General features: G+C 41.7%; 1 protein-coding gene across 1 annotated transcript; it reads right to left on the reverse strand.

Moving 5' to 3' along the window:
- Positions 1 to 37532: 37532 nt before the first annotated feature.
- On the reverse strand, positions 37533 to 59431 carry mdfic (MyoD family inhibitor domain containing). The gene is made up of 5 exons (XM_041030445.1): positions 59156 to 59431; positions 58694 to 58855; positions 56699 to 56809; positions 44373 to 44759; positions 37533 to 39769 (listed from the first exon to the last, which is right to left on the reverse strand). Exons 2-5 carry the CDS (start codon positions 58785 to 58787, stop codon positions 39519 to 39521), a joined length of 843 nt encoding a protein of 280 aa, XP_040886379.1. The 5' UTR covers positions 58788 to 58855; positions 59156 to 59431; the 3' UTR covers positions 37533 to 39518.
- Positions 59432 to 72089: the final 12658 nt, after the last annotated feature.

The following is a 72089-nucleotide window of genomic DNA, read 5'->3' on the forward strand; positions in this document are numbered from 1 at the left end:
AGGACTGGATGAGGAGAGCGTTGCTTGGCCCTGACACAGACACACAGAGATGCACCCACACAGCTGCAGAGCTGACGTATACACACACACACACACACACTGCTACAGCGCTGACAAGGAACAGGTCAACATGATGACACTGGTGAATAATTCAAGAGAAAACTGAGAGTGAAAGAGAGAGCGTAGTGAACAGAAAGAATTGAGAGAGATGGTTGATATATACAGTAAATAAAAAAAGAGTGGAGGGAAGGCATCACTCTGAATGCATACTGTACATACTGTATTCCTTTATAAATCATACACCTTGTCACAGACCTGTATACCATCATGAGAATGTTTTATTCAGAGGTTGCTACAGAAGGTAAAGACCCATTAATCCATGACTGCAGTTATTTTTTTTCCCCTGTATTAGAACATCCTTTGTATTACAAATGTGCTTTCTCCGAAAAAGAATGGAGAAATCCACCAGAGGCAGGCTGTATTTTCTTCCCCTGCAACAAACTAACAGGCAGCTGATGTATTTGTTTTTAACGGCACCTCTTCTCATGACTCTGAAAGTCACCAGAGGTCTGTCTCAGCCTGTGTGACAGGTTATAGACAGCTTAGAGGAACGTTAAGCAAACAGTGTCTTTTTTTTTTTTTTTTTTTTCCAAAGAAACAAAAAAATGTGCAGCCCTTGACGAGTCAACGTTGGAATTGGTTTCACGCATGAATGCAGCCTTTAAGACAAAAGCACCTCAGGAGATAATTACAGTGTCAAGCATACCCTGCCAAGTGCCTGACGATTGCCCAATATTTAGCTTTAATTAAATCAAAGCAGAAATGTAATTTCTCCTGAGTGAACTCTACACAGAGTGGATTCCCAGAAACACACAACATGGCTGACTAATGCATTTCCTTTGTCCCTGTCACATTGCCTATTGCTTGTTATGGCCCCAAACCCTCCGTGTCCTGGAGGTAAACTAACTCACTGCTTCTTCTCAAGAAGAAGAAGAAGAAGGAGAAAAAAAAAAACAAGGCGTCTTGCCATGACATACCGCCGCTTTCTCAGCTGGTGTGTTTACATGTGTGGAAAACAGCTGCAAATTAGCCGTAAACAATTGGAAATTGTGTCCGGGAGCATTTCAGCGTGATTCTGAGGGGAATAGTGTCGAGAGGCCACGCACTGGGATGTGTCTGCTGCTGTGTCTGCTGGAAGTGTGCTTTAACATATCTGACTAATTTTCTTTTAACTTTCTTAACAGTAGCTGCTTTGTCATTTATGAAGCCTACATGCTGAGGCAGGAGCAATTACGGCTTAATAGCTGCATCACTTTATACAAAGTATAATATAGCTTTTTGTTCCATCAACATTTGAATATGAATACAAACATAGAGGTATATGCACTAATATCACATGCTGAGATGAAGTGAGAACAAGCCAGGGATAAATACAGCAGTAAGAGCTCATGTCTGTCTTAAGGATCAATGATTGTGATAAAGCTAAGCTGAGACTATACCGAGTACACCTCTGATGTGTGTTTTCATAATTATTTTGCAAGCAGGCAGCTTAAAGCTTGAGATTTTTTCATTAACGCGTGCCTGTGTGCGCATGCAAGTGTATGCGTTTCTCTGCCCTAGAACAGGGAATTAAAAACAGCCTCTTTCTGTTTGGACTGCTGTACGGAACCCATGGATGGCAAAAGGTCAACACAAAATTAATATGGGCATTAATATTCCTAATGCAAACTCAAGCTCTGTGTGTCAAAGTTTTGACTCAGGTCTGCAGAAAGTTTAATAAGACCTCTGTGTGTGTGTGTGTGATCTGTGCCCAGCACCTGGCAAAGTTCAATGCACAAGCATGAGTGAGTGTGCACACACAGGTATAAGCATGCACATATAGAGACATGTGTGCACACACATATCTGCACATTGTGAAACTGAAGTGTGCTGTATACCTGAATATTATGAATGTCTTTGAAGCTACCGATCAGCACAGAGTGCTGCGGTGCAGAGGGGGCTGGAGGGGGGGTGGGGGGTGGGGGGTCTAATTGATTGTAAAACAGTTTAAAAAGTGCCTGAAGTGCAAAAAGACTGAAAGGTTGTGTCGTGTGCTAAGGGATGTAATTACTGTTATGATGTGAGGAGGGATTTGACTCTACAAATTCCTTTAAACTGTCGAACACTGTATGTAAACACCGCGGCACTGCTGCTGAAAATACCAAAAGATGAGTCAAACAGAGTAAAAGTTCTCCTGCATAAGACACTAATTTCCGTGGTTTCATGTACTGCGTATCAGATGTTATACTAAAGGAGGGTTATACTAAAGTCAACTTTACTGTCAAGTCTGCCAAATGTACAGAACAAATAGAGAGCTGAAAGGACCTTTCTCCCAGATCCTGATGCAGGCATATGCAAGCACAGAACAAAACAAAACAACGAAGGGTTTAAAAAAATCTAGGATAGAAAATACTAAAAAAAAATCATAGAATTATAATATTCATAACTTAAGGGAGGTTGGGGGAGGGGGGCAATAACCAAGCACAGATCAAAAACAAAACTGTAATGGTAATAAATATCATGCAAAATGTGGTGAAAAGATGTGCGAGTAATACGTCATCAGGATCCGTAATAAGCAGCAGTTTTGTGTTTGTATAAAAAGTTCTTGGCTGGTGCTGTTGGATGTGTATGGGTTAGAACGGGTGAGTTACAGTCCAGACTTTTTGGAGGCAGAGGGGAAAGGGTTCAGCATCCTGACAGCCTGTTGGATAAAGCTGTTTCCCCGTCTGGTTGGAGCAGGCTCTGAGGCTCCAGTATCTTCTCCCAAATGGCAGGAGACTGAAGAGGCTGTGTGAGTGATGGGTGGGGTCACTCACAATGCTGGTTTCTTTGTGGGCTAGGAGGGTGCCTTAAATGCCCGGGAGGGAGGGGAGCAAGGCACCAGTGATCTTCCCGACTGCATTCACTATGCCCTGCTGGGCCTTGCGGTTGGAAGCAGTGCAGTTCCCAAACCACAAAGTGATGCAGCTGTTCAGGATGCTCTCCATGGTGCCTCAGTAGAAGGAGCACATGATGGGTAGCGGGGCTCTTGCTCTCTTTAGTTACCAGAGAAAGGAGAGATGGTTCTGGGCTTCCTTGGTCAGTGATTTCTTCATACTGGCTGAGGAAAGGCACAGAACCTGGTCATTCAGAGGTGTCTTCTGTGCAGGCGCGCTGCTTAAGCTCCTTGTGTCTCTGTTGTCTTTGAAGTGGCGTGTTATCCCTGCTATCTTTTTGGTGTACAGACGCTTGCTGATGCTACGGGACAAGGTGGCTCTGGCTGTTCTCGGTTCAGCTGCGCCACCAGCTCTGGGAGCAGAGTTCTGGCTCTCCAACAGTCTGTGAACCTCCTCTGTTGTGCCTCATGTGTGTCGTTGTTGTTGGAAAAAAACTCTGCAGACTCAAATTTGCTTTTTGAGAAAAACAGAATTGTTCTGTGGTTGAAAAGGAAGCCATTTCAGTTTATGTTTGTGCTAATTTGTGCTGAACTCACTCAGGAAGCTTGAGTATTCCCATCTGTTGGGCTCTACTTGGTGTTATTTATGTGGGTCCTTGTTTAGGAATGCACAACTGCACATGTGCCTAATTAATCTAGCCGACAATTAGATATTGTTTCAGTTTCGCAGCTGAGTGCAATTAGCACGTGGCGGTCTGCATATGCCAGCGACAGTGCAGATTAGGCAGAGATGCAGGCGCTCTCTTTTACCTAAGGCCACTTGTGCAGAACTCCTCCTAATGATCCTCTAAATGTTGTTGATGGAGAAATAATCCATTTTCCTTTTGTTAAGCAGTGCCTTTGGAGTTTGGTTAACTCAATAATAAACCATTTCATTAGCATTCCCTGATTACCTGATGCACTTGTTTGTGGTATAAAAAACACAGGCCAGAATTAACCTTTTCTTGGCGACGACCCCCCCGCCAATCCTGCAAGACGACTTCAAACAAAGTGCGTGAAGCAGACTCATTCTATATGACTCTCACTGACTCATGGTATTCACTGGGTAAAAAAAGAAAAGAAAAACCAACATCCCATTATTTTCTCCTCACCAAGAGGTTTCTACTATCATCCTGTGACATATGTTGGAGAAGAGAGAGATAAAAAGTAAAGCCAAAGAGAAAAGTAACAGAAAGAGCTAAGTAGCGAAGCCTCACACCCTGATCAGGCTTGGCTGGACTGTTTTTTTTTTTTTTGCCACAGCAGTTGCCCGGGTGACGCTTCACAGACCGCGCTGACCTTCCACAATTTCCAACCGTCAATCTAAATGGGAGCCCCTTATCTCATCTTCTCTCCCACTCACACCCCCTTCTTTGTAGATGTGCACATCTTTTTATTCTAAATCCAGTCATTATTGTTCCTCTCCACTGGCCAGCAGGAAAAGCCCCGCTGAAGTTGGAGAGTTAATTGAGCATGTCTCTCTCACTGCTGGCTCTGAGGGCTGCAGCTACTGGCTCCACTGTCTGGCTGCTTGGCTTGCTGGCTAGCCTCTTTCTGCTCGATGTATTTGCCTAGATTGCCAATGCAGGACCTGGCTGAGGATGTCTTGTCTACCGGACTTCACTTGAGCATTCATGTCTCGGCTGCGGCAGCATCCGCTCATTACGGAGAGAGAAGTGTCAGAACCGGAGAAACCAGACAACTAAGACTCCTCTAATGTAATCTGGACATAGAACTTTTTCCTCCTTAATGATATGATAGCCTGACTTTATTTTAACTGGTGCCCTGTCAGGCCTAACAGCTTGAGGTTAGAGGACCACGGAGCTCCCTGCATTGCAGGATGGAAGACGGAACTGCTTTGCCATGCAAGTCTTTTGTGCTTTCATGATGTAAAATTCACATAACCTAAGAACAGGCTATCTTAGAACTGGTACAATGTTACCTAGGCAACAATTAAACACACACTGAACAGACTGATATATCTCAGAAAGATTTAAAGCCTAATCTGAAATGTTTCTCACTCCTTGGGGGAACTAAAGGTGAAGTCAGTTATCTGCCATTATTTGGTTTAAAACATTCCCAGCAGTATCCAACATCTCTGCCTATTTGATTCACTTTGAGCATGTCTCTCTCCTGGATGCATTCATCCTCCCTAAACTCCTGAGTTGGAGTGGTTCGCCTCAGGCAGAGGAAGCAATAATGTGAACCCTGGAGAGCTATTCAGAGTGAAGAGGAGAGTGGAGAGGAGCCTCCTCCACGGTTCTCCTCCAGCGGGCCGTTTGGGAGGCTAAACGGCGCCGATATCCCTTATTAAACCATCTGGCTGATGCTAATTAGATTATCAGAGATAAAGAGAAGGAGTTTTCTTTGTACATTTTAATGAGATAATGTGTCAGGCAATTGCGAGGAGAAGCGTTATTTTCCGAGTGCAAAGACTTTTCAGGTGAAAGTGTACGAGAATGAACAGATGCAGGGGAATGATTAATAGTGCTTATCTGGAAACATCTTGCCTACATAAGGGAAAAAAAAGATTAGGAGAATAAAAGTCTTGGTCTTTTAGTGGCTTCCTCACTACATGAACATTAAGAAAGTGTCTCCCTGGGCTTCTAAGCCAAATTGGACAATTAGAAAACATGTCCTCAAATATCCTCCTCATAGTTGTTCCGTGACATTTGACCAAAAACAATCTGACCAAAGATCAAATATCAATGATCAAATATTTTTGTTAAATCTTCAACTGCAGTGCATTGTTGAATTAGATCACCAAGTGCTCCTCTGGCCATCCAGGCACATAGGCAGATAGATTTCCAGGCTAAAGATAGTCTTGGAAGCTCTTGCCCCTAATGAGAGTGAGGAGGGGGACTATTGATTAGGCTTGTCACCAGAGAAGAACATAAAAGTACACATTCAATAAGAGACTTCATATCCCGTTCAGCTAGTGTAAAGGTTAAGTGCTGGAGAATATCGCCAGGATCAATAATTGTCTGCAACTTCACATATGGTCCACCATCACTGCCTACCCCTGCTGCTGCTTAGCCTCCACAACACTAACTGAAGTCACATATGAAATGCCACAGGAGGCTTATGGGACTCTGTAGCTTCTGTTTGACAGACCTATTTAAAACAAACACAGATTTTGCATTCTGCAGTGCCCTTACTGTACATGACTAACACTCAGAGGAACTGGAATGAAGATAACACGTTGCAAGCCATCAACACAATTTAACAGTAGATACTGGAGGTTATTAAGATTTAATAGCCTGTGTACACAACTGCTCCGTATTCTCCTCTTACAATAAATAAACTCAATTTCCCTATGGTAATGGAAAGAGAGAGGCTCCTTAAGCAAGACAAATGAAGGGTTTGCAGCACCAAGTAACAACATTAGCTGGCTAATTAAACAACAATGGAGGATGCCGCTGACTCTCGCCATAATTATGCAATACGGTTTAATGAAAAAGGTTAACTGCACAGAGGAAACAGAACCTTGGAGTCTCCCTGTGCCGAGACGAGGATGGCTCCCAACAAACGCAGTTCTTCCCATTTGTCTCCCTCCTTATTAAGGCAAAAGTGATATGTATTTCTGCAACTGCATTCTCTCTTCCCAATGGCAACTCCATCCACTTCACAGATGAATGCACGGTGAAATGGAGAGAGCAGCAGTATTATGTGGCCCACAGTATTGCTGGGACGACTGCAGTGTTCAGGGAGGCACAGCTTACTGTCAGACTGAGAGAGGAATCAAATTCACATGTAGAAGTTATTTAAAGTATTGTGTTCAATGAGTATGTGATTGACTTATGTGCTTTGCAGTAGATTCTGTGTGTATAATGGCTTTTTGGGGGGGAAAAAAACACCAGCTGAGACAGTGGAAGAGAAGCTATCCATAACTACAGTCTGCTAGTAACCCTACCGCACATGAGCAGATGAACCACATTATTCAATATGATGTCAAATGTCATATCAAGCAGATTTGATTTGACTTTGTAGTAAGAGGATGTGAAGAAGGGCAGAGTTTGTTCTCAGCTTCTGCTTCCTCTCAAAATGCAATTAAGTGTGGCTTCCCGCTGTGAGGTGTTCATGGCTATTCCACGTGGACCCATTTTCCTACAGACACTTAAATATGCTATTAATTGATAATGTAAATACCCTTTGGGTTTGGAGGATCTCTGTAGCACAGAGATTCTGGTGGTAGATTCCTGCATGTGGTGGTTTATAAGCACAGCAGAAAAAAAAAAAAAAAAAAACAGTTAGCCCCCCTAAAACAACACCTGTTTTGCTCCTCTCTCCTGAACCTCATGACCTCCAGAAACGTGGGTGTGAACTTATTTTGGATCACATCATGACTGTTTTCTACATTGCCGGCCATGTGCCCATTAGACATGCTTGTGAACGTGTTTTTATTGGGATAGAGGTTGCAATTCCAACCGTTGGGTTATGTGCTGACCCTGAACCCTTCTCCCAGTAAAAACCAGGGGAATGCTGGGAATGAGACACAGGTGGGTGCAGCCAAAGACAGAAAAAGAGAGAGAGGGGGGTAATGAGGTCAAGTAAGAGAAGTGATGTAAGGAGGTCAGTTTCAGTCAGGGTGGCTGACAATATGCCAAAACCAAAGCTATCTGCTAGCTTATCTCACGTTTGTCCTCTGTTATACTGGCATTCTTTTCTTTCTTTCTGTGTCACTGCATAACTTGTTGATTTTATTTCACAGCAGTCAAACGAGTGAGAATCAATTCAAACAGTGCATAAAAACATTTGACAACATTTATAAAAAGAAGAAAAGAAAACCCAGTAAGATACTCTATTAAGACCTCACAAGCATCTCCAAGGCCAGGGCCATGTTTTTATATATGTATATATATAATAAAACACTACTTAGTGAATAACACAGCAGGTATTTTGCTTCTTGTTGAATCAGATGCTGAAAAGTCGAATTAAAAGCAAATATTCAATTCATGTCTCACATGAAGTAAGGTAGTACAGTGAGCTGTATCTTGGCGCCAGCTCTAAGAGCGTTCACTAAACACAGCCAGTGTGCTGCATGCAATCACTTACTGAGGCCGCCTGTTACTTATTCACAACAAACTGCTGCTGCGGAATATTTGAAAAACAACTGTAATGATCAATTATACAATTCTTTGATTGTACAGACTGTATAAGTGTTAATTATTCACTAAACAAAGTGACATAAAAGTCCATTAGTGTTGCTCTTCCACAAAACAAGAAATTACTCCCAGCGCAACTCCCGTCTTTGGAATTATGTTTTATTGGTGTAGTGTTTAAAAAATGCATGATACAAAATATTTATCTTTATTTTTCAAAGGCTTGGGATGCAAATCTCTGATGATGAGCTCTAAATGGATGGTGTCTTTTCAAAAATGTATGCACTGCACAAAGCCTTCTCCCAGCATGCAGTTTGAGAGGCTTTTTTCATGAATTTGTTATGAAATGTTGGTTGACAAATACGAAAACATGAATATTGAAAGCATTTACAGCATTTTACTTTATGAGTTGACACATTTAATATGCTGACTAAAAGCCTACAGTTCTAAATTACTGTGCGTGACTGTGTGTGTGTGCCTGCGTTAGTGTACATTAGTGTTTGTGTGTATGTATTGTATGTCTTAGCCACTTAAAATGCATTCTGCACAGTGAGGCTCACTTAGAAAACATTCTTGTACCTCAAGGCTTCATAAACACTCTTGCATTACATAGATAAGATGCTGCTGTGCATATTGTACAACTTCAAAACATGCACTCATTGCATTCATCAAAACCCTCATGCCTTATTTGAATGGAAGTGCATTAAGCTTTAATACAGACGCCTGAGAAGCCTAAACACAACTGAGCAGCTGAGTCTACCGCGCAAGCACGCACACAGCAGCAACGCGGACACAAAAGGCAGTCGAAGATTACCATTTAAATACTTTAATATAACCACACACATTTGATTCTTGAAAATTATAACAAAGCAGCGAGACAGATGTTGAAAGAACACATTGATAAGCAAATTTGCAATGATGTTCTTTTGTATTTGTGGTAGAATGAACCACAGTGCAAGCTGCAGTTTGACTATTTGACAGAAAAATCCAGAACAAAAGATGCTAACAGATATAGTGAGCTGCAGATGACATTTCAGGGAAAAAAATATAACAGAATTACTTCCTGATAGAGCACATCTACAGTAATTTAGAATTCTCACTCCCCCTCATTCTTTTGTGGGTAACACACCTCACTACAGGGAATACCACTTCTAACTTTTGACTCTTTTAATATTCAGTGACAAAAAAAAAAAAAAAAAAAAGCCAGCCGCTTTGCTCAGAAAGGAAACTGGTAGATTGTCAGAGAAGAAAACGATAAATAGCACTACAACTAGTGTGACTGAACCTTGTTGTGTGAAGATCAGAGTCCCAAAATCGCACCTGACAATTCAAACACCAAAAGTTATACATACACACACATACACACACTCACACTCACACACTTCATGTCTCCCCTGTCTCGTTCTCCGGGGTGCTGCTTTATTAATGAGTTCGACACATAAAAAGCATCCGGAGGACGGGAAGTGTCACTCATCAAAAAAGGTTGTTTTTGAACAGTCTTGGCGCATGTTAAAGAATTATTCTCTTTCATAAGGACAAGAGACAATCAGTGATTGCCAGGGTTTTTTCAGATGACCAGACCGTGAATCCTTATTCTCAGACATGGCATGAATATTGTATGTAAAGTGTGCAAAGTTGGGCTGCCTAGTGGGAGAGAGGGAGGACTGAAGGCTGTAGACATTTGGTGCTGTTCATTATGACTGTTTGCAATGGGAAAGTGTGTGGTTTGTCAGTGTGTGTTTGTCTATGCGGTTGTGTGAGGAAGAGACAACATGAGAGTGTGATTAATTTCATTGATTAAATGCAATGTTTTGGGTAAATACAGATATGTGTAAACCACAAATGAATTGTGCAGATCAATGAAATTGATTTTTTGTGAATAAACTTTCAGTCTAGCTCAATAAAAGCCGCTTTCTCAAGACTAACCTGCCAAGGCCAGTAATAACAAACCACAAAGTCCACCATAAAGTCAACGTGCAATCACCCTTCACTTAACTAAAAACACACACAAACACAGCTACAGCAGTATAACTAAATTCCAGCAATGTGCTACGTCATGCAAAGTGGACACACAGATACAACAGATCTAAAGAACCCCCATTCCTCCAGTTTTTATTGAAATTTAAACAGTTCAAGTCCAGTGAACCTTAAATGGAAGAAAAGTAAGAGGTAAACTGCCCAAGGTACAAAAAAAAGTTTGTGGGAACCTCTGCTTAAGATTCCATGTTTCCTTGGTTTCTCCAATTCTTGTTTTTTTTTTCCTTTTTTTCTATTTAATTTCAGAAACACTGAGACACTGAATTATGTAAATTTAAATAACAATTGGAAAAACTCAGGTGTTCTAAAACTTTTGACCTGTAGAGTACACATATGTTCAACTCACACGCACCACAGTGCGAATGTCAAGCAATGACACACACTCAAGTGTGCACTCACGCACACACACACAGAGCTCTACTCCTGTGTGATCTTGCCTGTGCCTTCCTGGACTAGAACAAATAATGGGGGGGGGGGGGGGGGGGGGGGTCGACAGTGGGATTTTGAAGCGCTCCCTGTCAGTGACAGTGTCAGCCCTGCATCTCTCTCTACCAAACACACACCTTTGCTCCCCCGTTACTAAAACAGCATAGGGAACAAGGCCTTTGAATAATAAATACTCCAAAGTTTCCGGCCAGAGATGCCCATCCAGCAAACAATGTTGATGTGTAGAGGAGGACAGCCATGGAGGGAGCCTGGATGAATACAAGATACATGTTCAGACACAACACAGGACTGAACAGGGGCTTCTAGGAAGAGAGTTGGGCTTGCAGAGCAAGAGAGCCAGTGGCCGGAAACTTCAAACTCTCTGTGTGTGTACACACAGACAACTGACATTCCTGCAGGAGATGGTACAACTGCAACATAAGCAAAAAAAAAGTTGAGAGTATTTTTCTTGTGAAATTTGAAGAGATTGTGAGAAGGAAATATTCCTAATGAGAGAAACAACGCAGAGAGTGACCAAATCCCCCGAATTTTGAGGGTGGTATGTGGAGTGAGTAGAGAGCAGAACTTATAATTTAGCCACCTGATGCATATGTTTCCCAAACTTTTCTCTCCAAACCGAGAGAAGTCTTTAGAAAAAGAATCTTGGCATTCTCCCAGTCGATATTAAGATTATTGAGAACTTGGTAAAATGTCCTAAAGGCCGTGGAGCGTACAGTATGAACAGCTTACTTACAGACAGATGGATGATAACGAAGTGGCCCTCCATGAGCAGCACAAGGTGGCCCCATACTTCACTCTCCTTCAGAGGTGTAACAGGGGGAGAATGAGGGTTGGCTGATGAACAGGGGCCATTGTAGTAGTTGATGTGTCCATCGTCAGCCGATATTTAATCCTCCGGTTCCGCAGCGTGGCCTGAACATGACAGAAAATCATTAGCCACCGTGGGCCGTTAACTGTCACATGAGTGATTGAATAGGCAGTGAGCCATAGAGTTTTGTATGGCAGTTAAACGTCTGTCCTGAAGACTTGTGGTGGCGGTCCATTGAGGTCAATGATGAGGCAGAATTGGCGGACAGCCACTCCCACTCTCTGAGGAATGAGGTTCATTGATGTCTCACAACTGAGGGGGGTGGGGGATCAAGTAGGGGTCAAGCCGACGTAGTTTACAACAGTGTTGGAGTAACTGAGTACATTCACCCAGGCATGGTTTTTACTTTACTGAAGTATTTCCATTTTGTGCTACTTTATACTTCTTATCCACTACAGTTCAGAGCCAAATGTTGTTCTTTTTGCTGCACTACATTTGGAATGGAATGAAAACCAGTGCATGCACTGGCCCTGTATGGTAAGGCTCTGCATAAGCTGGCACAACATTTTTGACATAAAACATGTCCAAGTGGGCAACAGTATTGTCTCAATGGACAGTCTAAAAATACCATTCCTTGAAACATTTTTCATCTAACATCCACCCTCTCACCACACACATCCTCTACACCTCCCTTCCTCTGAGCCTTGACATCCAGACCTTGCTTAGCTGGTCTATGTAACCTATACATAAGCTTGCTTGTGTTATCCTCCAGGGCCGAATCTCCATACCATTCCCCCGTGGCCTCTGTCTGTGTCTTGGAGAAAGTAGGAGGCCCAGCTTCACACACCACCTCCCCGACTTGTGGGGCAGGTGGGGGGTGGGTCTCTCTAGGGTAACACAGTCCAGTTTAAGAGAACGGACCACAGATGCCATTAATGTAAGATAATTCTGCCTCTCCTTTTCACCATGCTACATGTTCATTAAAGTCACTGCGGTTACACGTTTCTCTCCATTTCCTCCTCTTTTTTTTTTTATTAAAGGAATACATGAAAGAGGGAGAAAAAAGAGGCAGGAAATTGTCAAATTATAAATTAAGCTGCTGCTTCAATTATTTGCTTGGTTTGATAATAACATGTGGTTAATTTTTGAACGAGGTTAATTACAAGAGGGTTAATGATATTCTAATAAAAACCAAGAACTCATCACATTTTCCTGCCTAAATTACACTGACGTATATGAACCAAATATTTTCCTCAATTAATTCATAATTGTTAATAAATATCTTACAATTCAGGGGGCACGCAGGCTGACGCCATGTTTTCCAATGACATATTTGAACAGATTCTCGACACATTCTGTAACAGTAATTGCGATAACTGACTTCTCACCGGAGGTAATCTGACTCTTGCTGTCTTTGGTAGGTGGCCAATTTATTTCATGAAGTGGGGCAGATATTGCACTTGCTGCACACGGTGTTATTGAGTGTGTGTGTGAGGGAGAGAGACAGAAAGAGAAAGAGAGAGCGAGAGAGGGACAAACAGGGGGCAGGTAGGTGTGATCGCTCATTCACACCAGAGCCGCTTGACGCTGAGCCCTACGGGGCATGAGTACCGGGCCCTGGGTGATCCTTCAGCTCTCTGCCTGACACTTGCTGCCTGTTCCCTTCCCTCACTCTTCATGCATCCAAACCCGCTTCACTCCTCTCTCTCCTCATCCATCTCACTCTATCTTCTTTCTCTATTTCCTTCTCGCAAAGTTTTTTTTTTATATTGCAAGAGTGTTTTATTTACTTCCCATAGACTTGCACGTGCCGCGATAATGTGTTTCTGCCAGTCTGATAAACAACGCTGTTTGTCTTTTTACAGTACCCAGGACACTTACAGTTGATGTCTCTTCATCTGCCTCTGCTATTTATCAGACTTCAGACATGCATTTACTGTGTATGCGAGTCCCCTGCGGCACATTTCAACAAGGCTATTAGATTTCATGTGCTGACGTATAAGTGGCATCTCACTATAGGCGTCAGGGGTAAACGTCCTATTTTTAATAATAAAATAAGGATTTTTACATTCATATTTTAAGTTCTCACTACAGTGTCATAGTCAAATGACATGGCTATTCATGTTCCTATTGTTTCCAAATGTGTCCTCAATGCATCTTGGGTGCAAGAACAGAGCCACAGAGGCCATAAGGACTGATCAGCTGGCAACAAACTGGTAAAGTTAACAGCAGCAGGCCTGATCCATCAGCGATATCCATTACCGCACCACAGATCGGTACAATATTGCAAGCATTGCCACATCACAGTTTTGTACCACCACTGAATTACAAGGTCCATGGGCAAGATGCCAACCACTTTCAAACCTCACAAGAACCGACTTTTGGACGCTGCCATCAAACAAACAACCATCATTTAAATTAAAGTCCTACAGAGTAGCTTACTACTGAACAAGGGCTTTCCTCACTTATGAATGTGTTTACATATGAATGCAATGTAAGGCATTCACTTGATGTTTAAGTTAAAAGGATGACAGTAGCCATCAAAACACAGGCGGTACATTTTTTTCAGTGGAAAGATGTACTTGAACCAAAGAGTAAATTCAGTTTCACCTCAAATAAAAATGTACATACATAAAAATGAATTTTGATATTCTGATTGAATTTACTATTTTTTTAAGTATGGACTTGGAATTAAAATGTATTAGTTACACAAATGTCCTGCAGACAAAGAAAAGAAAATACAAAATAAAAAGCTTTTTTTAGGTTTTGTGACAAGAGAAAATTTTGTATATTAAAAAGGGAAGAAACTACAAATAAAGGTGAAATAAATTTCAATCTGGATACTTGCAATAGCACTTCAGTCAATAAGATCAGATAGCAACTGCTGGAGCCTTGGTGACAAAAAGTTAGATGGAGAGTGAGCTGATAAAATTGCTTGAATTTGAGCTTAAAGTAGAAGGATTTAATGTCGTCTTGTTTGACAGACACAAGGGACTTGTGGTGACTTTTTAGGGGCTAAAATATTACCATGATGGGCTAGCAGCGTCCTTTCATGCTCTATCCAACAGAGTTCATATAGACATGCTTGACTTAAAACCACCTTGTTAGCAAAAAAGAGAGTGAACAAAAAAAATTGCACTCTGTAAAAATCCTGACACTTCTGCAGTGCGCGTACTTGGATTTTTCAAACACTTGTCTTTTCTTTACCATAATAGATGTCAGTTTTCTCTGATGTAGCTCAAGTAGGGGGAGCAGCACGTAGGGTCTCACTCTTTCTGCATTTGAAGCTATCACTCAATAGCGGATCTGTGTTGTTCGACATCAAACGAAAGAGACATTCGCGGCATCACCTGCAGAGCGCTCCAAAGGGATGAAGCAAAATATCTTCAAATCACTTGTCCAAGACATTTCCCCCTATTAAGGGTGCCTCCACACAGGCTTTAAGGCGGAGACAGGCCCTTTAGATAAGCTAACCAAACCCGAGTGTTACAGCTAGGAGATCAGACACCCAGTCTGTGTTCTATTACAGAACTCTCTCACAATGGCATGCCATTAAAAAACCAAAAAAAGGGCTCAGTGTTTAACAGCATTAAATGCATAGAATTATCTATTTATCTGTAAAAGCAAACAGCAAATAAGAAATGGTTTTCTTTAGAATAATAAGCTGATTGACAGCTGACAATATCTGGTTACAGTAAATAGAGAAGTGTGAACAGAAAGGTGAGCCAGTCGCTTTCTTTTTGTTTCCTATTAAATTTTGAATGATCTGAATGATGAGGTTTCTCGTCACCAAGACTTGATTTTTATTTTTGGTCAAACATCTACTGCCAATTTGAGTCAGACGCAAAAATGTTTCAACTCTTCATTGCATGTGTGTATGTGTGTGCCTACTGTATTTGTATGAATGTGTATGACTCCCAACAGTGAATATGTGGTACCAGCACTACAGTGCTAGATGCGTTTTGGTGTGTGTGTCTGTGTGTGTGTGTGTTGTAATCTCAGCAGCAGATCATGTTTTCTAGGCCTCAGATGAGGCAAAGCAGCTTTGGCAGCGGGCCGTTTCATCTCAGGCACTGGGGCCCAAAACAAAGAGAAAATGATTGATTGGATGATGAATTATTTAGAGGTGGAGGGCTGAGGAATGAACCAGCCATGCTGGAGAGAGAGAGGGAGACAGGGATAGAGAGAGTAAGGAAACAAGAGAGAGAGAGGGAGAGAGAGAGAGAGAGAGAGAGAGAGAGAGAGAGAGAGAGAGAGAGTTCAGCTTCCCTTCATCACTCTCTCTCCTTGTAGAAGATGGGAATCCGAGTAAAAACTTTCCCCTAATTGTACTAATGCATGTCACGGCAAATTTGCTAAAATAAAATATTGATGTGGACGCAATGACAGGGCTGCACTGTGCCGAGCGCTGATTGGAGAGGAGAGGTGTTTGCTCAGGGATCTATAGGACGTTTGAACCTACATGTAACACTACACTGAAGACAGAGGGGGGAACAACCCTCCCTCAGCTCCAGACACCCATCCTTTCACCACACTCTGTCTGTATCTCACCATTTTTAAAGAGAAAACCACTGTAACTGAATATTTACCAGCAAGCTTACCTGTAGATAAGCCAATATTATTTGAATGGCAGCATGAAAACCACACACTTTCTAAAATGTCAGCGACAGAGCTGTGTGAGTGAACACAGCCACAGACCTTTGTGTGATGCCCAGTTGGACCACAGGGGGCACTGATGTGATATGTGAGAAAGAAACTGTCAAGAGGAGCGAGAGAGAGAGAGAGAGAGAGCAAGAGACAGAGGAAAAGAGAGTGGGGAAGAAAGAGAAAGGGAGAGAGGGGAAGAGAAATGCAATGAGGCAAGGCTACAGGGATGAACGCAAAGCGTCTCTCTCCCTCCATTTTTTCAATATCCCCTCCTCATGAAATTTCATTTGGATTGTAAATGTTCAGTAATTTACCATCATAAATGTGTAATGGGCCCCTGAATCCAATGACATTGTGCTGGCTAATCAACTCATTTGAAAATGAATATAGATCTATTAAAGGGAACTCAGCATTTCCCCTTTGTTAAGACTGGCATGCTGTCAAACATGGGAACACTTCCTAAAAGGGGGGTTTTGGAAAAAGGGATCCTCTTTGGGGAAAAGAAAAATTAATCTACTCATCAGCTGTTTTGATCTTAAATAGAGATGATGAAAGAGATTAAGTGCTTGTGCCCAATTCTGATTTGTTTTGTCATTAGAAATCTGACATGGAATCGACTTAAGAGAAAAGGGGCTCATTTAAAACCTCATTCAAAAAATAAAAGCGGTGACAGGAAGTTAATGACACTTCATTTACAGCTGGGAAAATTTAGCAAAATTAAATTCTTGAATTTTAAAGTGTTTCCCGGTCCCACGGCAGACAGCCGCAAAATCCTCCACAAAACACACAATAACACACACACCAGGATTACTGCTTCTTATCTATGAGAGACGGGGCCCGAGGCACTACCTACAAACACTTAATCAAAAACCAAGTTGAACTCATGGCAGCCAGTGACTCTTAGAAATAGAGAGTGATGGAGAGTGTGTGGAATGCAAATTGCGAATGTTGCGACTCTGTCAACGCGCGTGTGTGTATGTGTGTGTACGGTACACTTGACTCTCAAAGCGAGTAAATCAGCCCCTGGTAGAAACCAAATAAGTTACAGTGGATGTGAATGAAATTCCCAGAGTTTTGAGCGGTGAGTTTGAATAAGTATAAACTTATCAGGAGGAGATACATACAGCCATGTGTGTAGTTTGACCATCATGCATTTATCAGGCTATAGGGATGTTTTCAAAAATGCATGTATCACTGACCTGCACACATCCATGTTGTCATTGCCTGAAAAATTCTGTCAGGCTTTCATGGTCAAACTCATCCATGTCTACGTCTGACTGACTGGAAACAGGAGGCAAGAGCAAGCCCAGCTTACCCCAAAGGTAACAAATACACCTATAGTCCTTGCAGCTAAAGCTCACCAATTAATATGTTTCACCTCATTATATCTCAAAAGGGTAAAATGAAAATTTGCTGGAAGTTACTGGTCCCACTAAAGAAACAGTGCAGCATAAGACTTGCCGTAAAACGCCAAATTTTCATTTTGACGCTTCATTTCCCCCTCAGTTCCAGTCTTTGTGCTCAGTTAAGTTAACCTGCTGCTGGCTGTAGCCTTATATTTAACAGACAGACATCAGAATAGTAGCTGTCTTCTCATCTATCTCAAGTGTATATCCCAAAATGTCAAACTATTCCTTTAAACCCCCAGACTTGGACAACTAAGTTCCTACTGGGCTCACAGACATCTTTAGAAAAGCATACAGAAATATAAAAAGAGCCATAAGTTTGTTTCACATGAATATGTCGGATATGTTTCTCCCAGTTGTTGTTTATTCTGTAACTTATATATTAACAAACAAAATAGACACACAGAAGAAAGACAGAAAATGTTGAATCATGAAAAGACAAACAGGCCTCAGAGATATACTTACAATCAGGGCTATAGCCCCTGAAGCTACTGTACCGACCACTATGACCCCTACAGTTTCAGACTGACACTGTTCTGCATTCCTTGTTCACTTTCTCCTCAGTTACCCTTCCTTCACAGTCTTACTCCCTTCCCTTTTCTTTCACTCTTTCATAGCCTCCCTCCCTCCACTTTTTTTTTTTTTTTCCCCTACCCATTTCCCGCTCTCGGCCCTGATGCAGCAATCAAGGAAAAGAACTCATTTATCAGGTCTGATGGCAGCAGGGGGTGTATTGTGCACTGGCGGGGGTGCTTGGTTAGCCTGAATGCGTGGCTTTAGGCTAGTGCCCTGTTGTAAGGTCATTGTAATTAAGTCTTGGCTCACAGTGGTGGACTCTGCCTTTGAGGTTCAAATGTCTTTCCCCTACATCCTCAAAAAGTCCTTTCCGGCACCATTTGCTTGTGAGATCATACAAAAAAGTCTTATCCCACACCAAATATTAGGTTCTGTCTGTGAATATTGATTTATCTGTGGACTCAGATGGGCTGGAATGAGTTAGATTCCCCTAACTTCCTCAGTGATTACTTTGTGGAAATAGAATATTAGAGTTTCAGTGATTGCTGCCGATGGAAAACTGAGAGCTCGACCGAACATTTAAGATTGCTAATCTAGGATCCTAAATTTGCTCCAACTTCAATTACAAGAATCTAGAGTGAGAAAGAAAAGAATGGAGATGACCTATTGATAAATTTACAGTATATCTATGTCATCTCTCCCGTGTTCTACTTTTCTTTCTTTCCCACCTCTCGTATCCTTGTTTTTAAACTTGTACTCTGAAAAGATGTACACTCTAAACACGCCTTGCCCACTCTAGATCCAGCTCGTCTCCCTGTCCAAAAGTCTTGCGCCACATCAAGCCAAGTCCAATCCAGTTAGAGCAGTCAGCTCAGTCAAGCCCCTCCCTGATGGGAGACTGGTCCAGATGTGGCTGCTGCTTGCCAGTCCCCACAGCCAGCGTTCTTTTGTGTGCGTCACTGCGCTGAGTGGCCCCAGGTGTTATGGACAATTTTACATCTAGACATGCTCCCTTTTGCACTCTCTCTGCTCCTTCCCTCCTCTCTCTTTTCTCTTCTTGTTGCTCAGATGAGTAAACACTTTCTCTTTCTCAGCCGGGAAAAACCTCGTCAACCATCAATCTCAAGTGGGAACCCCAAAAATTCCTCCTGAAGCTCCAAGTTCTGACTCAACTGAGTGAACTGCTGACTTATACTGTATGTCAATATAACTGTGGAGTGGCTGTGCACTTTATCACCGAGCGCTTGTTGTGCTCCTGAAAATGCTCATTATGAGAGCTCAAATTCAGCATTTCTGGAAACATGATGCATGGAGCTGGCTGTTCTTGCTGATGCAGTTCTCACACAATCATGACTAAATTCTGCCAAATGATGAGAGAACATTAGTGACCTGCAATCGGCAGAAGTCACTGCCCCGATGATGCAGTACATTTATACATCTTCTCAGAACAGAAATCCTATTTCAGAGACTAGATTTCCTTGGGAAAAAAATTCTAGATGCACTAAATGAGACATCAATAACAAGTCATCAATAACTGCCCTGTGGATGATAACCTGTGGGAAACACTGCTTTTGTATCCAATGAAACAGTATGGCAAAAATCATAGAACCACACACAAGACCTACAGAAGGAACTACAGAACAAATTAAATACCACAGTAGTGAATTCATATAGTTTTTCCAGGGAAGATCACGTGTTTGGAAAAACCCACATTGTTACATAATACCAGAGGCCAAGTGTAAGGGCCATTGGCTGGTGAGGCTTTACTATAAGCTATATAGTTTTTTTTTCTAGTTTCCAAGACACATGGACAGATGCCTGCAGACACACATATTCATGGATGGGAATGCTGTTCATTCTTAGTGCATTCTTCCGTGACCACAGCGATCACAGTGACTGGGAAGTTATTGTTCCCACCGGGAGGACAAAGACCGCCGGATGATGCCAAGGCCCAGCTGGAAAAGGATAAAGGATCCAAAGGATCTTTCTCTAATGAACTCTGAAGACCCTTCGGGGTATTGAACCCTGGCCTCTGTATCATCTTGACTATCCTCTATAGCACTGATATACAATTTCAGTTTCATCCAGTATGAACATCAGTAAAACCAACAAACTGAATTTAAATTGCAGAGACCAGTCAAAGAGAGGGTGTATCTGGAAACTTCACTTTTTTTTAAAATGTTTCCACATATCAAAGAGAAACTTTACAATCGTTTGTGCAACGTTTGATCTTTGTGACATGATGAACACAAGCACCCGACAATATACAAGGCTCTTATTCCACTTACATAACATAGTGGGATTATAACTTTTTTTTTTTTCCATGCCTCAAAATGCTCCTCACACGTCTGACAGTGGGCTGAGCTGCATTTCAACTAGCGGTGTACTGTGGCGTATCTTTGAACAACCAAACAACTCAAGTGAAGTGCCTGCAGTCCTTTAAGCACTTTATCCTCAGAGCTTCATTGGGCAACAGACAGGCAAAAGAAAAAAAACAAGACAAAAAATGCAAATGAACTCTTGAACACTTCTACATGCCATTCAAAACCACCACAAAAAAAGGCAGAGTACATTTAAAATGTTTTAGAATGCCAGACTCATAACTGCACTTTACAACAATGTGGAGGGAAAAAAAAAAGATGGGGGAAGAGATAGAAGGGAGAGAAAGAGAGAGTTAGAGAGATATGTTCTTTTCTGAGGCTTCTTTGCATCGCGTTGGGGATTCCATGTGTCTCATCGTCTTGTTTAGAGTGCATTAGCAGCCAATGACACAGCCTCCCTCCCTCCTCATCGCTCTAGTTTTCTTGTTGTCGGGGAAAGTGTCCTGAGGCAATAACAGCAACCATCAGCACTCCTCCTCCTCCTCCTCCTCCTACACCTCCTCTTCATGCAGAGATACGCCAGGGCCTAATTTTCCATCAGCAAAGCATGAAATCAAGAGAGAATGCCACACAACAAGCACTCTTATGAGGGGACACTTTGCCAATTCGCCCACCCATACAAGCATGCGCACGCACACACACACACACACACACACACACACACACACACACACGCACACACATACACCCACAAACTTACACACAAACACCGACACACATACAGAGACACGTCCTAACTTCTGAATAAATTATGAAATCAAGTGGATGCTAAGCTTTAGTGACAATCAGAGGCTTGTTGATGAGAGCACAAATGTGACTTTGGGAGATGGTTTTACAAATTTCATGAAATTAGTTGCCCGTTATTATTTTTAGACTTTGTTTTTCCTTTGACACAAAGATGATGCAGAGTGTTTTGATCGTTTTAACTGGTTACTGTATCCAAACACTTGCTATAAAAAAATAAATTAAAAAAAAGTGTGGCAGACTGAGGCCAAAGTTACACTTAAAAAACCGGAAAGAGTAAAAAGTGACCACACAGGTCGTCTGTGCGAGCAGCTTATTACAACCTATGATTAAATTTTATTGTTCAATAACCTCTATACAGTATATAGAGCAACGAAATGTGTGTTAGGAGGAGGTTGAGTGGACTTTCACACTGCGGACTGCTGTTAGCTACACGACAGCGTTGTTTCCTTTGTCCATGACAGTTCGACAACCAAGTCACTTTTGTGCCTAAACCAAACCGTTCCACGACCTTAACCGCATGTTTATAAGTGTTACCATGACGACAAAGGTTCGATAGGCCTGCCGCTGGAAAGCTCCTGTGGGATATATTATTGTTACCGTGACAACAAAGGTCTGGCATGCCTGTCGCTGGTTCCCTTCTATGGGATGTATTCAGTCATAGGGACAGGAAACCTATATGGTCATTTAGGCTGGAAGACTTATTGAATCTGATACAGTAAGACACAACCTGACAGAACTGATACGTCCACACTTTACACCTTCATGTGAGTTCTGTGTCCAGATCAATTCTTTTTTTTTTTTTTTTTTTTTTGAGAGTGAAGCCGTGGTAGGAGCTTTGTGTTTTGATTCCTGTGGCAAGATGATATCTACCTGAGGACATTTGAGATTTCCTTAAGTTTATCTCAACTGGCCAATAGACCATGAGTTAAAAACCATGGTGGCTGGTGCTGTAGTTTCTATATCATGCACCATACTTTCTTCCACAAATCTCATTACTGCTCACTATAGAGTGCTGTACTATATAGAATGTTTATCGTGGAGAGAATAATGAATGAGTGAGTGCAGAAGTGATTTCAGACACAGCTTGAGTCTCGAAGACTGATGTTTTCCTTCCTTTTTTTGTGTGCAATTTGCACATATGTCAACAACGGAAGTGTTATAAATGGATGATGTTGCTTGCAATATTCATACAGGCCAGATTCATGTCCTCATAGAACTGAGACGTGATCAGGAATACCAACTAAACCACATCAGTGTATGGAGATTGAGATCAGGTCCTGATATTCTGGCCTGACCGCGTTACCAAATGGCAGTTAATACAAGCCTTTATGACTGGATGCTTTGGGTCACAGTTGTAACCAAGGCCACGGACTAATTACCTGTCTGGACTGGACAAGAAACTAAGACAATGGCAGAAAAATAAGCTCCTTTGAGGAGGTTGTTGTGACTCAAGAGGGCCAACATCACGTCTTTGGAGATCGTGCAGGCGAGCAGAGACACTGAGCAGATGTTATCAGAGAGCGACTGTTAGGCTGAACCGAACAGTACTGTATCTCAGCTTTCTATCAACTGAAAAATAAGGCAGTTAGTTATTAGGACAGTAACACTGACAAACACTACAGAGAGTGGAAAACTCTTTCTCTGCTAGGCACACAAACACAGAGAGAAGAAAAAGATCTCACAGTGCTGACTGACAAAGATGCCCTGCAATATAGATGACGAGAACAAAGCTCCCCATAACAAACTCCACTCATATTGAGACGATTTCCTTTTCAATAATGAATCGCCATCAGCATCAGGCGTCAATACTACGGCTCTGTGTTGTGTATGCCAGCGTGGGTGTGTGTGTGTGTGGAGTGGAGAGGAAAAAAAAAAAAAACATCTATCCTCAACAAGAACAAAACTTCTATATTTAATCTGTGCTGAGAACAAGCAGGCATGCAAAGTCAAAAACAAAACGGGGATGCAAGCAGAGGCTTTCTGTGGCATGCAAATCACATCTGGACCAACCAGCTGCTGTGAGCTTATCCCCCACATCTTTGTGATTGACAGGATTTTTAAAATGTGTAGATTATAAATATTTATAATTGACTTAATATTGACTGTATTCTCTCTGTTTGGTTGAACTTGTATGGGGAAAAGAAAAAAATAAAGGGGGGGGGGAGCTTTAATTTCGCAAAAAGCACAATACCACAATCCAGTTCATCCGCGGCTCCGTCTTCACATAAATATCCCTCCCTGTGCAACCCATAGTGTATGTGTGTGTGACTGTTCAGAAGCCTGTTTTCCTCACTGAGGATAATGAGCATGAATCTTCTGTAGTTGTCAGGTCTCCTTGAGAGTTTTAACTGCTCTCGGAGAGGTTAGCACGGTCACTGTAAAGTCATGATGGCTTTAAAAAGAGGTGACAGTTGGAAACATGGGCCGGATCTCCAAAAATTACAGCAATAGAAGTGAGCCATGAGCGAGCCTAATCATGGTTGGGACAGGATCCCAGTCTGGAGAAAGGGCAAATATCTAGAGTGGTATAGCAGGGGCAGAGCTTCACTGTTGGCATACCCCCATTTATCAGGTTACATAAGAGACACACAAGAATGCTTATACAGTATACAAACACAAGCAGCCACACACACTGACCTTAAGCTACTCTCCAGTGCATCAGTGTGTAGTTGACTTCCTGTTCTCTGTGTCACCCTATGAGTCTGTTGATTCCCCCCTAAAAAGCACTATATTGCAATCTAAAGCAGATCTGATAGAGTCTTTATTTGATTTTGGTTCTGAGGTGAAGAGAGGAGAGAGGGACATTTTCAGACTTTCTACTTTGCTTTTGAAGACTTCACCTGCCACTGTACTTAATTCATAAATCAAAGGTCATGTTCCATTGAAGATGACAAAGAAACAACTGCAAATCAAGAGTGCCAAGGTGTCATCACACAGTCCAGGCCCAGAAGAAAATCCATGGTTGGGTGGAGGACAAGTGGAGGAAACACTGTGCCAATGTTGAACCGGGATGGGCCCAACCTCTAAGAAATTGAAATAGCTTTTGGCCTTTGATTGAATTGCACTATGTGATCTCACCATACTGTATAAGCCCTCTCTGTGTCTCTGTCTGTCTAACTCTCTTTCAGCTCCACATCAAAAAGGCCATCTGCAGTAAAAAGGGCCAGCCAACACACCATGCGCTCCCATCTCATCCACAAGTTTCCTCTGCCCAGCATCCACACACAGCACTGCCCACCGTCTCATCAATTTTCCTCTTTGATTTCATCACCGAGTGAAACTAAAGTGGCATTACAAAGTTTTATTTTGCAACAGATAAAGTTTCACAGCTGAAACTATCTGGAATTCAGAAACTCCCAAAGTTCTGATCACATATAACAAAACCCTTATTTAAAAAGAATGTGATGGCAAACAAATACACAAGGATTTATTTTACTGTCTCAATAATGGCAACTGCTTTCAGTCCCACAGAGCATTAGGATTTAAAGTGAGCATGAAACACAAACCCTTCAAGCAGATTAAATTTCAAATCAAGCAGGCCATGTAAATGATGTGGTGACAGGGGGCCCAGTGCAATTAGCATGCCAGGCTAGTGTTAAAGCAATTAGGCAAAACAGACGGCTAGAGCACCAGGGCTAAGCATTGGAAGGGAGGAAGGACGAATATTTCCATATTGCTCTTCAGGACATAAGTGCATGTGAGTCTGTATGTGTGTGCGTGTGTGCGTGTGTTCATGGTGTGCACGTACAGTTTGTTTGAGGTCGTCCGACACTCGACTTGTTTGTGAAATTCTCGGAGGGAATCAGAGGTTAATGGGAACTAGACTTTGTTTACTGACAGCGTATCCAGCCATTTTGGAGAGCAAGGAGGGGGCGACTAAATAACAAATGCTGCGTTCCTTGTAACAATAAGAAAAAAAATTAAAAAAAAGGAACAGAAAACACTGGCTCTTGTGTTGCTTAGAGGGATCTCAAAAACATTTACTGGTAAACAAGCCCAGAGCGGAAAATCTGGGAACCACTTTGGGGAAAAAGCAGACACATTTGGGCAAATCTCTCAGGTGGAGCCATCAAAAGCAGCGTCAGGCTCGTACACAGAGACGTGGCAGAAAGGACCACCTGGAGACAAGGAATGACATTCGTTTGAGCGTAAATTACTCAAACAAGCATGCCGGGGAATGGCATTTAATACTTGATGTTTCCCAGTGGGAACAGTGGTGAATGCCTCTAATTTCAAACAAGGAGTTATGATATACAAACACTTCTAAAAACAAACAAGCAGTATGTTGCATGGCAAGTTGTGTATGATGAGACACGGGTCTTTTGGGATGCAAAGTAGGATAATGATTCATCTCTGTCTCAGTCTCCGTCAGAAGCATGGGAAGAAAACCAGCAATAATGAGGAGGGTATAAAACGTGGTTACAGTACTACCCTAAATTAAATGTTTTGCTGCAGTGCACAGTATCATTTTCTACTGTGTTAAGTGCACAGAGCAAGAGATACAGGTATCTCTACATTTCCTGCACAAGCAAGCTCATACCTGGCAGGTATCTCAACAGGAAACTCACAGGGTTTTACACTACACTTGTGACTTTATTAGATACAACTTTTCAATTTAATGCAATCTAATACAACAGCCCTGTAAAAAAATCCTGTATTCGTAAAGCTAAGCTACAAGTGTTTCAGAGGTATTGATTCAATACTATGGTCAATTCTGAGACTAAAGTTACAGGTGGTGTGCGGTTGTATTTAACTGCATGATATTGAGAGATGTTTCTAAAAAAAAACAATAAAAAAAACCCCAAAAAGCCAGTTTACACTAATCTGAATCTTTTTCCACAATCATCAGTTTTCTGTAAACATGATGAAAGAGAGGAAGGGCAAATGACAAGGTTAAAAAGGAAGTGACACATGCTGACGTTCTAATTTTTGCTGACTCCCTGAGTTTTGCTCTGTGTGTTGCCGCAGTCGCAATGTTTTGGAAGAAGTTCAGACAAAATGCTAGAGTGTGTATGTGTGTGTCTTCCCGGCACATTTTCCTGCCATTAAAGCATGAGACCTGAGAGACCAGCCAAACGGGAACATAAGCCCGGACATGTATGTATGTATGTCTGTTTTTATGCCAGGGGTTGCTTAGATACTGCTTCCCTACAGTGTGTTGAGGTGAAACCTAATTAAAGAACTAAATGTGTATTAAGGTGAGGTAAATAATACACTTCAACTCAGGAGGACTCAACAACCACAGTGGCAGTTTGCATCAAAGCACACAGTCTGCATAAAAATGACAAAAAGACAAAATATAGAGTCCTCATCAATTGGACTGCCTCAGTTTTCTTTTTTACTCAAACAACATTTTAATTCCTTGCTGGATTAAAAAACAAAACAAAACAAAAAAAAAAAACACCATGTATCCATAAAATTACTGTAATCACAGCAGGAGGATCATACAAAACTGCAATATCCTGCTTTTGCTATCACATATTTTCACACTGCTACTAATGATTAATGTGCTCCAAAGAAAGCCAGCTCATGATATAACCCTAACAGACACACTTCCTCGAAAACAGTCCTAATGTACACAACTCAATTAACTGAAATTTAGATTAAATGGAAATTCCAGAGACTGTACTAATTAGTTCCTGTTCGAGTCACCGTCATTAATGTATGCTTTGTAGTACAACCTATCAGACTATGTAGTGCCATATGGTCGACATGGCCTATGGGCTTTGTGAGAATTACTTCATGGAGAGAGGCCAAGCCAAGCAGGTGAGGCAGTGTTTTGTTTGCAGTGTAGCAGCAGGCTTTATAGACAGAGGGAGACAGAAAGAGAAAAAAAGTCTTTCATGAAGAGACAGCAGAGAGAGTGATCAAAAAATAGGGTCAAACCCAAATGGATAGAGAGGGGAAAACAGAACCCAAAACTAAGCAACACACAATGAAGTTTGGATTGTAGCCAAGTGAAACAAGTGACATGATGTAGCTGACTGCTGTATCCTAGTAACACAAAGCCCAAAGAAAAAAAAAATTAAAAAAAACAATGGACACATGGATACTACTTCAAATCATTCCCAGAACGGGTAAGATTTTCCTCCACAACAGGAAAGATGACAGCAATGAAGGATATTTCCCACAAAGCTTGCTAACCAGTTTCATGCTAATTTGTTAGATATCCAATTAACTTCCAACCAGCATCACCAACATCAACCACAACTTTTAGGAGCCCTCAAATTCAACCAAGTGAAACTTTAGAAGAAGAACAAAGGACCCCTCAGGGAGCACTGGTTACCTCACACACTGTAACTGTACAGAATAACAGCAACAACACGTAAAGTAAATCTTTCTATAAAGACCTGAACAACAACATTTAACTTCACTGACAGCTGCACATTGATTCTGTTACTTATGTTGCAGTAAGTGTGAAAGAGAAAGCAGAAGTGGCTTACTTACTGGAAGAGTGTTCACTTGTTCAGTCAGTGTGTGTCAGCACAGGGCCTTCGTCAGGGCTTCTGTGGCATACATCCATGGGTTTTTACAGAGTGAGTAAAAGCAAAGTCCACGTGTATCACAAAATGACTGACTCTTCATCATTTTTTTTAAATCTTCCTCTTCTTCTTTAAGGCCTTAATTTATAACAAATATTTGACTTTTCCTAGCAGCAAAAGCACAGATGGAACTGGACATCAAACCAGACTAGTGAGTCAGTAAGGAACTGGGAACACCTACAGGAGATGCAGCCTTCGTTAATGTAATCAGCTGCACCTGTGTTTTCCCTGCTGCTTTGACATGTCAAAATGTCTGCTGTTAACCAATGAAAAGAAATTTCAAAATAAAAGTTCAATGCAGAATGTTGAACAAAATACAAAGTACAGTAACAAAAAGTGAGGACAATATTTTAAAAAGTACATTTGACATACAGGCTGTGCTTTTATTCCTACTGATGTTGAAGGTCTTGTACCACAATATGTTGGTACATAGTGCACAGTCTTCCAGTAAGTAAGTTAGAGTTGCTTAGATGTGTTTCCCATTTGTTGTTCTTGTCACTTGAGTGTGGAGTTCACTGGGGGAGTGGTGACACTTTTTCTGCGCTCTAATGTGAAAAGCTCCAGCAGAGTTGTTTATGAAGCGTGGAAAAAAAGCATATTTAAATCCTGCTCAGCCCTCTGTCAGTAACTGCAAAATTGTAGGGTAATGTACACACAAATGTTCTAGGGTCTAACAGCTCACTGTGATTACACATCTTAAAATTTATGTCTATTTACACATGTAACCCTCCCACAATGTCCAAAACCATCAAGTCATTACTGTGGGTAACACTGTGCAATTTGTCAGCCCGACTGGGTATAAGTTCAAAACTCTACTTGTGGGCAACAATATTGTGTTGGTATGTACAATTAATGCCTCAACTGAGACATTCATCTGGACTTTGAGACTGAGAGTCGCATATGGGTACATAAGCATTATACCTTGAGGATGGAAAAGTACATAGTTGAGTGTAAACCAGTGATCAACTAAAAGCTTGGCGGGATTACGCTGTGGCTTCCATGACTGTTTTATGACATGAACTCCCCATTTTAAAGAGGAGTTTCTGTACTTCATGGCACGGTATGGTCCCACAGTGGAAGAGGAGCATTGGACTTTGCTTGATGTCGTTTAAAATCTTCAAAGCACGCTTTGATCATACAGTTTTAACAGGAAAAGTTTAATGTTGCACACTAAAAACAAGCAAAAATAGAGGGGTATATATACACACTCTAAAGGGGAGACTGGCAGGATTTCTGGAACAAAGTTTGGTGAAATTTATACAAGAATCAATCTTGTCTCAGGTACAGTCAGAGAGGGAAAGAGAGTGGATGTTTGCTTTCACCTGTCACATCCAGCCATTTCCTAATTTCCAGACTATCATGAACAAGGCTTGGGCTTAGAAACAAAGGGCCCGCTAACAAAGCTTCCCATGGAGAATTGACTGCAGCCTTGGTTGCTATTTACATACAGATGCACTGGCAGGAATTTGCATAATGTTTTTTGTAGCTGGGTGCTCAGGGGAGCAGCATTGTAACATATTGGTGCCTAATGAACTCTGAAAAAAATTGATTTTCCACAGAGTAAATTAAGAAATGCATTATAGCTGTTAAAGCAATCTTGGGGGAAATCGGAGCCTTCCTCTGCTAAACTACGCTTGATAAGTAATAAATTACATGTTACACTTATTTGCTTTAATTCATGCTAATTTTGCCCAATTAATGTATCACTGTAGTTCTGAGGGCAGCCACTGGAGATTTAATTATTTATTGGTGTGTGTATGTGTATGTGCTTGTGTTGTATTGTTGGCATATGATGTGTGTGTGACTATAGTGAAGGATTGTTTGTAGATATTACTGTGCTACATGCAATTGTATTTGCATCTGCAGGCTTCTGCTATAATTGTAACTGTTTGTATGTGTGCGCAAGTGTGTGTGAATGTCTATCAGCAAGAAAGTTAAATCCCCAGTCTGCCGGGACTTCCTGACAGAGGCCTGATTGTCTGTGGCAGCAGACTCTCAAGGCTCTCTCTCTTTCTGCCACTCACACACACAAATGTACACACACTGGGACTCGTTTTGGCCGCCTTCCTCCCCTTTCCTTCCTTCCCCTCCCCTCCCTTTCTAGCTAGCAGGGTGACTCATTGTTTACAGGCCTTTCACTCTGCTGTCCTATCACCCTGCTCTGACGCTACTTTTCCATTTAATCACTGCCCCTGCATGTGGTGACATGACACCAGGCCTGGCCTCCTCCTGGTTTCCTCCGTGAGCAGTCTCCTGGGCTCAGGGTTTTTGTCCAGATGATAATCTGACTTCAGCTGGCTGCAGCTTTTCACTGCTTATCTCTACAGTTTATGTTTTATCCAGGTGCTGTTTGTATGAGTGGCTTCTAATACACATGCATGGGAGCAGGTAGGGGATTCGGGGTGTTGTTCAGAAGCATTTTGACATTTCCTTTGCCATGGATTACACCTGTGACCATCCAGTAAAGGGACTTACTTGCACGATGGAGCATAACTGATAAGCACAATAAAAATCTGAATTGCAGGTATGGAAAAACAGCAGAAAAATGTATGACAATGACACTTTGCCCTTACTTTAATATCAACTGCCAAATGATTTCAGTACAAACACATATGTATATGCACACACCTTATTGGAAGAGTGAATGGAATCTCAAGCTGCTGCTCACTGTTCCTTTGCGAGCATTTGGCGAAGCTGTAGGAAAAATTTACTGTTGAATTAGCCTTTTGTTTCAGCATAGCAGAGAATAGGCCTCTGCTTCCCTCCTCATAATCTGCCACTGAAGACTTTTCTCCCACAGCAGTTTTGCATGGAAGTGCTAACATAAAGCAAGTTCAAACAGAGAACTTAATACAACTATGTGCAATCACATACTATATGCAAATTTCGAGTTGTGCTAAGAAGATCTGCAAGCATACCTGTAAAAAAAAACAAGATGCTTCAACAAGAATGACATGATGGCCTAGTTAGCTATCAGCCTGCTGTCAAACCTAATAGGAATTAGAAGGAGTTAACGCTACTTTGTTTCTCTCCCCTTCAAGTGCTCCCTCTACCCCTGCACTCACTTCTGAGGCATCCACTAAGTATCCAGCCTCATCACGCCAATATTAAAAAGCTTAGCTGGCGATGGTTTTTCAAGTAAATTAGAGAAAACAAAATCTCTCAGATTAGTCAATTAAGTGGCACATTAGCCCGAGACTTAATTAAAAGATAGCGGGGCATACAGTCTTTAAGGATATAGAGAGGCGACGGGAGTGTTTAAACAGCAGATTGAACAAATGGCACTTATTAAAAACTTGACTGTGAGTCACTTGACACCTCACATATCCCCTGCACCTTGAGCTACATAAACAGAATGTCAGCTCCCTGGGTTCCTGCTATGCAAATCTCAGGGATGAGGCAAAGAGAGGAAGTGCACTCGTCATACAACATCCCTGCCTGGAACGTCAAGATGCCCTCCTACAATCAGCAGCTTAGCAACCAAAGCAACCAGAGCGGAAACATAACGTTTACTATCTGACACTTTTCTCCAACTGCACCACTCACTTCTCAATAGTGATTATCAATGTTTCTGAAAGGCGGAAGGGGAATCAAACTTGCTGAAAAATAAATTTAAGTCAAGGTTTAGATGCAACTTCTACTTTAACATACGAAGTGTGTCAGTAGGTTTAGCTCCGAAGAAAATTTGGTCTCACAAACACAGACCCCTTCTGAGATAATATGTGTGTTAGTGTGCATGCTACGTGTCAACCTCTCTTTGAAAGGCATCCTTAATTAAACCTTTTGTTCTTCCAAAATGGCAAAAAAGCAGAGCCAGGCGAGCAAAAGGCAGTTATTGTGTCAGAGTGCTGAGACTGAAGAGCAAGGTACACTAAAACATCACAGTTCACTGCTCGTGTTGCCATCTCAGCGTCACTTTCTATCCAGAACAATGCGACAGCTGACAGCTCGCACCCAAGAATTATCACGCTAAACTGAATTATTCCTGCCACGTGTTAATTTATTAACAACCTGTGCATGCTCTAATGTAGCCTGCATTTGCATATACATTTTTAACCTGCGAGCTCAATCGTCTTGAATATTCTTTTGGGGGCTGAGAATATTTCACACTGCCTTTTGTTGCGCCACGTTTGAATTTTGAAGAATGGGGTGGGGAAAAAAAAAAGGAAGAAAGACACATAAATCTCACACATGTCCGCAGGGCACATATTCTTTAAGGGCAGATATCTGCACTTCATCACCTTGCAACATATGAGATGTGGCATCTCCGATCTGAAGCCTCCTCCTCCTCACTTGTTCTGTGCCTTGCTCGCTCTCTCACTCTCTCTCCATCTCAAAGAGGCACCTATGACTGCTTTCAGATGGCTTCAAATGCTAGAAGCTGCCTTGTTTAGATGGCTCCCAAGGACTTTTTCTGTTTAAGAAGAGCAAACATACAGTATTAATAAGGGCCAATGAACTATTCATATTTGACTTCAATACAATAGATGGAATATGTAACTGTGAATACTCCCAGATACTGTATGTCTTATGAACACTCTTTAATTCATAAACCAATATTGGTTTAAATGTTTTTGTTTTTAAAGTTATAATATATTAAGTGCACAATACAAAGAACTATCTACAAAGAAGAAAGATTAGATTTTCATTTTAACAACAGCCATGTTCTACCTAACACTGTCAATTATCACCTGGCAGACAATGAAAAAAAAAAAATTGTATCTAGGAAAAAAAAAAAGTATAATTCACACCGACACCTTCCACCTTAAGAACCATGTTTTGCTCGCACCAGATGCACCATTAAATGTGCTAAACTTGGGAAATTTGCCACCATTTCTGCTGGCACCATTGTACAACAGAAATGAATGGAAATTTGTTTTTGGTCTCTTAACTTTATAATGGATGTCTCAGTATTCCTGGATAAAGCACACACTGCACTGTAAACAATTTTAAATATATAAATATATATATGAAACCACTCAAGGTGAGTCACAAAATATGTTTTATTATTTTGTCAGTTTGATTTGCCACACCTTTAAGAAAAAGCTGAAAATAAATCTATAACACCATTTGTATGTGGTGATGGCATGTATGACACAGTGCTGCAGTTACCCTGACGATGAACCCTTCACACACATGTTAATTAAACTTCATGAAGTTCTCTTCTGGATGAGGACGTGAGCAGGTGTTGCCGATGCACACCTGTAAACTTTCCCCACATATCAAATTCCCTGCGGCTTGTGTACTAAACACCCTGCCAATGCCTAGTTACCATTCTCTCTGAATCTGCGCTGCACACTACACATCAACACAAACAAACTGTCACCACGGCTGTTTGTTGTTGAACGGTGTGCAAACAAAGATGCAACAGGAGATGTGTTTATTTGTAGCAGATGACACAATTAAAGACGACTGACAGGCAAATAAACACAATGAGGCAAAGCATATGGGTGTATGGGGGGTTCCCTCTGCTGTATTGTTGTTGTTTGTGGTGGAGCTTGTGAGACAACCCGTAACAGCGAGTCACAGTTAAGAGATGCGTTGTGTAGCAGGAAAACAATTTAACAGATCTGACAAACAATTAATACTGTTTATTTATTTGTAAAAGAAAAAGGAGAAACAACAGCTTTGAGTTTGCTCGGGTAGAAAATGGAAGAAACATTCACGTGAACACGTTTCTTTGATCTTGTGTTTTGTGCCAGTTGTTACAAAGCATGTTAGAGCCAGCATATTTGTGTGTATGTGTGTGTGCAGCTTTGCCTGTCAGTCATGTTAACTCAATGTGAAGAGGCTGCTCCAAGCGGAAAGTTGAGTCCTATATATTTGCCACAATGGCTGGTGTTATTAAGACCTTGATCCGTGTTTTCTTTCTGCATGGAGGGAGGTAAGCTACTAGATGCTCTTTCTCTCTCTCTCTTTGCTGCATGTCTGGGCGGGGTGGCTCGGTTGAGTCGGGCAAAGAGGAGACATACACACACAAACACACATCTCGGCTCTGTAAACATCCCTTAGCCAAACCACCTTCAGGGAAATTTTCTGTTTGTGCTCATGTTTATGCTCAATTTAAAGCATTTTGGTGGAAGCTGTGAAAAAGGAATACGATTTGATGCACGGAAAGGTCGCAGTTGATCTCAAAGGAACATAAACAGCCAAATTTATGAAAAGGAGACTATTGTGCGACAGAGCAGCCAACCTTCTCCGCCATTTTGAGTTTGTCTCATGAACTGTTTTACTTGGCAGAAACTAGAAAATCCAAGGAGACTGCAGAAGAAGGCTGTTTATTGAAACCATGAATGCAAAAGATGTCTTTATTTCAAAAGAAAATATTTCAGTGTGTTTCTAAGTAACACATTTGAGTGTTTTGAACATCTGCAAAAGACTAATCGGGCAACCAATTTTATCATAAACATATCCTGCCCTGTACGTGGTTGTAAATGCTGAGATCAACTTTAACAAAACAAGCGTAGCTGCCAAACAACCTGCCAATCGCCCACGAGATCCAGATGACTGGAGGCCAGTGGAGCCCCCATTCATTTAAGTGATGTTAAGAACAAACATTCAAAAGTGCTGCTTGGGAGACCGCAACACGTCCACATCAGCAAATGACATGTAACAATGGTGACATCTCATTTATAGCTCAAGGAGCCGTGTACAAGCAAATAAACAGGCATCCCTAGTCCGCACGTCCCTCTCAATTTGCCTCTCCCACGGTCCACTGCCTTTCAGACGGAGGGGTGGAAGGAAAATAGAAAAGTTGAAAGTGTTCAACTTTAAGCTGATGTCTTATTTACAGGTCCGAGACCACTGCTTCTGTTGCTCTGTTTGAAGACCTGCGCAGGCATCCGTGAAACACAAACCTCCCAGAACACGAGCACAAAAACACAGCACAGAAACCGAGGCCTCAACAAAAATATTCCACTTGCGCGTACAGTTTGAGACGCCAGAGCATCTGAACTGGGGGGATGTGAGGAAAGGAGGGGATGTTTTCTGCAATGTCAAGGAAGAAAGGAAATGATTTGAAAACACCTCTGTGTCTCTTCTCTCCTTTCATTCCTTTTTGATTCTTTCGTTCTCTCAGGCAGATGTTGTCGGCGCCGTCTTCGCGGGGGCACGGCGCATGGCAGAAACTTTGAACCTCGTTGTGCCCCATCCAGGGCTTTTCAAGCTCCAGCCTCGTGATCTCGCTAACTGCTACATGTTATCTTTGCATCACCGTGGCGACGCCTCCAGGTAACAAGGAGATTAGAAGCAGTGAGAGGCCCATGTACCACAGCAAAGCTTTAGCAAAAGGGGGTCTTTAAATATTTAAGGTAAGAGTACGATCACACATTGTTACTCTTAGAGGAGAGGGGAACAAAGGACACAAATCTTTCACTTGGAAATCATTTACATTTCATTGCTGAGATTCAGTTCTGAGACTGATGTAATTTCTGAGAGTTGAGTTTGATTTTTTTTTTTTTTTTTTGGTATAAAAAGTACACAAATTTTAACAGACGTGCCACACTTCCTGCTGACTGAAAATAAACACAAAACTCATGTGTTATCAGTATTCTGTCATTGCTAATGCAATTTTTATGCACTTCTCATGCTGGCAACCACATTAATAATTTTGTGCGAGAGAAATAAACAAATAACACGTGGTGCATGGAGGCCTGCTTCTTCGGCCTCTTGTCAAAGTCAATTAGAGTCCTCAGGTAATGACCCTATTTGCATTGTAAACCAGGCCCTTGTGTGAGAGGGCTAATGGGGCCACTACCTGAGGAGATTAATTGAAAGTGACATTACTTGAACTCTCCTCTGTTTTTTTTTTTCTTGCACAGCCCTCTGAAAGATCGTCTCATCTTATTTTAATGTCATGCCACAAGTCTAAACAGCGAGGTCAAGTCTTTTCAAACTTTGCCAAAAGTGAGAAGGAGGAAAAAAAATTACACAGAGTGAACAGAGCAGGTGCACACACCCATGATGTTAGAGGTGTATCATTTTAAGTTCACAAATACAAATGCAGAAGAATGTATTACAAAGGACTGAACAATTGAAGCCCTCGTGATTTTTGTACTCCATTATGACACATGCCATAATCCAACAATGCATATAATTTTCTGATGTGCTCAGAATGCAAAAATTGCACACAGATGCTGACAGTTACTGTATCCGTCTGATTATCTTTAATGAGTCACAACACAATATTAGAAATATATCTAAATGAATCACGTCAATGCTAACAGCCAGTTAATGATGGCTATTATGGATCTTATGGACTGACAGAGGACTGGGGGGTGTGGGGGGGGGGGGGGGGGGGGGGGTAGAACAGGCAGTCACATTTTCTGCCATTTGACAAAAAGAAGTATTGATGTTCCATCTGGAAAAAAAAACAGATGGTGAATAAAGAGAAGTGTCACACATTACTGCCACCCCCTCTTGTCCTGTCTAATTAGTCATATTTTATGTAATTATAATATGGTTATAATCTTATCAGTATACAACTCTCAGGTCTACCTCCGATATGAAAATGAAGCAAACAAAACACCATTAATGCACCCATCTGCTTTTTCTCTCATATAAAATGACAGCAAAAGCAGTAATTTGTTCTCGTGGCCAAGGGCAGGAGACTTTCATTTTCTGAGTGAAAGAGTTGTATTCCACACAATTGAGCGGGAAGAAGGGATGGATGGATGAATGAATACACGGCTAGTCAGAGGAGGTGGCCACCGCCACACTCTAATTTATTTAATATTGTAAGAGAAGTGACCTTGAGATCAGAGAAGTGCCGAATTTATCCCCAGACGGCAAACAGAAACAATGGAGCCGTCCTAATTGTGACATTACAATCCAGCACACAGTGAGCGATCAGAGGGGGATTGATTAGAGGAGTGGAAAGGTGGACGACTTTGTGAAAAGGTCATTGCACACTCTACCTGGAGTTTTTAATATTTTCAACCCTCCACCTCCTTTGTGAACATGGAATAAAGTGAAAGAAAGAAAGAAAAGTACAACTCCTGTGTGATTACAGACTTTCTGGACAGTGATATTTTCCCCAACGCATTAGTGAAATAAGATGGTAATTTCCTGGGGCCAGGGTGTATCCAGGCAGAAAATGATAAAAGGAAATAAAGATAGAATGGATGGGGGGGTCTCTTCCTCTGTGCTCCACCAGCAGGGGGGCTGACGTGGAGGTTAATTGAGGGGTTAACAGGGGGTGGTGTCGGCTGAAGGTCAGACTGCTGTTGCTGGCAGCAGGAGGTCCCTGCTCCCTGATGACCTCACTGAGTGTTGTTGGCCATGTTTCCATGTTAGTGCTAATGCTGCACTCTGAGCACCCTCTCTAATAGAGAAAGGACCAGAGGAGAAGGGCAGCGCGACACAGAGCTGCAAAAGAGGTGAGAGGTTACAGATGTGGCCGTCATGAAACTTCTACAAGAGAAAAAACAAGAAAGTACAACCTGGCGTTCAGAACACACAGGTCTCCCCATGGAAACATGCCAGCGTGGCTTTATGATATGATAATTCAAGACTGCTATGTCTGCAACCAGCTGCTGTGATAATAATGTATGTTGGGCAATGTCACCCAGGACTGGAAATTCAGTTTACTATCATAACTGCCAAAGAAAAGCTAAATAGTTTGTGAAACTAGAACCAGCAAAACAATTAAACCATTATCAAAATAGTTACTGATGAACTTTGTGTCAGTTGTTTGTGTCTATCTGATTACGGTAACACAGCTGTTTTAAACTTGGCAGTCAGTGGACTGAGCGTGCATACAAGAATTAGTATCAGTGGAAAAACAAAAACCTGTGACACTATGTGGCATACAAACTTCCAGAGTCACCACCTACAAAATTTAAATTATATGAGTAAATTAATGTCAGAATAAAGAAACATACGAGCACTGCAAAACAATCAATCTTTCATTCACTTTTAGTAATGTTTTATTTTTTAAAAACTGTTCTCTTTGAGATTGAAGATAAGGTACAAAACTAATAAAATGACTTGTGAATTCCAAGTTAAGAAATTATGTATCAAGATGAAAATGAGAAGGATCAAGTGTAAGGCACGGAATAAAAAAAAAAAAAAACATAACAGTATAGTATAGGAGGACAACTACTGTAGCTACATGTATACACGTTGTCTTTTTGATAAATTCTTCACATTATCTATATAGTGTTGTCTTGACACTCTTTAGGCCATAAGAAACTTGTGGCTTGAGTTGGTCATAAACATGAAAATGAGGTTTACTATCTGCACATTCTCTGCTGCAGAGGTGCCCATCCAACCTCCTTATACGCAACAACAGTGCCCCATTAAGATGAGCTGTACATGACAGCACATTATCTTTGTTGGCATTACGAAGGGACATTTTTTGTTACCATTTATCAAGCAGTGCTAATGAGGGCCAGCATTAAGTTTCATCACTTAAACAACATCAAAGCGTATCTCCAAGACAAGAAAATGACTCCACTGGTGATTCACCACAACCTCATCTCGAAACACACAGAATTAAGGAACAGGGGGGGAAAAAAAGGAGAAGAAAACTGCCTTTACCCTGCATTAGTTTACCATTTCAACATGACAGTTCATGATTCCTTTTTTGTATTGTGAGTCACTGGGCTTGATACCCGAAAGCCGCTTATATAGCAACCAGGGTCACCATTTTTTAATTCCTTATCACACCCCTCATGAACAGAGTGCAGTTCAACAAGTCATACTTATACAGTATGTATATAAAATAGCATCACAGCAAACACTTGTACCATATGCAGCTGACAAAGCCTAATCATTACTGTCTAACATTAGAGGAGGGCTTTCAAAGAAATTACGACATAAGCTGTAGACATTGTTTATCTTAACACTGCAGAAAACTGTGCAGTGAACCGGTCACAACCTTTTGTGTTACAATGTAACTGCGCTGTGTTTCCAGTAGACCCAAGACTACAAGTACTGCCAAATCAGGAGGTACGAGATGAGATTCTTAAGCAGAAAAATGTTTTCATAGACATTCCAGTACTTTGTAAGATTTAGCGATCAGCTATTTTGTGCAGTTTAACACTAATATGTCATTTCAGTTTTTTTTAAAAAATGCTTGAAATAGAAAAGTATAAGCATTTTGTCCCAAAAACATTCTTTAGCCTTAGTGTCAGAAAGTAGCTGATGATAAAATGTCCTGATTCACCTTTGATATTTCACCAGTTTCAACTGTTCTACAGTGCTACAGTAGACGATGTGTAAAAGAAAGTTTGCGTTACAGTATGCAACTAAGAATGTGTGAACTGTCACATAAACCTTTTACAGTGTTGTACAGTATTAAGACTGCAACCTCAGTTTCTGAGCATCAAATAAAAAAAAAAAAAAACAGAAGTATTGAAAATGAAAACAGAGTAAATGTTATCATTTTGTTTAGTGTACGCAACATGTCCGTCACCAAAATGACCCAAAAAAAGGCAAGATAAGATACAATTAGACAGCATTCCTGATGTAACAATAAAATCTTCAAAGGCAGTATGTAATAATACTTATTTTTCCACAAAGGATAGAATACTTAACAGAAACAACTTACTATAAACTAAATATTTAACTGACATGTTCATATATCTGGAGTTACTTCTAGCCCCTGCTGAGCTGGTTTTGATGGAGAAGCCCAGTGTCAAAATACATCTGTCAAAGCATGCTTTACTCAACCACACCATACTGTTCCACACACTCAGTCATCATACATCACAAATAAAAGGACATCCACAAACACATACGCTGACCATCACACACACACATGCACTCACACACACTCACACACACACACACATACCCACATTCATACACTTGTTCCCTCTTTCTGTTGCTGAAATCTAAGTGACAGCAGCAGCAGCGTCCTTCTGTTTTTTCCTCTGGGGTCCAGTTTTCCCCCACAGAGACACCCTGGTCCACACCGTCACCGGCCTCCCTATGTAGGGAAGCAGATGCCGCAGCACTCCATACAGATTTCCAGGCAGTCCGAGGACTCGCAGCAGGCGTCCATGATGCCACAGTCCATGTCACAGGGGCAGTTGCAGTCATCGCCCAGGTCGTCGGTGCAACAGCAGCAGCAGCAAGCCTCTGATGTGCATGCGCCGCACGAGGCCTGCGCCACCACCATGTTGCAAAGAGTCAGGAACTCACAGAACAGGCAGGCCAAGATGCAGTGGACGCAGCAGTCTGGGTCCATGTCAAACCAGTCAGGGTGAAACATTGTAAAGTGAAATAAAAAGGTGAATAAAATAAATCAGTCAAAAAGAACAAATCACAAATCTGAATGTGTCTGTAAATGAATTTCATTACGCAATACGTATAAATATATTACGTTTTATTTTCAGCAATATTAGTGCCCATTAAAATCAGTGCAGAGTGAGTGAGAGAGGACTTGCATGCTTGGCAGGCTGACAGGCACTACAGAGTAGGTATGTGGCAAAAGGGTGAGGGCTAACTACACAGGGGGGGATCAAGGAAATAAGAGAAATTCAAAGAAATGAATTCCTCTCCTGCAGTTGATTAACGGACTGTTAAATAATTGTGGCATTATCATGCAAACTGCTAGGTTGCTCACACACAGATGATTAGCAAAGTCCAAGAGTCTCTCCCTGGCAAATAGCTGGATTAATGCTGGCAATGCTCACACCTCTGATTAACATTTAACCTCTTCACTTTATGTGGCTGGTGGCAAGTTTAAGCTTGTTGTTTCACAGCAATAAAGAGTTCCCCTTTAAATTGCCAATGTGCCCATTAACCATCACAAAACGGTTTCTGAATGGTTGAATTAGTTATACATTTCATTAAAATGCTACTATGCTGGTTTGAGTAGGTAATGAAACAGGACAGGTGTAAAGTTTTACTCCTAAATGTCCACTGACACAGAGTGTTGTCAGTAATGGTATATAAAGGTACCCAAGCTCTCATTTTTTTAAACTCTAGTCTGAAATCAACATTTTAATTTGATTTGATCAATTTAATCTTTCATTTTTCTTTAATCTGTGTTATAAAAAGTAATTAAATGAAATCAAAGATGCAATTTACCCATTCTCTTTTACCTGATCTAAACTTGTCAGTCATAAGAGTTGAAATAACCTTTTCCAAATGGTAAAAAAAGAAAAATATTTAATGTGGAATAAAACTCTGAAGTGTGTTGGTGCTTAGAGCACAAGGTGAGATTAAATACAGGATTTACTGTTAATTTCTAATTATTATTGTTTATTCATACACAGGAGACAAATGCACACAATTTATGTTCTCATTAATCAAGCTGCTGCACACTAGACCCTCTGTAGTTGTATCCAAGTCACTAAATCATACGAAATATCACTCGCTAAGTGCACCTGGCATAAACTCCTTGTAGCTGTCTCGCTTTTGAACCAAGGCCAGCACAGCACCACTGCTTTGGAGTGTTAAAAAGACATGATGTGGATGGATGCAGAAAAATAGCATTACAAACAGGGCACATTTGCATAACTTTCATCAGGCCATCTTGAGCTGTCAGAAGGGGCTGTTACTGATTGGGTTAGAGGAAAAGCGAAAGGAAGAGCGTGTGGAGGACGGCATGGGAAGGCAAGCTAAGGACCGCTGGATGCTCATGTTTGATTAATCAAAGTAGAGGGGATTTTTCTCCCTATTTTTGCGGTGCTCTGGGCTGCAGAGCTGACCAGAAGCACTAACTGGCTGCGATACAAACAAGATAGAGAAGGGAACATGAAACGAGCAAGTGTGTGTACGTGTCTGTGTGTCTGTGAGGGTGCCTGAAGTTTGAATGCATCTTATTATCCTTATCTGAGACCATAACACTGGCAGTGATGGGAGATGCATGAGAATAAATCCTTCACTATTGAACATCTGGTGTGGACATGCAGTAAATTGCTGCTGGGCAGACTGTGGATTTGTTTCATGCTAGCATAACAAAACTCATACCACATTCTATACTGGCATCTACTGTAATGTACTGTCATCTGAGCACTACAAAATGCCAATGAGGGCAATAAACGCTGCCCGGCCACAGCAGCATGCACAAAACCTCAAAGTTCAGCCTAACAAACTTTGAAGGACCCAGAGGGTAAAGCCATGCCAGGGTTCGGAATGCAACAGTAGACTGTGAATACGATATAAACACAGTACATAGGCATTAAGCAGCGGCCGGCCATCTCAGCTATTCACTTGGATGTATAATTCAACACCAGCGATTAGTCTGGATCTTAGAGAAGCCAGCAAGAAGAAGGGGAGCGGGGGGGGGGGGTCGTATACTGTACACAAGAGAGCTGGACGCAAGGCACATCTCCATGAAAACAGAGAGACAGACAGAAAGGCAGACAGAGACACAGAGTGAAACCAACCAACAGACAGACAGAGCAGCACACACTGACACTGCTCCTGTTTAATGTCAGCGAGCTGCGATGAAGCCCAGAGTTTGCAGGGCCAAAAACAGCGTCCGGCGCCTCTGAGGAAATAGTCTGAGACATCTGGAAAGCTAACATCAAAAAAAAGGGAGCGGCATGACACAAAACAAGCTGGATGGGCCTCGGAGCGGCAAGCTGTGCAAAACATTCAAACTCACAAAGAGGGAGAGAGAGGGAGAGATAGCTGGACAGACAAAGATAAAGAGAGAGAGATTGATCAGACAAAGCCTTGGTGGCCAAGGGAATGCACAGAAGGCACACATGGGTAAAGGGGGTAGAGGATGTGAGCTGGACAGTGGAAGTCCACCACATGCACTTTAAAGTAGGCCTGTTTATAATGTATGACTGAGGGAAAAGTTAAAGCTAGAGGGTTAGGGCTTACACAACACATACAAACACACATCTAGGTTTACAGCTCAGGAAAAACTGCGCCTGTGGCCTTGGCCCTAAATCTCTAAAAGAGGCTAAAGCAGCTTGAAGACCTTAACTGATTACACACAATTAATAAAAACACAAACTGGATGACAAGAGTTGAGACAACCCACACTGCTGAACAAAAGCAGCGTGGCAAATGACTCCTCAGAAGCTGCGGTGTTATCACAGATTGGCTTCGGTGCCAACGGCATGTGCTAAGAAACACAGGGAGCAGCAGAATCCCCAGAGCTAGTTCCTGCTAGCTTACGCCTTTTATTTCCTGTGTTCAGGGGGCTGTTTAGGAGGCTAATTTCACAGGCAAACAGATTATGTTAATCCGTGTAAACATTCAAACACAACAGCTTGGCTGTTTTCCAGGGGGAAATAAATAGTTGAGAGCGAACATATTGATTCTGAGAGCTCTCGTGTCTGCAAATAAGCAACACAAAAGCCATAATGAGACAGACTTGTTGAGCTGCTGTTTTATTTTTTTCCCCACCCTCTCTCGTCTGTTCTTTACCAATTAAGATGTTGAAAACATGATGTGTCTGGAATATCTCTGGTGGATGCATCCCACCTTTACTCGCAAAGTGTTGTGGATGTGTATGTGTGCCTTCTTGTTTTGTTTATTTCAAATACATCATCATTGATCTGACTGTCCACTTTTCTCCTCCATTTAAACTTATATCTAAGCCTGAACATTGTGAATCATTCAATAACACATAAGAGCACATCTTATCTCTAAGGCTCACCTTGGACTTAAAGCCCACAGAAAACAAAGCAGCACAGGCCTTGGGATGGATGAATAAGTTTTGATTTTAAAGAATCATGCCTAAACCGTAATATTATGTGGGCTATGGAAGGACAGAGAACACAAGCATGTCCACAAACACATGCTCAGTGAGTACAGTAGTTGGAGGAGGGACGCAACAGGGCCCTGTTAATGAGGGCCAGGGTGGTGCTGACGGGATGTAGGGAGAGCCAGAAAGGGCCCAGAGAGGTGTGAGGGGCCGTGAGGGGCCCGAAGAAGGCTGGTCACGACTTTTAATAGGCACCCCGTGCTCTCAGGCCTCGTTAGACGATCACACCTATCTCCCCAATGGGAAAGGACCAGCCAACCGCCTTCATTACTGGACTCACCTCGGCCTTGCACCTGACAAAGTGACGGCTTCCCTGCATGGCAAACGGACTCTCTGACTTGTTGTTAAAGAAAATAAAAACCACAGGAGCGGGATAAGATGTCATTTGCTTGACGGGAGTGATAAATATGAGAGGTCATGCACTCCTATCATTAAAAGGTGAGAGAAGGTAAGAATTTATTATCAATATCTTATAACGTATTATTTCAGGAATGCCTCCCTAGAATAGCCCCTTCAACACAGACATCACTTTGATGGTGATGGTTTGATGGTGTTCTCACTTCACGGTGCGACTGCAGATTAGGGATGACTCGATCAAGTGCTTTTGCCCCCATCAAGTCAGAGAACATGTTTATATTTCCCTACAACATACAGCTGCACAGTATAGAATTGTTCATTTTATTAGACATTAGAAATGCAACATGAATTTCTCTCTATTTACTTTTTTACGACACCATCTGCCAATTTATGTTTTATGGTATGGTATGAAGACTGGTGTGTTCTTTTATGATTGATTATCATGTTATAAATAATCAGGAGCCTCAAATGTTTTTATGGAGTGCAGTTAGGCTGTTTATGAACACTGGTGTATCTGAAGCAGCACAAATCATTTTAAAAATGCACTGACTGCCCTCAATTCCTGAAACATCCCTGCTACAGATAAAATGAACTCCTAACAAATAGAAGGTGGGATGCAGAGAGAAAAGAATGCAAGCAAACGAGTGTTAGAAAAGTTAGTGTGAGTATCAGCTGTCAGTGTGTGTGTGTGTGTGCAGGTTTGTGCTCTCTTTACTTGCTGTCATTAGCACCTGGTGTGTGGATACTCACCCTCTGGTAAAGGAGGTTTCTGCGACCCGGTGGAACTGCCTTTGCTGCGTCTGCTGCTGTCACTGTTGACTGACAAGCTGGACCTTAATTTCTTCTGCATCCTCTGCGACACAGGTGTGGAAGGCTGCTTCCTGGGCTGTTCTGTAGTCGGCGCGGTCGCTGCTGCTCTTGTGCCAGGGCCTGTCCCACCCACGGTGCCTGTGCTGATGTTGGCACCGCAGGAGCATATGCGCGTGGCCCCGGCCCCGCCGATGCCAGGGTGGATTCCGCTGCCATTACTCAGCGTGGGCGTGCCAGTGCTGTTGTGGCGAAAGCCATTTTGGTCCTTGGCAGCGTCTCCCTCAGCAGGCTCCGAGGGCACTGGCTGAGACTCAGACTGAGGTTGAGCTGTAGGGAAACATGAATAAGAAAGGATATTGTTTTTATTCCTGTTTAGGAAAAACTTGGTTGTGTGGATTCAGTACAATTACTTAAATTAATATTTCAGTGATTAAATTTCCCTGGAGTGTCTCATCTTTCATGCATACACTCAGCTAAAACACCTGCGAGCTCTGGGTCTTAATATAAAACAAATAAAACTGAATATGGAAACAAAGCAGAAGACTGCTTGTTTATTGAAATATAAATTTTTGATGTGAGTGTAGAGGACAAAACACTACCAAACGCTAAAATAAAACAGCACCAAAAGGAACTAGTGGTTTACTTTAATAACTTACTTAGCATTTATGGTTTCTATTTTTTAATGGAAGACAAAGACTTGCGGATTCCTTTCACCCTTATGGGGCTAAACGCTGCAACTTTATTTTAACTGAAGGAGAACTTTATCTGCACTCTCTGCATCTTACACTTCATATCTTTTATTCACATATAAAGTCGCTGGAGCCTGTGATGTTCAGTTCTTACAAACCGAACACCGATGGAGATACCATTCTCAGCGAAATCATTCTCAGCAAATCTTGCCACCATTTCCTAACATGATGATATCGATCACATGGCAAACATTTCAACCCGGAATGACAGAAAGAAGCGGAGAGATATGGGAACCTTATATGTGACAGGTTCACAAAAGCCAAGTTGGCAGACAGACATCTGTGGGAGCAGTACCCAGGTGAGTTAAGACAGTGTGAGAGAGAGATTAATACAGTAAAAAAGAGACAGAGAGCCTGTGATACTGTGCATATACAAAATAGCTGCTGTCTGCAACAGTAATGATCTCCTTTCCACTGAAAGCTCAGAGATGGCCTCAACTAGTCTTTCTAAATGTATGTGTGACAGCCACAGAAAGTCAGGAGACAGCGACCTGTCTGATAAGAAAGAAGGCGAAGGATGTGAGTGAGCAAAGGAGATGGCATTTTACTGAGAGGAACACCTGCACATTCAGCTCTACTGGGAGTTACTCCTACATTACCTTCCCTCCACATCAGAGCCACTGTACATGTGCACACGCCGCCAGTGCATGGTTAACTTGAGATTTTGTGAATTATTCATCTCTTTTTAAGTTTGCCTGTGTGAACCATACTTTTTTTCTATTCCATACTTTCTTTATATACATTGAATATATGGTATCTTCACTACCAAACTGAACTCTGCCTCATGTACCAGCTGTATAGTGCTCGCTGGCTTGTTCTAAGTGCTTTGCAGCTGTCCAAAAATCAACAAATTTTCCAAAGTGGATGCAAACATGGAACTTAATATGGTGCTGGTAATTTCTTTCCATCTCTATTTTCTTTCTGTCAGCTCACCAACAAGTGCAATTACAGTTAACAAGAGCGGGAGAGAGTGTGGGAATCGGGCCTTGCGCTTTTTAACAACACATCACCCTGGGAGAGGCCGGACGTGAATGTGGATGTAAAACAAAGCAATTAAATACACACACTGGGTTTTGCTTTCTCCTCATTCATGGTTCTGCATGCTGCTCTGATAAACAAATATAGACTTTAGGGATCAGGATTCCATGCAATTCGAATTAGACAACTGGGTAGCACACGATAGAATTCATTATGCAGTGATTTAAGACCAGGTTGATGGATTTTCTTCTCCAAAAGCCTTGCAGCCTGCCCATGACAATGTGAGGGGAGACTAAAGCTTGCTAACAAGGAGACTCAGAGCAGGCTACATCTGTTGTTGTTCTTCAGTTTTACCCCTGACAGCTGCAACTGTCTATGTTTTTCACTTCTTTTTTTCCCCACTGCAGTTTTTTTTTTTTTTAATCCGGGCCAAACAATATCATAAAGAAAGAAAAGGAACACACACACACACCACAGAGCTTCCCAAACATTAACACAGTGTCCTTTATTGGAGTGGCCCAGGATGATTTCCGCCTTACCATGGTGTCTGAAAAGGTGTTCTTTCAAAATGAATTTCAGATCTTTGAAAACAGTGTCACATTATACTGATCAGTTCAGTTCTGTCAGTCACTAAACTAGGTTTTCATCACCAAGAATTACAAAAGATATTTCAAGGAATAAACAAACAGCAAGTGCAACTTACTCTGTTACTTTTGTCCTTTTTCCACGTCCTGAAGATGGGTTGACTACTGTTGGCAAATTTATTTTCTTAGATTCACTCTTACAAAAATTATAAAAGAAATTAAAACACTTTGTTCTTTCTTTCTTTTTTTTTTTTTTTTTTTACATTATTTGATTCCTCAGATGTAGCCTCACACTTTGATGTGTTAACACAAAAAACACCGGCTGACATTAATGGGGCTGACAGGGGAAATCCCTCTCTGCAGTTAATGATTAACTGGTCCAAACTCATTTGCAAAGACCCCATACACACACAAACATGACACAATTTGCAGCTAACACTGAACAGTAATGATAATTCACCTGTTTCTTGAGTATTAGGAAGTCAATACAACACATCAAACTCTTCAATCACTCACTAGAGGATGACAGTTCCTTAACAAATCAATCACCCATAGTATCTTGCGTAATAACACAGTCGTTTTTCCCCATTTAGGTTAAGCGAACTAGCCACATGGACTCACACACAAATACACGTTCATGCACAAATAGGCCAAAGTAGACTGGGAGGCATAATTACCTTTCCTTTTGAGGAAGTCAAGCCTTCAATTTACCAAAGTACAAATAGTTATTAAGAAACCACCACGTAAAACCCAGAGAACATAAGCAGCGACTGCAAAGCCCTAAAAAAGTGGTTCAATCCTGCAGAGTGGTGCGCTTCAGCGGCAGGTTCTTGGATAGTTTTTACACAGTCGCACAGTCTTTATTTTTATCCTGATGAACACAGTGACTAAGATGAATAGACACAGTGGAAAAATATTCATAATCATTGATCACGATAATGATGATACTGTCAAAGATGGCAATGACAGACTTGTACAGTCACCATGAGACAAATGAAGACATAATGAGAAAAAGCAGAAATACACTAAGTCCTGTTGGAATTGTGCTAGGTCGGGAAGTTGGGGAATCAAAAACTTTCACTGTACATGCGGTGCACTGAAAGAAAAATGTGTTCTGGCTATCTCCTAAAGAGCATTTAGTTTTTCAGTGCATACTGTAAAACTGCACACAATATAGATTCAGGAAAAAGCCCGCCTTCATCACGTCCACTTTGAAATATATCGAACAGTCACTGTGCATTTTGCATTGTATTAATCAATTCAAATTAATCAGACTGTGAATTATACTGTATTGTAGACATTTTAGAAGTGTGCATAAAACTTCTATGAGCTTTTTACTGGGACTTCATAATTTCAATAAAACATGATGCTGTAAAGAAGTTTTTGAACATAAAGTTTGATTTCACATCTGAGGATTCAAGTGATTTATGCAAATATGAGCTGCGCCTGTTTGTAAATCCTGACGGAGCAACAGAGGCGCACTGCTACTGCACTGTTCCTATAACACAGCAGGAAACACAAGCAGCATCAAAATTTGATTTGAACAATTCCCAGCAAGTTTGAAAAAAAAAAAAAAAATCGGAAGAGTTGTGCGGTTGCCACAAGCTTGTAGAGATGGGTAGGTGTCCTGAGATAAGCGAATGCACACAGCCTGACAGGTTGCATTAAAACACCATGTTTCAAGAGGAACAACTGGACGCACATACACATACACACGCACACTTCAAATTGGACTTGTAACCGCCCTATTTCTAGCACATCAACAACTGTTGAGAGTGTACATTTGTAGTTGAATAAAACATGGTATTCCCCTACACACGCTGTCACACACATCACAGGGGAAACTAGGGGGTGAGTAGTTCTTGACTGTCTAAGCAGCATCCCAATTTGGTCCCAGCTACTAGTAGCTGACAGCCTCAAATATCTGGGGAGCATTTTTAAAAGGCCAGTGTTTGATGGATTCATGAAGAACACACAAATATAATTGCCATTTGTCACTGAGTCTTCAGTGGCTGCGCCACACAGGGACTGAGCACCGGAGTGCCTGGAGAGCGCTGGAGCTGTGCCAGAGCTGTGCGGGGGATCGCTCTGTATGTAAAACTGAGTATATAAACACCTCCGTTTTTGTCACAGAAAATAGGTCCTACAGGAGGGAGCTGGAAATTGCACCCAAAAGACAGAAGAAAGAAGGAGTATATATATATTTATATAAATATATATATATATATGTCACACGCCTACTGGATCTCACACACACACACACATACAGAGGCAGACCTACCAGGAAGGAATATGCATGCATGTCAACTGAAACAGAGCTGTATAAACAAGAATTCTAAAATAGTCAAGAACATGAAAATATAACACAGAGGTCAAACAGGGCAGTATGGAGATTCTCATTTGCACACCGCTACGCCGAGAGTCGCAGGTAAAGCAGGGAGCGGAACAACTACACAAGCTCTGTGTTTCTAAAGCTCAGTCCTTTTTAATATTAATGCCCCTGAGACAGAGAGAAAGAGGGAGAAGAAGACGAAAGGTGTTTGCCTAGGCTTATTAGAATGCCCATCATAGAGAGCATACAGTTATTCAAATGTCACATCATGTCAGCCAAATAAACACCACAATCCAGATCTTGTATTCATCTCCTAATAGCCGTTATTACACAATGCTGCGAGTTGGTGAGTTAACACTGAATGGAATACGAGAGCAGAAGAGACGCCTTTATTTTTAGTTACGTGTCCTAAACAGAAACACACAGAATACATAGCGGTTAGCTCTGAAATGCTAATTCTACTAACACAGCCAGTGTTTTGTTTATCTTTTTGTGCCTCGTATTAGAAAAACATGTATATTTTCTGCTCGACTGGCCATGTACCTGCATGATTGAAATGCTAATTTGTAAATGTGCAATGACCTAGCCAGACTCCTCTTACCACCACCACCGCCGCCACCCCCTCCTCTCTCTGCCAAAACAGCCTGAGGTATCATCTCTCCTCCTAACAAACAGCTGCACGTGGAACAGCTCCTGCCTTTCAATCCAAAGGGATATATTTTCTCATTAGAAATTATACATCTTCCCTGTCCATATTTATAGACGCAAAACCAGGGGAATTATACTGCAGAGAGAGTGAGAGGGACACAGAAACGCAGGAAAATAGTACAATGAATGTTATTACAAAGGCCTCTGATTGAAATTTTCCTTAGGCGTATCAAAGCCTCGTTTACCGTTTGACCTTCCAAACTCTGGGACAAGGACTTCCTTTATTGTCTAGAAGAACACGTTGGAAGGAACTGACAAGCGACTCAAGGATCATCATTGAAGTGTCCCATCACAACTACCACAAAAAAAAAAACTAATTGTGATTAGTGTCAATATAATGCAGGTATCAGCAGTATGAAATGAGAGTAAATTGACCATGTCAACTGGCAACCAAGAACGAGCATGTGATCATAAAATTAGCCTCCTGTAGTGTAAATATGTGGGTACCACGCCAAGTCAGTGCATGTCTTGTCTTGTGCGTTTACATAGAGTGGTTAGCAACCTGACACGGGCTAACAGAAATGTCACCTGTTCCAGCAGATATGAAAAAAAAAAGTGACTCTGGACATCACACAGCAATCCTGGCCCTGTCAGTTAACACACACCCATAGTGTTTTGTATTTATCCAAGGTAAAATGATGATGATGGCTGCACAGATGATGATGGCCGCTGAGGATAGCTAAATTACTTGCTCTGATATTGGATATTCATCAGCAAAAGTGACATGCTCTGCATGTGTGTGTGTGTGTGTGTGGGTGTGTTATGGTACCCTGCAACAGAACTCTATTAGCTGTCTTCACCTGTCAAGGCTGATCATATTGTGTAGCATCTCAGTTAAGCAGGAAACATCACATTTTTGTCTGTATTTCTATCCCATTCCAGGCCAGTCAGTGGTGACATACTTATTTTCCACCCTGTTTTAATTTGCTGTGACAGTCATTCAAATTTGGCTCCTCCAACCTGCTGAAGGGGAAGTGACACTTGAAGACAGCGCTTAATATTATTTCCAATCCCCCCACGCCACCAGCACCACCACTGCCATCGCCGCTGCTTCCACCTCCACCCAGCAAAGAGAGAAGCAGGGTGTCAGGGGTTTCCTAATTTCAAATTTTGCTGCTGATTGAGTGGAAAAAATAACCCCCTTCGGACCTTGTTCTGTTTAATTACATTTTACAGTTGCAAAGGCAACTTGAAAGACAAGAGCTTGATTTGACGACATGAACCTCTCAGTGTATTCAGTGCATGAGGTTGGTTAAGGTGTGTGTAGATGTGTGTGTGTGAGATGGGAAGGGGAGGGTAGGTGGTGGTGGTGGGGTGTCATCAATTATCCTTTGATTTCAAAACGGAACATTTTCCCAGATTAATATGTCTGACTGCTATCTAAATCATTGAAACTCCCAATGAGATGCCATTTTCTCTTACATGAATCACGTTGAGGGGAAGTCATTCACACTCAGCCCACCCCCTCACGGCCAAGCTCCGGCCACAGAAGTCTCCGGTCTCTCCACTGTTGTGTGGAATTTGTCATGGTGCTAATTTGAGTGCTACTAATGTAGCAGAACGCAAGACATCAAGGAGCGTTCAAAGCCTTACAACCTGGCAGCTGTGAGAGACACTAAATGGTGCCTTATTCTCTCCCTTTCCTCATTTCCGAGATGAATTTGTACGAGCCTGTTTCTGCATTAAGCTTTGTCAAACGCCTTTCAGTCTCCCTCATCTGTTTCTTACCATCCAAGAGGGGAGAAAGAGTGTAGTATAAAGACAGCCAAATGCGCGACTGCAGTATCTTTAAAAAGCTGCACATCTTGCACAGATTTAGGCTCTACGCGGCTAGCTACCACAATTTCTAGAAAGATCAATTATGACGTGACTCAGAGCAGGCCTGAGGGAGCTGCCAGGCTCCATACTCCAAAAACGTGCTCCACCCTCTCCTCGCTGATGACTCAAAAACAAAAACTGAGCAACAGAGCAAGAGTGAACAGGAGGGGAGGAAAGGGGGAGGGAAGGAGGGGAATGGGGGTATTTTCAGTTTCAGTTACATCGATGACTCAAATATTCCACCGGCTTCAAAATATTCTAGCTGAAGTAGAAGTTCCACAGGAAACTCATTCGTTTGAAATTCAACGGCAGGCGCGCAGACTTGCACATGCGCACATTGGTACTTGTGCACATATACTCAAAAGGCATACACATGCAAAGCAGCCGACGCAGGGACAACCACACACGCCAAATAAATACAGTGTGCAAGCTGCCACTATTGGAGTCAGAGATGAGGATCAGGCAGTTGCGCTACCACTCCCTAAAAGCCAAAATACAGCTGAGGTCTGTTCTCTGGGTCAGAGAGGGGATAGACAGTCTATCAAAATACCCACATACCTAGTTCCTTTATTTGCTCAGTATCAATCTCGACATTAACCCTCTTCTAATGGGACAGCTGTGGGTCAGCGCCTCACATCTTCGGGATGCCAATCAAGGCCTTAAGCTGAGAGATCAGCCTTTGAGACAGAGTTGCTCGTCTGCCTCTGAGTGGCTTTTTAAACACGGAGACGCCTGTATCGATTTTAGCTCTAGCCTGAAAAAGAGGAGGGGCAGGGGTGTATTGCACTCATCGGGGCCCGTGTTGGCTGTGGCTGTCTGCGTGCCTGGACGGGAGCCATTCCCTGGTCCCCGGTCACCCTTCACTGATCAGGGGGCCTGACAGAATGACCTAGCAGAGAGGCACTGAACCTGCAAACACGAAGGGGGCAAGGAGCTGGAAGCTCGAGGGGGTCGGGGCTGGCGGGGGCAACATCAGCAGAGATCTCAGTAATAGAAAAGGGTTTTAACCTTAATGTTGGAGCCAAAACCCTGTTAGAGGCCAAGTAATCCCCCCTGCGCTGCTCTCATTTGAACTAGCTGATTTTTTTTCTCTCTCTCTTCTCTCTGTGAGTAGCTTGTGAAAGGCACTGACTTGTGTGGCATTGGTTTGGGAGATGGTAAACATGAGCAGAGCAGCTCACTTATCTCACCTGTGCTAAACAGACAGGTAAAATAAGATAAAGAAGATAAAGGGAACTGGGTTTTATCTATGCACTGTGTATATTATAAAAATGCACTATAAAACAGTTGTAGTTTCTATAAAATGTTATAGAAACTATAACAATAAATTAGTCCATCCATGTAATAAATTTAGCTAATAATACCTCTAAACTTTCATATAGTTAAAATGTTGAATTCAAGAATTTTCTTTTGGGGACTTTTCTGGAGTATTTTTAAATGGTGCACGTGTTATTGCTACTTTCATTAAAGTAAAAGATCTGACTACCTTTTCTACCACTGCAGAACTGTGCTGCACAGGAACCATTTAGAGACAAAGGTCAATTGGTGTTAAAAGGACTTGGAAAGATTACTCTGAATATTCAAGTTCTCTGCAATGAAGAAAAAAAAACACACTCCTCCTCCAGTATCAAAATCCATACATGTTGCCTTGTATCTAACATAAGCACTTAAAAGACTTCAGTTCATGAACTGAGGTATGCATATCTAATCATTTGGCTCAAGTATTTTGAATATCTTCAAAAAAAAAAAATTAACAGTGAATAGGCTCGGGCACTTCGGGTAAAATATGCTAATTAACACACTTGAAATTTCCCATATGAAATCTATCTGCACCAAGACAATGAGAAAATAATTACAACAGAGGTAGAATTACAATGGCCATTTTAATCAACCCCTACACTAGCATTTCACCCTATTTATACAGTTTTTGATTCCATGACCCACTGGTAAGTAATCACTTGAAAATTACGGTTCAGTTTATAATAGGTCTATGCTTTAGACACATTATTTCTGCAGAGACAGGGCTCTGAGGATTACAATAAAGATATGAATTCTGCATTACAACAATCACCATGCAGTTCCTATAGCTGAAAAAAAAACATCCTGGGTTAAAAAGTCTTAAAGTACTTAAGTAACTTTGGAATATGCACAAAGCAAAGTGTGACAGTCTGAGGTGGTTGATTCAACACTTAGGCAACAAAAATATTTCAGAGCTGATGATGAAAATGATGATGACGAGGCCCTTGCCCTTTATTTTATCTCAGACTAACTCCACCAACTGTCTACTGTCATGACACTATAGCTCTGTATATGAATCTTAGTTGTTGCACTGTCAAGGAATCTGTTCTTGCAAGACAGGTGTAAGTATGAGACGCTCTCCCATTAAACAATCCCTTTTATTTCATTTACTAGGGGTCACAAATTCACTTCTGAAAGGTCAATTTTGCACACAGGTAATAACCTTGAAAGTGTGCCACTAAAGAGCCCAATCAGGGATTCACACAAAGGTCAGAATAATGTCTTCTTTAAAAAAAAAAGAAAGAGTCATGTTATTTGACCTTCCTTTTCCACTATAGAATTTCCCTGAGATAAAAAAAAAAAAAAACAGACCTGTTCTTTAGAAGCTAGTAAGGTCGTCTTTATCAACCATGGAAGTTTTTTTTTTTTTTTTTTAAGTATTTGACAATCTGGTGAATAATGTGACGATTAAACTCCTAAAACTGGTCCTAGGTGGTAGCAATTTATTTCAAGGCAGGGACTGGAAAGCTAAGGCCCTGTTTGCAGGAGATATCAGCTGCTTGAAAACCCAGAACGGTCTCTTGAGGAATGTCTGGTCTCCCCCATAAGATCCTCCCTCCTCCCCCAGGATGGCAGAGCCACAGAGGAACCGTTCATTGACAAAGGTCTTACAGGAAGGGCACTTTTTTTTTTTTCTATAACAAGCCTGTGGGCAACAGCACTTCAGCTTTTTTACCATGTGAATTTTTGAAACAACAATTTCAGACAGTCCAACTTTTTACACACATCTAATGATTTATTTTTGCAATTTTGTGGGAAGATTAAGTTACTCCTGAACTTGTACGCTGTGCTCCACAAAGAACAGCTTTAAGTCACTGTGGAACCACTGCCATGTTTACCTTCCTGTTTTAAAGAGGACTCACTAGCTAAAAAGACAACTTGTCATAACAACGTTATCATAAATGAAATAGGATCTGTGCTGTTATTACAGCATTACAATGGGCTTCCTCTTGTTGTGAAAAGTCACTATGGACATACTATACAAAAGCTTTAAATCGGACAGAAGGGCAAAAAAAAAAAAAAAACAGCCAGGGTCAGGATGTAGGCAAGCAGATGATTTCTTATTGATTTCCTGTTTCCTGTCTCCTTTAGAGGAGTCTAAATTACCCCTGCCAGAAGCAGTCTGCTTGGTCACCTCAACAAACAAAACCACAGTGAGACTGCTCTATGAAACAAATAGGATAAGCTGAGCTGCAGAAAATGTAAGAATTTCCATCTTTGATTTAACCACAAACACAAACACAAAGACAGGTAAATAAAACTTCTACAAAGATCATCATAGCACAAATTTGGGGTTTCGTCTTTATGTGACATGACTGTGTTATGTTACTGTAACTCTATGAAAAGAGAAGAAGCATATCTTACTCCCCCTAAAATTCCCTTACCAGACAGTTTGTGTGTGTGCGTATCAGTGTGGGTGCTTTTGGGGGTGAAGGGGGGGGTGCAATTACAATGCAAAACTGTTGTCACACGGGCTTATCTGCTGAGATGAAAGAAGTGCCTCCCTCCAGAAGTGCAATACTCCAAATACCAGCCAAGCTAAAAAAAGACCTCTTGACAGAAAATCCTTTTTCTTTTTTTTTTTTTGCAATTGAATCTTTTTCCTTGCTGGTTTAGTAAACAAGCCACTGGCAAGTCATTAAGCTTAATACCAAAAAAAAAAAAAAAGGCAGAAAAAGGCACCCTGGAAAAGTTAACAACCTGGAAACAAAAGAACTGTTATATCAAATGCAAATACAATCCTTATTATAGCTAGGCACTTACATGGATGGAAGCAATCAGCTGCTATTAGCCTTTGCTGACATATCTCACTCTTCTTAGGAACAATAAAACACACACACACACACACACACAACTTTTAGCCAGTTTTCTTTTTGTGACCTGCAATCCACAGCTCAGTATCAACTCACTTTGCTGAACAAGAGAGCATCTACACTTAATTAGACCTGCTAATAGCTCAAGCAGTTCAATGTCAAATAATTGTTGGTAAGACCTCCCTGTATCAGGATATTTGCATAAATCAGTGTGATTATTTCAGAGTTACAATACAGGCTTCCAAAGTTTGCCAAGTTATAAAATCAGATAATAAAAAACAGAAAAAAAAGAAAAACCACGATTTTAAACTCTAAAACACATGTTACTGGTAGGGTACATTAATGGTAGGAATAATATACCCCTTCAATACTGTGACTGAAGAGACTGTTCAACAGGAAAATGCCTCTGGCAGTTGGCGCAACTCTTGTCCAATAGGTAAATGTTTGGTAAGCGGTAAAAACATTGTGGTTAAGATGCAATCAGTGTGTTAAGACAGCAAATGCCAGAACCACAAACAGGATTTCCCTACTTCCAAAACACAAGGCTGAGGGTTGGAAGGAGAGGCAAAAACGGAGAAATGAGCCAAGATTTGGCCTTTATGGTAGAGTGGGAGGGCAGGCACATTTCCACTCATTTGCCAAGAGACCTTGGTGCTATCTTGATATTACTTTAATTGGAAACACTGAAGCTAATATTTTAGTTGGCCAACTAACCCTGTCTTGTGCATGTACACTGTGCAGCTGTCATAACAACAACTATTCTTGACAGCTGGACCATGTTCATAAAAAAGGATGAAATTATTTAAATGTTAGATTAAACATTGCTAAACACCTACTGCAGTTAAGTTCAACCATCTGACTATGAAAGCAGAATATGTTAATCATTTTCACTGTCTCCAATTAAACGGCTCGTTGTTTGTCATTACAAATAACACCAAGATATCCTGCTGTCCGCCCACAGCTTTCCCAGGTCGTTAAAACTTACTTCTTACAGGCTCGCAATAATTAGGCTTCTCGTCTGTCACGTGACTTTGTCCTTCAGTGGCTGGTTTCCTGGGAGACGGTGTTCTTCCTGATGATTCACTGTCACAAGCATCTAGGGTCACAAGCATTTAATGTTAAACATGGTTGAAGAAGGAAAACCCGTTGCACACAGAGTAAAGGAGCAAAATACTATGCTGCGTATTGACTACATGTATTACAGCCATTCCTCCACAAACAGAGGTAAACTTTTACTGCAGGGTCAGCCACAGTGGACAAAATATCAGGGACAGCTGGACGAGACAGGGGTGCAGAGGCCATTCTCCCTATTTTTGCCAGAAAAAACACAGGCCGCTGGCAAATGGTTGCACAACATGGTGGGGCGGTTCAGGTAAAGGCCTTGCCAGAGCTCTGGATCTCATTTTCTCTCTTTCTGCTCCCGGGTGTGCTCTACCTGCCAAGCTTCTTTTTACTGCCATAAAGGCTGCATTCATCTAAATTGGAAAAAGTATGCGGGCAAAAATTCTAGGCCTGATAGCTGCGCAAAAACACAAGAGACAGCCTCACTCATCTCTCTAAGCCGCGTCTTCAGTCTTTTTGACTTCAAGACTCGCTGACGCTTTGCTCATTGCACACTGCTGCTTTGTTCAGTAAATAAACCTTCCACAATTACTTTATTCACTGGTCTGGTGCCAGATGCCCACAGTTTTTCTCACAGCTTTTGAGTTTTTCAGTAACATACTGTGTCTTGAGTCACTTTTGCTGTGATCCCAAAGGAAAAACGATGAAGAACGACTCAGCAAAACCCAACAATCATGTTTACCAAAGCCTGATGTGTTTGTTCCGATGCTACAGCACTCTCTGTTTGTAAGCAGTAATGGATGGAGGAGTGGAATGGACGGCTGTAGGCCAGCAGCTCTAGATAGAGATGGCACATATCTCAGCTTGGTGCTGATGTATGGCAGCGGCAGTTACGTTAGCAGCAGTGCTCTGTGATGCATTGCAGTATTTAGTGATCACAGTTAGAAATAAATTGGTCTATTCTCAGTACATCCACAGTCCCCTGAGAGGGGAAATTCAGTCTTTACTGCAAGCACCTCTGAAGGTCCAGCAAAAATCCATTCGCAATCCAGCAGCCCCAGTGATTGCTTACTTTGTCCTACTTTGCTATTTTTTGACAGTGCCATAATGATGCTTGGTATAAATAGGATGGTTAACGGTTCATTGCTTGTTTGAAGAAAAATGAAAAGGGGGTGTGGGGGTAAGCTTATTTTACATGTGATAATCTTAGGGGCAACTAGAAAGTTAATTAAAAACTATAATTGGCTGTGGTTGCTGTTAATAGTCACCAGGGCGTTCCTTCAGACTTTATTGAGGGGGGAAAAAAGCAAAAACATTATCAAGGCTTAACACTGGAGCACAGATATTGATGTATACTAAAAGTCACATGAATATAATTTAAGAAGACAAGGCTGATATTGTCCCAAGCAGACTGATAACAGCTGATCTGCACCAGTAATCTGTTAATGCATTCATTGACTCACTTTCTGTTACAGACCACTTCTCTTATGTTTCACCGTACAAGCAACATGAGTTCTTGACAGAATATGTCACTGATATTTAAAGCTCATTTTCACTCCTAGTGCACTGGCTGCATGGAGTAAAAAAAAACCTCCATAAACATTCACAAGAGAGAACTTCATGTACACATGGGCCATGCACTGAATTGCGGGTATTCTTAAATGTTTGCATGTCACAGGGAACTTAAACAGACGCACTTACAGTTTGTGGAAACACAAGAATTTAGGTGACAGACCCTATGACAGCAGAGTTATGTTTTTAGATGTGAACCAGTGCAGATCTGGACATATTTACACTTTGGGGGTTATTATCCTTCCACTTAATCAAATAATAGATAAATTACTGCTTGCTGAAGCTCTGGGAACATCTTAACCCCCCTCCCCAATACTGATTTCTGGCCTGCCCTGTGTGCCCTTACCTTGCGAAGCTGACAGCAGGGGATTTGTCTCTTGCTGGGGGCCCTTCCCTGGCCCTGCCGGCCCATCCGGAGGAAGGACGGTCTCCTTGGACATGAGACAGTCGTCTTTTTGGGACACACACACAGCAGAAGAAGTTCCTCCCTTTCCCTCAGCCCTCAGCGCTGTGAAAACCAATGTCTCATCGTGAGCACAGGCTTGAAGACACAAAGCAACACCGTGCGGGTCATTACTCAACTCGAGAAAGTCATCTGCTTATTAACACACCGAGAAAGTGACGTCGAGCTCCAGTAAAAACTTAGTGGAAATTTCCCTTCTCTCGCCTTTTTACATAAACTTGCTGAAAGACTCCATGTGCAGTCCATTTGTGCACACACTCCCTTTTCTGTATCAAAAAGCGACAGACGCCTGCTAAGTGCTGTTTATAGCTCAAGCGGACATGTTGTTTATAAAGCATAACTTACCTTTCAAACATGACAACTCCCTCGCTTCAAATCTGACTTATTTCCATCCTTCCTTCCTCCAGCTCTTTCCCGGGGACGGAAAAACAAGAAACTGGGTGAAAGAGTAACTTAGTGTCCAAAAACTTAACTCAACTTAACTTAAGTTGCCACTTTGTCCCCAGTCCTGCTTTGTCCAGAGGTTGTGGACGTGTAAGAAATATCAATAATACTCCTGTCGACGTTCAGCCTTCGACGTTTAGTGGCGGTAGTTTGCTGAGGACAGTTGCGTCTAAAACATTTTCATCATATCCGGATTCCTGCACCGCAGCCAGTGAAGCCACTTTTCTCTGCCTTTGCTTCCCTTGGCGGCAGAGAAGTGAACAAAGCCCTCCCTGAACAAGTGTCTCTCCCACCAAAAAAAAAAAACCCTAAAAGTTATGAAAAACAAACAAAAAAAAGTACATAAAAAAGACGAAGAAATAAAGTACAATAAAAGAACTCGGCGTTTTACAAGACTATGAGGCTGTACATTTTTAAATGCGTGGAAAAAGTAGCATACAGCATAGTGAATGTCAAACTTACTAATTTAAGAAGTTTACAGCATGTCGTGGCTGCTCTCGGTTGTCATGGCGATAGTTTAATTGTTATCACGTGACTTCATTCTTCTTCTTCTTTTTTTTTTTTTTCCGGACTGTCTGTTTCCAACACGGTCACTAATATACCTTCAAGTTCAAACTTAAAAAAAAAAATAAAAATTAAGACATCATGGTGCTTATTCTCAATATAATACATTGAAACTTAATGTTATTATTATTGCCTATTTTTAAGTACTTTTTAGGCACAGAATGTGTGTAACTCTAGTTCATTGATGCCCACATTATCTTAAGTATTTTTTTGTTGGATTTCTGGCAACCACAGTTACAAACTCAGCCCCTAGTTAACTTTATCTCCACTAAGAATATGAATAAACCTGCTCCAGGAAGCCAGCTGGAAAGTTAGCCAACATGAGTTAAAAGTTTGGATGACTATATATATACACAACTGAATTACAACCTCAACAAGGCAACCTCAACACCTTGGTGCCAACATCATCTTTTACGTTTCTCCATTTCAATTCGTATATAATTCACTTTAAATAAATAGCAACGGAGCCCCACGCTGTGTCCTCTGTGTAGTCAGTGGGGTATTGTTAGTGCAGTGTCTTGCTGATTGCCATCATAGGCATTGAACCCTATTGGTAACAGTATAAGTGAGATTTAAGCCTTGGTAACATGAGAGTGTGGAGGTGATTGATGTGAAATATGCCCTCCCTCATTGACTGGCTGAACTCCATTTTCTGCTCCTAATGCAGAAATCACTCCGGGTCCCCGGCATAATGATTTACGATGAATCTGTGTCAATGTTGAACTCGGCAAACCCCACGTAATCCATCTTGCAGATATACCTACCTACCCCGCCCCACCTTGCCTGCTCTCACCCGCCCGTCCCCTGCCTTTGCAATGGGAAGGTAAGGAATGCAGCTCTCTCTCTCCGTCTCTAAGTGTTGAATCCATTACAGGGCTGATGTGTAATCACAGAGGACCTCTGTGCCCCCTCAGACTGTAATTACTTGGATACAGATACTCCCTCACTCCATCCCCTAGAGCTGCTCAAAGCCAAGAACTCCGTTAACCAGCATGCAGTGCTTTCAGCTCGCCTATCTGGGTGGCAATGTGGAGATATATTTGAGAGATGGGGCCTGTAAGAAAAAAAATTATGGGTAAAATTGCATTTAAGTAATGGGATTTTAACCTTGCAGTGTGTAATGGCCACAGTTCACCCCGGAGATTGAATCAAGCAGAGAGCAAATCAAAGTCTGCACCTCGAAAAACTGACTGCGAGGTCCTCCCCACATATGGAAATCTTTTGAGGCCTGTAAACGCAACATGACTGCACCGTGAAATCAACCCCCGTTGTCTTTCTTTGTCTCTCTTACACAGTGACACCGCTGTTGCTGCTGACAAACATTATCTTGTGTGTGATCATGTGCATAGTGTCATCCCTGACTCCCTCCCTCCCTCCTCCCTCAAAATAAGTCAAAGTGGAAGCGGCTGTGTAGACACAGTAGGCTGTCACACTGTGTCAAGCGTCGGTGTCAGTGTTGCATCTGTTGCAGTCACATCTCAGAAGACACAAGGAAACGTCTCTCTGTTGACTTCATCTGTTTGTTTGGCAGCTTGCCTGATTGCTGGAGTGTGTAGTGGTGAAGAGAAGCGCCGGCTCAGTCGGTGCACACGCTGCCGACAAGCCTAATCCGCCTTCGCTGGGAAAGGAGGGAATCTGGCCCCAAACAAGCATGCATCTCTGTGTCTGGCTTTCCCTGGCACACACACAAACACACAAATCCCAGAAACACTCCCACTGCAAGCTCCCATGTCTTCCATCTCCCAAACTGCAGTAGGCTAAGGATTGTAAGTCTTTACTGCTTGTCTTGAAAACATTTTATAATGAAATTGCTTTAAAGCAATAGTTTGATATTTTGGGAAATACACTTATTCACTTCCTTGACAAGAGTTAGATGAGAAGATCGATACCACGCTCACGTCTGTATGGTAAATTTGTTGCTGGAGCTGGCAGCCAGTTAGTTTAGTATACTATAAAGGCTGGAAACAAGGGGAAACAACCAGCCTGATTCTGACCACAGGTAGCAAAATCTGACTTCAGCTACACTCATAGTACAAATATGAGAGTGGTATTGAACTCCTCATCTAACTTGGCAGGAAAGTGAATACACTTATTTCCCAAAATACTGAACCATTGTGTTACTTTAACACAATGGTAATGGCATTGCAACAGTGTGAGCAGTCCAAGTGTTTCGTTTGCTGGTACACCTGTATCATTAACTGTGAGGCTCCCCTCTTTTCACGAGCTTCTTACTAACCGCATTTGTTTTTTGTTATAGAGTAAAACTTTTGCAGAAACTGATATGAAAAGCAGAAAATGGCTGTAGGACAGAACATCTGTAATTATCCCTAATGAGCTTATTCCTCAGCAGACCGCGATTCTAATAGAAATGCAAAAGTTGGCCCGCACTGGCCTTTGCGTCGACTTTAATGGCCAGGCGAAAGAGTTGAGGTGCCGCTTTGAACAGCAAGAACCGGCACCTGTACCTGATCAAATCTTCAAAGATTTTGCACACCAGTCCATGCAGAATGAGTGGAAGCTAATAAGTAAGGCTTTATGAAGATGACCGTGACACCAGCTGAACCCTGACGCCCTCACATGATTAATAGCATTATGGTAAGGCCTTTTTTTTTTCTCTCCAAGTAAAGGGTTGTTTGAGGCTGTCTGATCAAAACATTCAACCATTTATTGGTCCAACTGTCAAAGGAGGCAGACTTTGTGTTTGGCAGTTTGAGTCATTCTGTCTGGATGGGGAATGGACATGAATAGGGCATGAATTGATGGACTCATTAAATAAAAATCTCTCTATGATCAGAATGAGGCATGTTACTGCAACTGATTAGCGTTTCAATGCAAACAAACACCCAATTCCTCCAGGAACACGGATGCTGGGAGTTGAATAATGACTGGCTTTCAGCTCGTATAACTGCACATCTGGACTCCAAGTTTGGATTGAGAAGAGCGCACATAATCAGTTACAAATGTTCACACAAACGCACCAGACTTCATAAATATGTATTCCCCTGATAAAAAAAAGAGAATAGCAGGTGATTGACGATTAATACTGACGTTAAAAACAAGAGCCCACTCGGCAGGTTATCACAGTAATTCGGGCCAGACGATGCAAAATCCACATGTAAAGAAGACGCCTGCGCCACAGCTTTAGAAAGGATTCAAAATGGCTTCCGACGACTCCTGGAAGAATATGAGATCAAAGTTGACACCCATCTGTGATTAATTTAACTTTATTGACAATCATCCAAAGCCACCGAGACAGCAACTGTGTTTGACCCATCATTCAGGCCCCATTGCTCTGCCATATGCTGATGTTTTGACGATACGTGGAAACGAGAGGAAGGTGGAATCTGGTTTAAAACTTGGGTCTAAATGCAAAGACCACTTGCCACGAGGAAAATAAATACTCCCACATTCACACTCATGCCAGCACCAGATTTGTCTCTCATTAGTTACCACTTTATTTCTTCAGCATCACAACACATGGAACAAACACATGTCACATGATGATGTTTTACACTGTGGGAGTGAGCATGCAACCTTACGTTACATATATGCCACTCAGGCTTACAGAGACCTTGATTTATTAGACCTTATTGTGACAATTGATGTAATGTTACAAGTTCGTGACAAAGGTGACGTCTAGCTGCTTATGTGATCTGAACCTTCAGGCACACACTTAGTGAGAAATGCTCATGATCGCTGCAACTGTGAATTAGGAGTAGCAGCTTAATGCTTGAATGAAACTGTGGTTATTCTAATTTGTCAGATGTTATTGCATGCATTTCTAACCCAAATTCTAATGAGTGAATTAATTTAACATATTTAAATGTTCAGTTTTTTTGCTCCTTAAAGTTTTGTGTCTTCTTTGTCCTTTGCTGCCTTTGTTGTCCAACATGGAGCGATAATCAAAAATGTCAGACTGTTTGGATTTCTATGATCCTTCACAGATTTGCCATTAGCATAAACCATAAGCCAAGCTAAAGCGACGCTAGCTAAAATCACAGTGGGATCCTTATTTGTTAGGGCGTGACGCCTCATAGCCTGTGTGTCCTGCTTTGAGCTTTCTCACATGGTGCCAGCACATACCCCTGAGTCCTGTTAGCGAAACCCCCCGGGTTGAGGCAGATCAAATTTTACCCACAGGCACGCGCAGCCACCCACATGCACATGCACCCAAAAGCACAAAGCACAAATATGCTCCAATATTCATGCAATAACTCTCTGTCTCTGTCTCTGTCTCTGTCTCTCTCTCTCTCTCTCTCTCTCTCTCACACACACACACTTCCCTGCACACTCCTCCACAGTTCACAAACATACCTATTTCTTGATTAATTGGATGCCCTGCCTAAGCTTCCAAGATTAGGCTTTGACATAGGTTATAATTAAATAAGACAAATTCAGGAAGTGTATGAAATCTCTCATTTCTTGAACAGAAATGTGAGTTTTAATTTACCTCATGCCGAGACGAGCTGTGGTCACCTGCAGAGAGTCAATTCACTGTGCATCGCTCGGCGCATGATGTCTGGCTTGGACAGAATGCGTCGTTAAAATAAACCCCCAATGCCAATTTATGGAACAGCGGTCAAATATTTATCCAGTTGATGAGCTGGGCTGTGTGTTCCTCCCTGACAATAATTAAAGACAAACCCGAGCTAAAGGTGAGCAGCAGCCATGACATCACTTCACAACGGCGCTCAGATGGCCTGGTTTGAATAGGCAGCCAGTGGACAATACAAAAGAGCTGTCATCTGTTATTTTTGCATGCATGACTCCTGAAGGAAAAGGGAGGATGGATGTGTGATGTGGCTTTAGCTGTTTTTTCCTGTAAGCGTGTGCTGATGCATGCTGGGTAAACATCCTAAATGTCTGAGTGACCGCTTATCCAAACTAACTTAACCTCCTCAACAGCTGCGGTGAACATAAGCAAAGTCAGTCTGGAAAACTGAAATAAATGAGTGTGCCCTGTTGATCTGAACCTTTCACCTCCACCAAAGCACAACACACCCCCGCTCGACATGACACAGTGGAATCTCAGTCTAATTCTCTCATCTGGAAAAAGGAGTATGTTCCCCATTTTCCACTGCACACACACAATAGACTTCAAAGATGTGAGAATGAGCCTTGATGCCCTTATTCCCCATATGGTTGCCTGCTAACTCCTCGGTGGAGGCTACTGAGACATAGGCATGAATGGGTATGAATGGGGCGCTGGGTTGTGTGCTGTGGGAAGGGCCTGTTGCGAGAGCTGGGGTTTCTCAGACAGGGATCACAGCCTGAGGTGCTGCATGTGTCCAATGAACAGTGCTCAGCACCCTGGGATAACAATGAGAGCAGAGCAGTTCTGAAAATCAATAAACTGCTGGAGCTCTCCGCGGTCTCCTTCATAGAGAAATAACAGCATACCAGAGTCTGCCCATGTCTCTTTCTTTTTTCCTTCTATCTCTTTTAACACTCTCTTTCTCTTCAGCTTTTGTTTTTATATAAACACACACATAAAAAAAGTCAGGCGCATAAAAGTGAAGTAAGGTCAAAAAATGTGTGTGCCAGTGATACAGCACTCTACATTCAGTAAACACAGACTCCTCACAGACTCATTTACTCTTCATGCAATAAGGACATTTTCTATATATCCTTTGGTTAAATATGCCCTTATAAATGTCACATCTAATCCATGGACTCACAGCATTAATGTGAAGATTGGGAGACGTGCATGGAAACAAGTCAGAATGGGGAAAAAGGGGGATTTTGTAAATCTCCCATCAAAGTTGTCTAATTATGTTAATCAAGAATTCTCCAAATGTCAGCGTTGCTGGAGAGGATGAGATTTGGAGAGAAAGTACTGTAAATGGTGAACCAGCCAATCAGCTGGACCACAATGATAGTAATGACATTAATTAATTAAAGTTGGACATACAAAAGAGGCAGGCTTAAATCATGGGCACACTTCAAGAGTGAACACATGAATTAATATCGAGAATCAATTTGTTGCAAGATAAATATTTTCTTACGCTGAATCAGCATAGATTCGCTCTGCGTTTATGGAAATTAAGAGTTTTGATCCCGAATGAGAAATCTGCCATCTGGGGAGAGTAACATCCACCTTGCTGATAGAACAAAATTAATAGATGCATGCGAGTGAAATAGATTTTTTTTTTCCTTGTATCACTTAAATAGTAATAACTAAAATCCTTACAAAGACTGAAGTGTAAAAATCCAAACTTGTTGTTTGTACACTGGTTTTTGTAAGGATAAAACAAGAGATTTAAATGTTAAATAGTGAGCTTGCTGGTTGGCAGATTTTAACAAGCTGTTTCACCCAGATCTTGATACCTCCTGACAGGCCTGGTTAGCTTTTTATTTTGTGGTTCAGATATGATTTTGGTGTTGATCTTTTTCATTTAACTCATGGCAAGAAAGCAAATAAGTGTAATTCCCAAAATGTCAAACAATTTCTGCAACAGGTACCTAGTATTGTGTTCTCTAAATATTTCCAATTTTCTACACAATTCTGTGCTGATACATGCTGAAATGTCAAAGACTGAAAAACAAAGACTGTCAAGATGTTTCTGAAATATATAAAAAATAATAATAACTTGAAAGAATTATAAATATGTTCTTAAGCATAATAAAAGATTACTGTGCGCAGTGAAACACATGCTCCAGCAAAGCTCCAGGATGTGTGGGGGCAGGGCACAGTAGCAGACATTAAAAACAATCAAGCTGTTTATTGTGTTTGCAATAATTAGATCTTTAACAGCGGGAGGCTTTTTCCCTCTGATTCTCTAATTTGATACTGTATCGTCTCATCATCATGCCTCAGGTTAGCCACATAGGGAGGAAATATTAATCTAATCTAACACTTTCATTCAAAACTCCAGGGGATCTCTGCTTAGTGTTGCAATCTCAGACTATTAAATTAATGTTGTTGTTTGTTTCGTGCTGGAACAAATAGGATATGCCTGATGAATTAGTTGTTTTGCTGAGCAGAAAATTGGACAATTTAAGTGATGCACTATAGTGGCTGTGGCAATATTAACATACCTGTGTGTAATATTGGATAACTAACAGACTGGAATTTAAATATAGTGTTGTCACTTAATTTTGTATTTATATCAATCAGATGGAGTGAATCATGTTGAGCCTTGGAGCTTTTCTGTGATGTATGATCACTACAAAGACGCATGAATAATTTGTTAGATATGTTGCCAGGACACAATCGTGATTCTTGATTACTGACTGCATGTAACGCAGATGATTAAATCTCCTGTTACATGATTATTAAGTGTAACTGAATGAGTCAGATAAAACACATAAAATGTATCAGAAAAAAATCTACTTTTTCTTTTTATCTTAACTGGTCAAACTTATTTGTGAGCCCTGGCAGAGTCACATATATGGACTCAGAACTCTCTGGAATGGGCTTGAGACTGAACAAAACATTACACCCCATTTGCATGTCATTAAGAAAATGGAAAGCCCCCCCCCCCCCCCCCTTGTGGGTTTAACCCCTTATAAATATATTTAAATATATAAATATCATGAATACATTAATTGACATTGTCCTCACAACACAACCACTAAAAGCACGCCACAGTCCCACTGTGGAGCTGCTTTGTTTCTCTAGGGAGAGGTCACGCGTGCAGACGGCTCCATGAACACCTGGAAACACACATGCGCACACACACACCCACACACAAACAAAAATCATAACAACTTGGCCAGACGTTTGAACCCAACTTATTCCTGACCTTCTCATAAACATACACACACACAGGCTCACACTCCACCCTCTATAAAATAGTCACACACACGTCCTTCCTCACCACCCACACCTCCCTGTCACATAATCTCAGCCCTTCTTCTGAGTTTACAACACAGACTGTCTCTGTCTTTCTCCGCTTTCCCCCCTTTTCTCCCTCGCCTTTCTCTCTGTTTTCATGGATCAGCAGAGAGAGCAATTACATCAGCGTCGGTCTGGCGGCCGGGAGATGAAGAACTGTGTGGCTGTGGGCAAACACCTGGCCACGGTTAGAGGAGCAGAGCAGGAGCAGGAGGAGGAGGAGATGCAGTGTAGACAGATGTGCTGCAGGTTCTTTTGGGCTGTGGGGAGGCCTGGAAGCTGTGTGTGTGTGTGTGTTGGGGGTTGAGATGTGGAGCAGTGAAGCACAAACGTGAGAACCCACAAGATATGTGTGTGTGTGCGTGTCTGTTTGTAAATCATGTGTGAGTGTGGTTGAGTCGAGTCAGTGAAGCCTTAAAACAACCCCTCCATCACAAGCAGTTAACATTACAATCCTTCACAGCAGTCAAAACTCTGCACCACCAAAGTTTCAGGCAATCCATTCAGCATGCGTCTGTCTTTCTGCTTATTGACAGAGTCACAGTCATTTGCATTACAAAAGGAAACTGTTTGAAAATATGCACAAAACATGTCATCTCTGATATGGCTTCAAAAAAAATCCTGCTCAAAAAACACTGAGAAAAAAAATCTTTTTTTTTTAACCTCTAATCTGTTGCTGAGGGATATTTAACTTTTATGTGAAGTGAGAAGGAGAGAAAGAAAGAGGAAAAAAGTGTGCAAATGACATCAGGAAAAAAAGGGGGAAAACAGGACTGAAAGAAGTGAGCGATAGATGGAGGGAGAAAGAAAGAAAGCGAGAGAGGCACCGGGGTTGCGTGAGGATCACAGATCTGCTCTTTGACCTCAGTCTAACCTCCAAGAGGCCTTAGACAGACATGTGGTAGCCATCTGGCCTGGCTTACCGTGCCATTATACCAGCTGATTTATTCTTAAATGTTAGTTGGATCATGCTGCTATGGCTGATTTAGCTTTAGTTTTGTTCACAGCTGAAGTTGGTTTAATTCTTGCTTAAAGTGACAAGGTGTCATACAAGAAAATAACTATATATATATATATATATAATTTGCACTTTAGTGTTTATGTGAATTAAAACAGTTGCAATCAATCTACATTTTGGTTACCTCATACATGTCATCTGTTTGATTTGATCTGATTTACACTCACTTAAGTACAATTGAGAGGTGCTTGACATTTTCCATTTTGGAAAACTTTTTGACTATGCCTTGGAAGGCAATTGTTGACTTTTTATTCTATTATTTCCATATGAATATTGCAGCAAGTACTTTGCAGGCAAAGATTTTACATTCAAAATGCATAAGATCCTAAAATGACAGAGCACTACCTAACTGAAGCCTTTTTTTTTTTTTTTTTTTTTTTTAAGCAGAAGATGTTGATACAAACATGGCCTTTCATTTTCTACCACTGGCTGTGGACATGAAGAATAACAATATAGAGCTGGTTTAAGTGGCACTTCAGCTGGAGCTCAGTTGTGAGCTTGCACAGACCCAAAGTAGACAGCAGTGCTAATTAAAACGACAGCTTATGTATTTAAAAAGACAAACAAAACCTGGCCTGAATGCTTGTGTTGTAGAGTACAGTCAGTGTAAACACCTTTCTTTTCTTACATTCTTGGCTGACAGTGAACAGGGCGGTGGTGAATGGGAGTCTGCTGCGGCACAGTCACCTCCAGACTTCCATTTAGGTTGTGGAAATGTTATCAGGCAATATAAAAATACAGAGATTGATAGTATGTCTTAAAACCTGCTGTCAAAGTGTATTTGTACAAGCCAGACTCGCCCACAAATGCAACAAAGCAAGACAGACGCGTGGGTTGTTTCAGCTGAGAAGAGGCACCCCCTAGTAAGGATGAAAAAAACGGAGCTGCAGGCCCACAGCACTATTAACAGGTCAAGATGGCAATTTTGCTGGAGTAAGACACTATTTGTAGCCGTGCCAAGTCACTGTAAGCTTCTCCACTGACCAATGGCAAAGCTCTTCAAAGATAAACCAATGTGTCTAAACCAAGTGAGCAGTTGATTAGGAGTACACTTTTTTGTAATCTAAAGACAAACACCCACCATGTAGACTATTCCCTCAATGAAACACTCAAGTTAGCTTCAATAAATTGAGGTAACACTCAAGATCAAATTATTATCCCATTAATCATTCACTGACCTAATATACAGGCTGTGTAACTCTGAAATCCACATTGTACGCTGAGTTTGTGAGACACCGGCACTGAGACTGGCACATGAATGAGGACTCAAATGCAGACTCACAAGTCAGAGGTAGAAAAGCAACAACAGGCTTTACATGGTGAATGTTAAAACAAACACAGTTCTCATCAGAAAAGCAGTCAGACAGTCGGCTAGAGAGGCTAAAAAGAAAGGTAGGTGGTCTTACAAAATATGAAGCCAAAGTAGAGACAACTCAGACGATCCAGCCAAGGTGCAAATGCTCACAGGGGTGTGTATATATACTGTGGCTGATGTTTGATGGGGAACAGGTGTGTAGGCAGGTGACCATGGTGACAGGTGACTACCATCTATTCGTAAAATGTGGAATAAAGGATGCTGATCTTTGTCCTCTGCAGCTCTAACTCGACTCAGAGGCACCTGTTGCAGATGAGTGTAAAGCCACAGCGCGCCTCCCACCCAATTAACAGTAAAATAAACCCAAACAGATTTCCAATTGATAAATCTTTAATGATACCAGGGATTTTACACAAATGCACACTTGACAGTGCTAATTTAAAGCAAATAAGGAGCTTGATTAAAAATTCCCCTTGCATGGTGGGGGAAGATAAATGTTTGAATAATTTATCAGATTTAATTGACACGACTGCGATGTTGTAAACAGAAATGTTTTGATGTTCGTAATGCATTTTGACACGATGAGATTTTGGGATGGTTCCAAGGAAGAGAGCAGGGGAACTTGAGAGAGTGGGAGAGAGATTCATGGGGGGGGGAGGGGGGGGTATGCAGGAAGAGGCAGAGGAGGAAGAGGGGGATGAAGGAGGAGAGCAGCAAATCAACCCGTAGTACTCTCTATTTACATATTATTCAAGATCAAGCTGCCCGTACAAGCACTACTGGGTATTTTATTACAACGAATAAAAAAATAAATAAGGCAGGAAAAGTGCTGGGCTATGATAGGCAGTGAAAGTGATCAGCACACACAATGATACACAGGCCTGGGAGCCTGCCTGAGGCTACGGCACTTTGGTTTGACCCCAAGAATGTGACACTAAACAAGGATGTAAATACTGTGAGAAATGTGATAGGAAAGAGGAAGAGATAGAGGGAACGAAGCGGGGGAGGAGTGGAAGGGGGTTGAGGTGTGTGAGTGTGTGTGTGTGTGTGTGTGTGTGGGGGGGGGGGGGGGGGGGGATTCTTAGGCCGAGCACATACGGCATTTGTCACCACACTGCTCACAAAAATATAAGCACACATTGAGGTAGACGGAGTGAGCGAGGCAGTGTGAAAGCATCATGAAGATGACAGAAAAACAGGGAAACCTTGTCGTATTCCGCAGCCTCGTGTTCCACCGGGGACCTAGCAGGGGTTACATGGCCGACAGGTGCAGGGCCACCACTTGTCTGATAAGAAACCGATCTGCATGTGCCCATCTGCTTTCCTGTTGCCCGACCCCTGGTAAACATCCCAGTTATCTGCAAACAGAGTTTACTAGTGACTATGAATGAATACATCAAATTTTGATGGAATTGCCATGTTGGGCTCCCCCGCGCTCCGAATGCATCTCCACCATGATACAATGTACACCTGAATACATGAATAGCCAACAAGGAGGCCCTTGCTGTTTGTAGGGGTAATGTTGACTGAATTTTTAAAGATGTTATTTTGATTTGACACGACTGCTGGCTCAGTGGAGTTCAGAGGGGGGGAGGATACAAGACAGACAGAGGTAGAGACAGAAAATCATCCAAGGCGGTCTGTGTCTGGGGAAGGGGCAGGATAAACAGCAGTGGGAGAAGCAAGAGAGGACCAAGACAAAAGACAATCAGCTGGTAAGGGATGGAATCACCATACTGACTGTCATGGGGACAGACAGTATAGAAAGAGTGAGGAGGGGGAGAGGAGACAAAGAATCAGAAGCCGCCAGATAAACAGATCCAGAGATGACAGGCGCACTGTGACAGTCCTACACATAAAGACATAAAAGCTCTAATGCATAAAGACAGCCAGATGCAAAGATATATTGTAGAATTAGATGTCAGCATTACAGACAGCAAAATAAAGTCAGCTAGACTGCCTGCAGGTAATGTAAGTAATTGGCACCATTTGTTTTTTCTTACACCTTCAATTTATTCCCAACGACGACAATAAGACGTTAGTGCTCGCACAATGCAAAAAGGGGGCTAGGAGCAAAGCTGACATTACAACACATGCGTTT

The sequence above is a fragment of the Toxotes jaculatrix genome, chromosome 22, assembly GCF_017976425.1.
Source record: "Toxotes jaculatrix isolate fToxJac2 chromosome 22, fToxJac2.pri, whole genome shotgun sequence".
Classification (NCBI taxonomy): domain Eukaryota; kingdom Metazoa; phylum Chordata; class Actinopteri; family Toxotidae; genus Toxotes; species Toxotes jaculatrix.

What these genes read in the sequence shown, in the direction of transcription:
- mdfic (XM_041030445.1), bottom strand. Translation starts at nt 58,787, where the DNA reads ATGTCCAAGGAGACCGTCCTTCCTCCGGATGGGCCGGCAGGGCCAGGG. An exon ending in CCTGCTGTCAGCTTCGCAAG is followed by an intron (nt 56,810 to 58,693) that starts GTAAGGGCACAC and finishes TTGTGACCCTAG; the next exon opens with ATGCTTGTGACAGTGAATCA. An exon ending in GAAACCTCCTTTACCAGAGG is followed by an intron (nt 39,770 to 44,372) that starts GTGAGTATCCAC and finishes ACATGGACCCAG; the next exon opens with ACTGCTGCGTCCACTGCATC.